General features: G+C 34.6%; 2 protein-coding genes, 2 non-coding genes and 1 pseudogene across 8 annotated transcripts; 1 reads left to right on the forward strand and 4 right to left on the reverse strand.

Moving 5' to 3' along the window:
* Window positions 1–13,238: 13,238 nt before the first annotated feature.
* On the forward strand, window positions 13,239–37,500 carry LOC126971863 (uncharacterized). Of its 4 annotated transcripts, XM_050818377.1 has the most exons (5): window positions 13,239–13,383; window positions 30,011–30,215; window positions 30,435–30,503; window positions 30,739–30,874; window positions 37,274–37,500. In XM_050818377.1, exons 1-5 carry the CDS (start codon window positions 13,329–13,331, stop codon window positions 37,460–37,462), a joined length of 654 nt encoding a protein of 217 aa, XP_050674334.1. In that variant the 5' UTR covers window positions 13,239–13,328; the 3' UTR covers window positions 37,463–37,500. The 4 variants fall into 4 exon arrangements, with proteins under 4 accessions (XP_050674334.1, XP_050674333.1, XP_050674335.1 ...); XM_050818376.1 differs by lacking the exon at window positions 30,435–30,503 and having other exon boundaries at window positions 30,634–30,874; XM_050818378.1 differs by lacking the exon at window positions 30,435–30,503.
* On the reverse strand, window positions 20,680–20,753 carry Trnac-gca (transfer RNA cysteine (anticodon GCA)). Its single transcript has one exon. It is a non-coding gene; the product is annotated as a tRNA-Cys (tRNA).
* Window positions 37,501–38,450: 950 nt separating the features above from the next.
* On the reverse strand, window positions 38,451–38,545 carry LOC126971907 (small nucleolar RNA U3; annotated as a pseudogene).
* A 1,764-nt stretch (window positions 38,546–40,309) lies between these two features.
* On the reverse strand, window positions 40,310–42,313 carry LOC126971865 (uncharacterized). 2 transcript variants are annotated; one of them, XM_050818381.1, is made up of 3 exons: window positions 42,253–42,313; window positions 41,579–41,743; window positions 40,310–41,048 (listed from the first exon to the last, which is right to left on the reverse strand). In XM_050818381.1, exons 1-3 carry the CDS (start codon window positions 42,284–42,286, stop codon window positions 40,579–40,581), a joined length of 669 nt encoding a protein of 222 aa, XP_050674338.1. In that variant the 5' UTR covers window positions 42,287–42,313; the 3' UTR covers window positions 40,310–40,578. The 2 variants fall into 2 exon arrangements, with proteins under 2 accessions (XP_050674338.1, XP_050674339.1); XM_050818382.1 differs by having other exon boundaries at window positions 41,579–41,740; window positions 42,253–42,304.
* A 2,403-nt stretch (window positions 42,314–44,716) lies between these two features.
* On the reverse strand, window positions 44,717–44,789 carry Trnak-cuu (transfer RNA lysine (anticodon CUU)). The gene has a single exon. It is a non-coding gene; the product is annotated as a tRNA-Lys (tRNA).
* Window positions 44,790–72,089: the final 27,300 nt, after the last annotated feature.

The raw sequence follows: 72,089 nt of genomic DNA on the forward strand, positions 1-72,089 counted from the left end.
ATAGCCTTGTCTGATTTCTCGCTGCAATCGGATAGACTTCCAGATCAAATCCTGGAGACAGACATGGTCTTTTGTCACATATCGATAGCCAATATGCCACCTATGAAGAGACTGATGTACCACCACCTAGGTGTCGATCGAATCAAACGCTTTCTCATAGTCCACGAACGTCTTCTGTATAACCTGCCGCAGCGATGTTGAAGCCTTTTCGGAGTCCGGCTTGTTCGGGAGCCTGGAAGTCGTTGAATCTACATACGAAACTTTTCGTGATAGCCCTAGAAAATAGCTTATAATATATTATATAGCTCAGATATTGAACCTTTTTTCATAATTGTTTTTCCATAATCGCTCCGTTTGGCAGGTGGGTTAGCGATCGGAGTGGACGATGATGCACTTTAGGAAGGAAGCTGCTGCCCATACCCCATTCTTTGTATCCTTTAGTCACCTCTTACGGCACCCACGCGAGGAGATGGGATCGTGCAATTCTGGTGTGACGCAACACACACCAATGCTTAATGCTGTATATTAACTAATTAATTTTATCAGACCAACGCTACTGATCACCGTTGTAAAAGGTCATAAATAACGCTATATGATAAACTTAATTAAATTTAATTGAAAATGTATCGCCTTGAGAATATATTCATTTCGCGTTCTATATCGAATTATTCTAACCATAGACTGAGAATATATTAGCGTATAGACCAGACAGCCCGATAATGAGTGAACAATTTTGATTTGATAATGTGTGCGCTAGCTATTGGTTTAATATTCAAATGACAAGCGTGGCTGACTGTTTACGACTTTCAGTCAAAATCGATAACATTAACAATAAATTCTTTTTTTATGAAAATAAGGGACGAAACGAGTAGGACGTTCAGCTGATGGTAATTGATACGCCCTGTCCATTACAATGCAGTGCCGCTCAGATTTCTTGAAAAACCCCAAAAATTCTGAGCGGCTCTACAACTGCGCTGGCACCTTCAGACAAGATGTTAAGTCTCATTTGCCCAGTAATTTCACTAGCTACGGCGCCCTTCAGACCGAAACACAGTAATGCTTACACATAACTGGTTCACGGCAGAAATAGGCGCCGTTGTGGTACCCATAAACTAGCCGGCATCCTGTGCAAAGGAGTCTCTCACTGGTAAAAGATGCTTGTATATTGCAAAGATGATGTAAATACTACGTAATAAAAAGCGGGACTGTGCCTACGTAAAAATTTAAATTTACTTTACTATGAAACGTTCAGTCATTTGACGTAAGTTTGAAATAGTAGTAATTTCAGTATGTCATTTAGCGACAAAGTATAATCCGGCTGAGTTTGAAAGCGAACAGTTGCTTAAAACGTAGTGAATTTCGGCTATCTCCGTTTTTTACAAGATTATAGCCGTCATCAGCTGTGAATCTATCAATGACTGCACGTTTCATACAATCGATTGAATCGATTTTTTCTTAGAGAATTTCGCTATGCTGGTGTATTGTAAGTCGATGATTCTAACATTTACTCAGGAATAATGTACCGTTTCCACACACGTGTAAATGTTGTATAAATTAATCAAAAATTTAATCAAGATTTTCGAAGCTTGTAATTATAATGCCAATTATAAGATGATTCAGTTATATTATTTAATTTATCAACGACTAAATGATAAATTTAGTAGTTTGAAGTGGAGAAGCTGTTAAATATTTAGGGTGATTTATATTTATTGACCATGGTAGCATAACAGCGGTTCCGTTAAATAAAACGGCCTAGATTCGACTTCAAAGATTCAAAACCGCTGGATTTGAAACAACCAACTGTCTATAAAAGGAAGAAAATGGAATAAGTAGAAATTTAACTCTGATTCTGGTAATCTAAATAATCAAATCAAATCAAAATCATTTTATTCGTGTTGTTCAAGGAAATGACACTATCAAGCTTCTTCTACTGTTTTTCCTTCATTTTATCATATTAAGTATCGTAGATACATATATATAGGCAGTTAATGCTTTTAGTGCCAGAGTTCATCGAATTCCTATAAAAGACAAAAAAAAATATAGTGATCGACAAGAAAAGATTACCTCGAAGACTCCATCACGTTTCAACAAAGAATATCTGAATACGATAAGTATTAGGATCAGAGTACGATAAGTATATTTCTTTTGTATTGATTGCGAATATCACTTTCATTAATAAACACATACATTTTAAGTTTTAAAATTACATTACATCACTTATTTCCAAAATATAAGGAAAACTACCTGAAAATTAAATCCAGCCGTAATTAAGTTAATTTTTATAATTTCTGTTAGATTATCTTTGAACAAAACAGAATTAAATGAAATTTGGGTACAATACTGAGTCTGTCATAAATACTGTTACAATTTAAAATAATATTATACTTATTTGAATTTGGAATCTGTCATTTTTATATGATTGCTTATTGAGTTTCCCATTTTGTATTTTAAATTGTTTTATATTTATATATTAAACAAACACACTGTAAAAGTAATAAATGTTATATATATATATATATATATATATATATAAAAATGAATTGCTGTTCGTTAGTCTCGCTAAAACTCGAGAATGGCTAATTTTGGTCTTGAATTATTTGTGTAAGTCCAGAGAAGGTTTTAAACCTTCTCTGGACTTATCACGACGTTAGGTGAATAAATAGGAAAATGCTGATAAATTAAATAAAAACAACAAATTTGTTTTTCCTTTGATGTGTCCATACATAATTTCTATGAGAGAATTTATTGACGCACTGTTTGACAGTTCTGCTGTGAAACAATTTCATTACGACAGCAGGGTGCATATTTAGCGAAGTAATTTTTGATGTTATGATATATTATTGTCAAATTTATATAAAAACATTATTTTATTTATTATAATTATACAGAACAACGTCTGTCGGGTCAGCTAGTATGTAATTAAAACTTTTTTTTTTGTTTGTTTCAGTATTTATGGCAAGACAGTTCAAGAGACTGCAAGGAGATCCTATTCTCAGAAGAACTAGCACGAAATTTTGCAAAATTTGTTCTGTTATTTATAATAAGTTATCTTTGCTGATACCGAAGATATCGTGTAAAATTTATCTTTACTCGTCGATCCAAACGAAGTCGTGTTGTTAAATAATATAATTAGATTTAGAAGTGCTGTTCACCTCTCTTTTAATTATAATAACACACATAATGGTGTATTATGATTATAGGTTACTAGTTTCTCAGTACGAGTATGACTTGTTATTCATAGAACTAGTTCCGTCATTGTTAGCAATCTCATCTCGCAAGACTTCATTCAATATTAATCATCTCATTTTTTATATCATACCTTAGACGCATTGAATGATTATTAATAATGTTATTGTGTAGCAATAGAAATGACTGTACAATATTGTATATTTTTATTGAAAAGAGCGCAAAAAAGAATTTTGGGAGAGTTTCTTGCGCCGCTTCTTCTCTCTCAGAGCGCCATTTGTTTCCAAAGCGGTAGTAGTATCTAGTATTAGAAATGACATCAAAAAGAAATCTAAAGGAATCAATTTTGAGAAAATAAATGCCTTTTATGCCTTTTAACAATATGTATAGAAATTTGCACTATGCTTCCCCGGGGCCTAAAAAGAGTAGGGAAAGCTAGGCCCAAAGGTGTCATAAAATGCGACTAAGGGAGGTAGGACCACTGGGAGGCTCCTTTGCACAGGATGCCTGCTAGATTGTTGGTACCACAATCGCATTATTGTGTTTGGGTTTGAAAATTACTGGGCAAATGAGACTTAACATCTTATTTCTCTAGGTAACGAGCGCAATTGTAGTGCCGCTCAGAAGTTTTGGGTTTTTCAAGAATCCTGAGACTGAATAATTCAGCTGAACGCCCGGCTCGTCTCGTCCCATATTGCAATTTTTATTGAATTAGGCGTTACTTTGCGGAAATCCATAATTATAAGAATGATTTAAGTTTTCTTTAGTGTTAATTCCGCCAATATTTGTTTTTTAAAAAAAATCGACACGTGTTTCGCGTCTACACGAGGCATCCTCAGGACGTGTTGTCTCGCCAAAATCCAGATTCAAATCCAAATGCCAGATTTTGGCCGAAACACATGTCGAATTGTTTTAAAAAACAAATATTGGCGGAATTAACACTAAAGAAAACTTAAATCATTTGTATACCATATTGTCATAAAAAAAATTACAGTCAATTCCAGAACCACTTAATTTACCTGTTCATTTATACTTAGGTACCGATGGGAGAACTCTTTGCTCCGGATGCCGATTAGTACGGCGCCTTTTTCTGGTGTAAAGCAATGATTTGTAACTAAAAGCAACATTATTAAAACAAATTTTATAAAAAAAGAAGAAGAAGCGCTGAGATTCTTGCGCCCGCTCTTCTTCGGTCTGATGCAAAAATTATTGAATGGACGGTAGTTTTTGATATTGAACAAGTGATTTCAAATCCGAAATAAAATATTTGAACGGTTTGTGAAGTATTTACGCCTGTTTATCAGTTAACTAGAACTTTATTTACAGAAACGATACCTTGGACAACTTAGACCGACTAAAAATCTCCTCTATGCTGTTAGGCCTGAAGGATTTTACAGCGACATAGGAAGTGGGCCGTGGAGGTCGCAAATACTACGCAACAACAGTCGCGGGGTGTCTCGAACCTCGGACCGACTGTGTGCTTGTGGGAAGGAGAGAAAATGAAATGAAAACGATTAATGTAGGAAGAACACAGTCGCCGGCGAGTGCGGTGATGTAAGTAACTGTATTTGTTTTGTATATGTGTCTTTGTGTATGTGCTGTATGTCAGTCCGTCAGTCTGTCCGTGTGTGAGTATGAGTGGAGTGAAACGATAACAGGAGGGGTACTAGCGTGTCGTCATCTAGCTGGCCGTAAGAGTGACACACACACCGCCTTCGCAGCCGTAGACGCGGTTAACCACAGAAAGGAAACCAAGGATTCATATAAACACACACATTGTTTATCAGTTACATAACAAGAGCCTTACCAAACGAACCCAATGAGCACGTTCCTTTCACGATTAGCGATGCCTCAGAGTGACCTTAAGGCCGTTTAAACTTTAATTTATTACCTATTTGATCGATCATTTTACTATCAATGTATCTGATCATAATATCCTGTACATTCTAATGTACAGCTCGACAATTTTGTGCAGGCATAATTTTATCCATCGTCCGTTGATAGCCAAAGTCATAATTAAACAGATTAGATTTGTATCCAAAATATATGAATAGCCGAGTGGTTAGCGATCCTACCTACTAAGCTAGAGGTCCCGGGTTCGAATCCCGGTAGGTGCAAGCATTTGTATGATGAATATGGATGTTTGTTTCCGAGTTATGGATGTTTTAATGTATTTATGTATGTTATAGTAAGTATATTGTATTAAATATCATTGTCTTGTAACCCATAACACAGGCTATATATGCTTAACTTGCGGCAAGATAATTTGTGTAAAAAGTGTGTCAATATTATATTATTATCAATATTATATGAACGATGCGGGACTCAACCCCGCGCCTCTTGAGTTCCGTCCGAGCGCTCTTACGAGTACCAACTAGCATGGTAAATAAATAGGTGTTACATTGTACATATGGTTTTAGTTGTACGTGTTAAGCCAATTCTACAGGTTGTCCTACGGCTATACCACATGGGCATATTATGGTATGAACTGTTTGCGATTCCCCAGAGGCGCACATGAACGCATGCACAGTCACCTACGGGACTGATGACTACTACGACGTGAATAATCTTAGAATGCCTGAAATACTGTGAGCAAGACGAATATCTGAATTAAAAATGAATTTTCTGTAATTGGTGTTAACCGTTTTAATTAATATAAGTAAATAAATAAATGAACCGGAAATACCTTAAATATTGTAGATGTAACATTTTACCGAAAGAAGACTTTATTCAAATTTAAAAAATAATTTAAACTGCATTCATACTTTTTTTTAATAATTGCCTGATTGAACCGGGAATCGAACCCGCTAGGCGAAAAAAAATACACTGTAGCTTTAGCATACCGATCTAAAGGCTTCTTGATACCGCAAATTTTTTACTACATAATATAGCATGAGATATGGGGGGCGTATCATATAGACAATTGGGCAGTGCCTACCTCGTTATAAACCTAAATAAATATAGCACCTAGTGTTAAAGTTATTGTAGTGCCATATAAATTAATAAGAAAAAAAACTATAATTAAAATATTTAGGGTATAAAAATTAGATGACGACTGATTCTCAGACCTACCAAATATTAAATCGTACATAAAATGTATCGTACTACAATAATTATTATATTCGATTGCCATCTTGTAACCCTATTTCTGTGGATGGAACAGAATAATATAAATCCCGAAGCGCGATACAAAAATAGGTGTTGACCGTAGATGGGTGAAAATTTGAAGTGGTATGTATTTTTTAATGCTGAATCAAAATAAAATAATTGTAAAATAAATAAAAAATATATTTAGGAGTGGGTCACCTCATTCGCTCAATTTCATTATGTCCTGCTTGCTGTTGTTGTGTTTGATTTGCACGAACTTGTTGCATTCTAAGACTATCTGACATAGCAATACGACTATTTTCTTGATCTGTCTCTCTCTGGTCATCATTGCGGTTAGCAAATTTAAAGAAAGTTCTCGCGTAAGTAGCGGTAATCGTCACTGCACTCTTAGTCTAAGGAATCGATCAACATAGAAGATGGATCTACATATTGGTTGTCAAATGTCAAATATTATGGTTAGGTTCAGAAAATTAATTTGTGACAAAACTTAAGATTAATCAATCTACATAAATTAATATGATAGATAGTTGAGAACTGTAGTTAATCCACCAACTATAGGGAGCTTAAATTAAGTTTGATTTTTACCTCCTGAGAAAGTGAGAAAGATATTAAGATTCTAGTTAGTTATTAATTTAAAACTTTTCTTTCAATTTGATTTCTGACAAACAAAATTGTTGTTTTTATTCAATTCCGAGCATTTTCCTATTTATTGAACGTGTAAACCTTCTCTGGACTTCCACAAATAATTCAAGACCAAAATTAGCCAAATCAGTTTAGCCGTTCTCGAGTTTTAGCGACACTAACGAACAGCAATTCATTTTTATATATAAAGACTTATAATGCCAATATACATTTGCAAATGCAACTTATAGTTGCAAGGGTACTTGACATGATAAAACGATTGCACATTACTTATCAATATTAATTATAAATATCTTCCGAGAGCAAGGCTAATGTCACGAACATAAAGATTATTTACAAAGTTATTGCATTATTGTTATTATATTTATTCATTCACTTATATAATATTCAAGTGACTGATTCTGATTTTATAATAAGAAGCATTATATTAGGAAATAATTGGACACGAATTACACCCACTTTTAAAAGTCGTATTGAATTGAAACTTTGCACACTTATCAAGGACGAATGACATAATACCTAGGTTACACTGAAAATGTTTAGAAAATGAAAAACGGCTTAATATAGAAATTTGCCAATACTTTTATTGTTTTTTAAAGTAATCTCCGTTCCTCCATCGTCGCATTCCATGGAACCACTGAGAAAAGCAGTGGGCCCATTCTTCCTTAGGGTTCTCTTCTGTGGCATCTTCGTACGTTTTCACCGCATCTTCAGCGCTCGTAAAGCGAATACCTCGAATTTTATCTTTAGTTCTTGGGAATAAATAAAAGTCGCAGGGCGCCAGGTTAGGACTATATGGCGGATGACTCATTATCTCGACACCTGCAAAACTCAAATATGCAACAGTCCGTTTTGCGGAGTGCGCTGAAGCATTTTCCAAGACAACAGGCAAACAGCGATTGACGTACCAATCTGCAGTAACTGTCCTTCCATCCTCTAGCACAACTGTCGCGAAATGACCTTTTCGACCAAAGAATGAGGCAATCATCTTTTTTCCTTGACTTCTTCCTTTCTTTACCTTAGTTAGCCGATCCTCGAAAGGAAACACCCACTGAGGTGAATGTCTTTTGGTTTCGGGTACGTAGCAATATATCCAGCTTTATTTGGCTGCTGCGGTATTTGGGACGATTAGATTTTACGGAGCTTCCCGAAAAACGTCACGCAAATTCGACAACTTGACGTTAGCTGGTCAACTGGACCATTCATCATACTTCAGACTAAATATAAACTAGCCCAGTATAATAATATTTTCATTGGTTGTATTTAATATCTTCTTCATAACAATATATCTATTGTTTTTTCTACAAAAGTAAAACAGCACGAGCAGTAAAAAAAAATAAGTATTTTTATTTGTTACGCCAAATAAATAAAACTTCTTGCATTCGTACAAACACACTTTTTTTAATATTAATAGAGTTCTAGAATTGTCAATTTATTTTTTGAGTAGATAAATGCACATTGCTGTAGAGTGAATGTATTTATATTCTGTGGTCTTCGTCATCAGATGATCGATAGAAGATGTTCTAAGCGGATAGAGAACCAAGGATTAGAGACGTGGAATGAAAGTAGTGATGTGATTTGAAGCCATGATAGTGCAGCACCAAAGCTTTGAACCGGTTTAAAATTTACCGGTCATTAACGCTTAATTGAGTTGTATAAATTATTTTGTTCGATGTGAAAATGTTAAAAGAGATTCTTTATAAAGCGTAGGTGGCGCAATAATTAGAATATGTGACTATAATAGAATAGAGTATAAATATATTTATTTACCATAGGGAGTGACAATAATAACTATTTAAAACAACACTTGATAAACGTCATGAAGCTATATCAGCTCTTAAAGGGGTTTCCACTTGGGGAGAAGAACTGATAAGAAACTCCCAACGTATCTTTTCAGTCATATATCTAATATATAAAATTCTCATGTCGCGGTGTTTGTAGTTAAAGTCCTTCGAAACGGCTTGATCGATTCTCTTGAAATTTTGAGTGCATATCGGGTAGATCTGAGAATTGGACAACATCTATTTTTCATCCCCCTAAATGTTAAGGGTGGTCCACGCCAATTTTTTTATTTAATTTTCTTGGCTTTTCTTTTTAAATTTGTTTGTTTATGTACCATTAAAAATACACACAACTTCAAATTTTCATCTACGATCAACAGTTACTTTTGTATCGCGATTTTAATATCGGCAATTCAACGTTTGCTGGGTCAATTAGTGATACTATAAAATTTTAGGTGGCCTGCGCAAACGCAGTCAGGAACCATGCCATATTACTTTCTACATAATCTGGTATATTTTAGTAAGCCTTATTTTTCAAAGTCCAAGTCAAATAAACTTTATTCAATTAGGCTTAAACTAAGCGTTTTTGAATTGTCATTAAAAGTATTTAAGTAATTTGAATTACTGGGTCTACCATATGTTCGGAAAATGTTGACCTCGTGAGAAGAACATGTTCGGAAAGTAGAGATCGTAAGAAGAACATACACAAAACTCAATGGCTAATATTTTCAATCAAATAGAGTATTTTACAACGCTTGTAATATACATAACAAATTAGTTTGTTAGGTGCTGCATTCAATATATGAATCGTTTTAAAAGTTCAAAGCGTTTTAAATATCAAATATTTCATAAAAAGTAATAAAGAATAAACTGTATCAAATATTTATTACTGAAGTAGGCCTTACTTTGCGGAAATCCATAATTATCCAAATGATTAGAGTTTTCTTTAGTGTTAATTCCGCCAATATTTGTCTTGGTCTCGTGCCAGATTTTGGCGAGACAACACTTCCTGAGGATGCATCGGGTAGAGGCGAAACACGTGTCGAATTGTTTAAAGACTAATATTGGCGGAATTAACACTAAAGAAAACTCAAATCATTTGGATATGTAGAAAATATATAAATTATCGTACATTGGATGCATCAACCTTTGGAGCTTGAATTCATTGTTTGTATAAGGATCATAACTGTCATAATTAAAAATCGCATCCATTTCATCCATTTTTGTCAAGTTGCATTATATTAGCTGTTATAGTAAAGGTTTAAACCAAATTTAATGTTAACAGTGACGCTGACTTTAACATGCAGAGTGTGTTGCACCATAGTATTCCTTGGCATAGTTAAATAATGAAATATCAAGTCGAAATGGAATATTAATTTGAAGCTTTTGACAGGTCGCTATTTAGCTATTTAACATTAACAAAAGCTTTAACTGGCGAATATTGGACGGCTACGGTTAACAGCTAAAGTTATGACGTCATCAAAAAAATTGTTACATAGTGCAACTCGTTTTTTGCTTAACCGATTCTTTAACATGTCTGTTACTGCTAAAGTTAGTTGATGCAACCCTGCCTTAATATATTTCTTGAATTGTTTTTCAGTGAGTCCTAGTATACTGTTTGTTATTTTATTGTAAAATGGAATACCAAGACGTATGAAGGAGCCCTTTACTCTAGCTAACTTATTACTCTCCATACGGAACCCCGGTTCAATTCTGGCCCGCCACGTACCAATGTATTTTCGGTTTTCGAATTCATATTAATGTTTGGTGTAGGTATTAAAGACTATAACGGCACGGTGATCACCTACCAGCAGGTGACCCGTATGTATGATTATTTATTCTCCTTTTCAATAAAAATACCTTGTGAATTACACGTTAGTTTGAGAGTAGCTTCTAATTGGTAGAGCGGACGCTCGTTTTCTGTCATATGATTCAGCTATGGAAAAAACCGATTTAAACTAGTTTATTTGACAAAATCTTTATAATATACTAACTGCCGTTTTCACTATCGTATCTCTAGTTATGGATACATTGCAGTCACCGTTTACGGCCGCTTTCGATAAGCTATCTATCCTTAGTTTAAATTACTAGAGGTAGACACATCTATCCTTTTACGCTTACTTACATTTCAATAACCTATCGTCTTACATCTAAACTATATTGAACATAACTATAGATAGATACGATCTTGTGATTAAACGGTGACAGCAATTTATAGATACTATACAACTAGAGATACATTATTGAAAACGGCCGTTAATGACAAGATCTTATCTATCCATAGTTATGTCTAATATAGTTATAGTCCAATGCTTTATGTTGATATTGAAATGTAAGAAAGCGTAAAAGAATGCATTTGTCTAGCTCTAGTAACATAAACTAAGGATAGATAGGTTATTGAAAACGGCCGTTAATCTACCAAAAATCATAGTGATGTGGTTAAAGTAGAACAAAACCAAATAAAAAAAATCTCTATGCTCTTAAATCGGTTAAATTTATTTTACAGTTTTTTTACATATGTTCAGGACTGTTGCAAATGGAGGTCCGTTATTTCTTCCTATCGTTCTAATAAAATGGTCGTATCGTTTGAAATGTCAATAACTACGGAAATTAATTGCTGCATAAAATGGTTGATTTGTTTGTAATAATGTCAAAGTCCTGTATAAGTAATACAGGATGATTAAAACTGAACTTAGATGTAAAAAAATAATAATATAATTGTATGTACGATGTAACTTGTAGCTAAGCAATGTTGAACAATAATAATTTATACCCACGTAGATAATACTTGGCCTGCTTGTGTTAGTGCGTCATTCGAAAGTTATAAACTATATTAGTTTAGAAATTCACAAAACTGTAAAATTGGCAGTCATATTATAAGTAACTTTATGAGTTTATGACAGCCTTAATACCAAAAGGAGCACGTTTCAAGATAAATTACTTGTTTTAATTCCTTATAATTTGACCGGGTAACGAAGTTAAGGTAACACGAAAATAATCTAAATCTTACCGGTTAATACGTAAACAAACAGAGAACTATTTGTTCGATTTTGTTAAATTTTTAGCCAGTATTTTAAGATTTTTAGTTACTTAAATGTTTTGATTATTTTGATTAATTATGAAGGATTTTTTTAATAAAATGGTTCAGAAGGGCTTGAATGGACGTAGTTAAGCAGAAAGTACTCAAACCACACTTTAGTCAAAACAGAGTTAAGTATGCCATCGTACTCCTGAAGGTCGAATCTGACATGCAGTGAAAACCCTATTTTTAAAATGTATAAGGAATATTTGTTTTTATTTTTTATATTTATTTAGGATATTTATATGGAAGATTATTTTGAGCCTTTGTGGTGATTGAGTCTTTTCTGCTTAACTACGTCCAAATTATTAACAGAAATATATCAGAAAGCGTCGCTTGAAATATTTTTATCATAAACAAAAAAATACAGTATTTTTTAAATTACACTTGACGTTTTCTCTTCTGCCAGACTTCTCTTTTTTCTTCTCTTCTGCTTCATTAACTATGTGCATTTTTAATATTTTGGAATGGTTGAGGAGTTATTTCGCACGAATTTCTTTATTTATCAGAATAAAAGTATTTTAAACTTCGAGTAACTATTCTTCTACATCGCGTTTATTAATAAGACAGGTAGGGTTTTACGTTTGCCTTAATTTAAATGATTTAAATAACATTTCAATCAAAATAATACATGTGAACGATACGAATGATTTTGCTTTTATCACGGGAAGTGTTCCGAAGAGCACTTTAACAAAATTCCTGCCGCTAATTATCACCTTCGTACGACACGCCACAAATTAGGATATCATCACTACGTACAAACCATGTGGAAAAAGCTACCTTGTTAGGTAACATCTATGGCGCAAGAATGCTAAGTAATATAATATCTAATATTTTAAACGATTTGCCAGATAATATACAAACTGTATATAAAATGAATGGAAAATATACAGGTGCATTGAAAAAAACATATTTAGAACAACAGTCATATTTATATGAAGACCAATGTAAATATTAACATACCATTTATTGTAATAATAGTTATATAACGCTGAAAACGCGAGAGACAACTTACATTTTATTGTATGCTTTGTTTTGAACAATAAATGAAAAAAAAAAAGGTGTTTCCAGGACAATACGACATGGATACCTTCAAAAAAAGTGCGTGCACCTTTCGAAAAGGTAGGCAACGCTCCTGCGATTCCTGTCAATGTAGGCGTCGGTGATCACATAACATCAAATAGGCTAGTTCGTCCCCCTTTTCGAAAAATCCCTAATGACTTTGTCATATTATAGGAATACCAAAACACAAAGCTACTTCGAAAAGAATCATAGTGATACACAAAAACAATCACACTTAATAACGTAATGAATTACCCAATTTAAAACTAAAACTAATTAGAGCAAAGTCATTTGGTAATAGCCTTTATCGCTTAGGGAATTAATCATATATTATCGTGAAAAGTATTGTTTGATAAGCGACCAAGAAAAACATTTATTAGACTGAGCTTTGCCTCCTACAAGCATTGTAAGCAGATAAGTCTTAGAACACACTTGTGTTTGATACAGTGATTTTAGTGCGGTGATACAAGATGAAAATGTTTATTATAATCAGTGCAGCTTTCTTGCAAGTGACGTGGTGTTACGGTAAGATATTTTTAACATATTTGTAACCGACTTCAAAAAGGAGTAGGTTTTTCTATTCGATTGTTTTTTTTTTTTCTGTATGTACACTGATTATTCTGAGATTATTGATCCGATTTACATGATTCTACTTTAGTTTGATAATAAAATACTAACTATTAACTAGAAATATTACGTTTGAAGTTTTATATATAATAGTTTTATATAATAAATTGCCTAAAGATATAAAAGAAGCCAAGTCGTAAAATATTTTTAAAAAGTTGTTAAAAACACACATTTTTAAGGATTTTTCGTAAACACTGATAACTTAATTGTGTCATTTAGTAAACAATTTAATTTTTTTGTTAAATTAAAAAAAATAAAAAAATTATAAGATATGTGGGTACCCTTAAGTAGGTACTTTCAATCACTTAGATAGTAGGTGTTATTTTTGTTATTACTTATAATTTATATTCAATTATTGAGTATTTAGTATTTAGTATAAGTAGCATATATGTTTCTTTTTTCTCTGTTACTAGAATAGTTTAGTTAATTATCTCTATAAGTGAATTTTGTAATTCTTTTTGAGATAAATAAAGTTTCTGAAACCTCAACTATTGATAGGTTTGAAGTCAGTGCCAAAGCAAATTTAATAGCAGGTTTAATAGCCAGGATAGCTTCGTCTAGAACGAAACAACCCAAGCGGACAGGCATCGAATTAAACCCTATCAAAAGGTACTATTTTATAAAAATTATAGGTGTTATTAGGTGTTTTAAATTATGTCTTTATAAAGTTATTTAATACTTTTCAGTTTTTGAAGTCGGATTTAAAAGTAGTTTTTTTTTTATTGTATTTATGTTATTCTTTTTTTACTTCCTTCGTCAAAAGTGGTATAATACTATCTTAGGTTTGTGGTAAATTTATTTATTGAACAAAGCATATCTTTAATAAAATCTTACAATACCTATTTTGCGTACTCGGCGTTCCTATAGCTGGGAAGTATATATTATATAAACATAAATACAACTTTTACTTAGGTAAATATTAGACCTAAACTAAAATCTTTAAGATAATCTATAGGGAGATAGTAATATAACTAATTTGAAACTTTCGAAGTATCGACAAAAATAGTGGTTATAGTAAAGAAAACATTTCATAAAGGAAGAAAAGTATATTTGTTAGAAGCCTGTGTATTTAAAGATCTCTTTGTGGTTAAACTTTTTTTTATCAATTTGAATATATCTAAACATTTAATATATAATGTTAAGCACAATTTAACTTATTATAATGTAATAATTCTTATGTATAAATGAAACAGCTATTAAATAATTATAGCTCAAATTGAACTTGAACTTGCTATAGAACTGTCAACATTAGACGAATAATAGATTGTGATTATTTTACCAACATTTCCATAGGAGATACTAATAAAAAATCATTGATCGATTGCTGTTTTTATATACGACATAGATATCTTGAGGTTTATAATGCCAGCAATACTAGCGGTACAATGCTTTACGACAGTTTTATGACGACTGTAAACTTCGGAAGCCGGTTCAAGTTTGGGGTCAATAGCTGCGACCAACTCTGCTAAGTTGGTATACAATAGAGCCTTCCTAATATGAAATATAATAGCAATGTACTCTAGCATTATAAAAACACTTATTGCTTGTTGTAATGACTAGTTTATTCTACTTTATATTGTTTTGTCCACACTTAATATGTATTAGTTTTATCTACCGCGTGGGAGTTTTAATTGTTTAGACTCATTCAATAGGTAGAATGGAATAGCAACTCAAACAAACTCATCGAAAGTCAGTCGATATATTTTTATTTTCAATAAATCATATGCTTTACATTGATTATATTATGTGCTACAATTTACAATTATTAAATACTAGCTGATGCCCGCGACTTCATCCACGTAGATAAAGGTTTTTTTTAAAGAATAGGCATGTTTGGAATTGAAGATTATCTCATGTCCTATTCCGGAACCGTTTTCGCTCCCGTTCCCAATATATTATATGAATCAAGAAGGATTGCTATGGTTAATTAAACCTACTATTGGTATAGTTATAGGTCATCGACGTGAATTTCAATTTTTCACAAATCCCGCGGTGCATGCCAAAAGATTAACAACTTGAAAAATATTTCTCTCAAAAGTTTTTTAAATCCTTGAGATTGTAAGTTAAATCCCAATTTCAATGTTCAGTTTGCAGTACAGGAAATCTTATGGGAACCAATCAAAATTTACTTCCAACAATCGTATTAAAATTAGTCATTCGTAGACATAAATTTCCTTATTTTACGACCTATACGCATCCGACACTTATCATTAATTTTGATTATAAAAATTACCTAAAGCTTCTCTGTGGTTGTTATATTAAATAAAATCACAGCTTTGGTTAATCCTATTATATTTAACAAAGGTATGAAATACTCTTTTTTCTTATCTAAGAATTATGTTTTTAAAGGGATAACCCTCACTTCTAGGATTAATACACAAATAAAATTTGAAAAACAAAATTTTATGAACGATGCGGGACTCAAACCCACGACCTCTTGCGTTCCGTGCCAGTGCTCTAACCAACTGAGCTAACCGTTCGAGTGACGTATCGTCATAAAATCTTACATGCTTTGTTCAACTCTCAGGTTGTGGCTTCACCTACAGGATCTACTTTAGAGTTGATAACCTGCTCAACCCCAATTTTGGATATTAGGAAATTGACTTGAGATGTCGCTCTTGTAAATCTAAACAATTTGTTATGTTTTTAAAGTGATAACTAAAGTAATTATTATAATATTTATTTATAATTTATATGAATTAATAGAGCATTTCAAATTTTGCTAGTTGTGTTAGAATTTCTTCCTTATTCTCATTGTAAATATTTTTAGATTTCTACCGTTTCTGAGATATGAACCCCGCTTTTGGTAAAGGCCTCCTTACACCATTCACCTGTCTCTATTTAGCTTCATTCAATCGTTTTCTGCTATTTCTGCCAAGTTCTCACCCGTTTCGTCTTTTTAGGCGACCAACATTTCACTTCCCTGGTTTTCGATTCCACGTTATGGATTATTTTTTCAATCTACCAATTATAATCAACGGCGAATGAAACCTATCTCCAAAGTACTTACATCTTTGGGACCAATTACAACCAAAAGTTCAAAATTCATTTATTTTTTTACTATTTCACTCCATATTAGAAAAGTTTGTGTTCACTTAGATGACGTAATCCAGTCCCCCAATTTTTTGCTACTTATTGGATATGTAATGGTGGCTCCATAGTGCGAATTATGTATTTCATAGAAGAATCTTATTGAATAGCAAGACCATCAGCTGATGGTAATAAATATGCCCTGCCCATTACAATGCAAAGCCGCTCAGGATTCTTGAATAACCCAAATATTCTAAGCGGCACTACAATTATTGCGCTCGTCACCTTGAGACATAAGATGTTAACTCTCATTTGCACAGTAATTTCACTAGCTACGAAGGACTAGCAGAAAAAGGCGCCGTTATGGTACTGTAATCTTAAATCTAGCATCCTGTAAAGGTACTCCCACTGGGCCACTGGTCTCTTCCTTTGATTGGCTTGGTGACAATGTGTTTCAACTTGTCCGTAACAAAATCTAGGTACAGCTGCAGGACTGTACTTACTGGGTTCTTCGTGGTCAATGCTTAAAGAGAAGCTCATCCTGAGACAATTTTTTTCCAAAATTTGGAAATGTCTTTTGATTTATTTTGTTGTCTGTCTTCTTTTCGTTTGTCTTCTAAAATGTAGTTTTGTTGATAATTAAGTAATAATATTTCATACAGGAAAAATCAATTGATTCTCGTTGGTTGTTTGTACAATATTTTAGCATCATTTCATAGAATTCATAACAATTGAACTAATGTTTACATCATAATTATTTAACAGTGTAGGAATTCCATCACCAATGCGGTACGCAAATAAGATCTTTTTACTATTAGTAACACGCAACTGGTTCTACAAACGAATTTTTTGAACTTGGTTAAATCAAATATTCTGCCATATGAGACATCAGAATTCTCGGACACGGCATTAAATGTAAAATGGTAAGGTAGAATTAGAATTCAAAGGTAAAGGGATAATATTTCATTGGTATGGAGTTATGGAGGAGAAGGAGGATGTTTTGGAGTTATAACAAAATGCCACTCAGATAAACCAAAACGAAACTGACATCTAATGAGTTTACCTATGTTAGTTCATGGCAAAACTTAAGTGTAATAAGAAAAGAACTGCAAAAAAAAACCCAGCACAATTTTTTTTTATCAACGCCGTCCACATTCTCTTGCAACACCAGAGGAATCACATGAGCGTTGTCAGCTTTTAAGAAACACGCTTTTTTTGAGTTAAGATACCCATGAGACAAGCTCATTCCACAGCTTTGTAGTACGTGGAAGGAAGTTCATTGAAAACCGCACTGTGGAGGACCGACACCGAATTTATGGCGTGCCGCGAAAGTGGAATTAGGCGGCAGGAATCAGGTGAAAAAGCTCGTCGGATCATTAATACAATTTTATTTTACAAGTTAGAATTACATCTATTACAATTTTTGTTCGTTACTCTTGTTGGGATGAGCAGTTTACCTCCACGCTAGTTTGTCATTCAGAGTCTTTAATAGTATAGAGTAACCTTTGTTGCATAACTTTTGATTAATGGTCAAATTAAATTTGTTATAAGGAAGTTCTTGAATAGCTACAGGTATCGTGTAGTAAAACGGTTATACTTCGCCCCACACACGAGACAGTAACCAGCCTAGCGAAACCCTAGAATCGCATCTGAATGAAATAGTAAATAAATTGACAGGTGACGGCTATAATCTAGTAAAAACGGAGCTAGCCGAAATCCACTAAGTTATAAGCAACTGTTCGCTTTCAAACGTAGCCGGATTATACTTCGTCGCCAATCGCCATACTGTAATTACTACTATTTCAAACTTATGTCAAATGACTGCACGTTTCATAATAAACTAAATTTAAATTATTACTTAGGCAGTCCTGCCTCTCATTACGTAGTATTTACATCCTCTTTGTCAGTAACTTTACATACCCTGCTGACAGCAGGTGTCAATATTGTTTCAGAATGCATACAAGTCGATTTCTAGTTTATAAAAATATCTTAAACGAGTTTTTATTATAATTAAAATTCAAATATTTATGAGCTAGAATAACAATGCCTTAAAACGGCACAATAAAGATATAATAGGCATAAATAACACCAAAATCACCAATTATTTTAAACCATTTCCCAAACAAGTTTGTAAACGATTGTTCGATATAGTCTTCGGGTTTTTTCCTATTCGATTCATTAGAACTATTAGATTATTGAAAAATAACCATTTTAATTAACAGTTAAGTATTAAAGTCATTAGATGACTCGTCATAACTTTCAATTAAGTATTTCTACGAGTTGATTGTTTTTACTATCGCTTGAGCGAGTTAGTAGTAAATTAACAGATAGTTAATTTAATAAAGGGTTAATTTCTTGTTTAACGTGGATAGACATATTGCAAGAGGTATAAAATGTACGTATTGAAATACGATGAATTTATTCACATACAAAATGCCTAGTTTAACATCAATATTGTTACAAGGAAATCATCAATTTGTTTTCGATTACACGGCAACTATTAGATGCTTGTGTGCGTGGCATCTTGACACTCAATGGTATCTTTCAAATTTTGTAACATACGCTTCGTGTTATTTTACATTGAAATTAATGAAATACAAAATACTTATTGATTATATGTGATCCCAGTGTCTTTCTGATTTCTTGTAGAGTTATTTTTACAAAATTTTATTACGCAACCCGGTATTTTGGTTTCAATTATTAGCAAAGTTTAACAGAACATGTGGTACGTGAACGCTACACATTGCTCGAGACTGGCTCGAGTACGCCCACTCAGGCGTAGTATTAGAACCGCACCGGCCGCGGCCTCACAGCCCGATAATGCGTGATCAGTATTTTATCAATGTGTGCGTTACCTAGTGGTTTAAAATTCAAAATATTAAGAAGCTAATGCTCAGCGTGGCTGATAGTTGACGACTTGTCCATCAATAACTTCTTAAATTGAAAGAATTCACTACACAATTTTTCTTGAATTTAAAAATGTTTTTTTAGTTATATTCATATACATATATCTAGAAGTTGTGAGGGAAGGATATTTATCAATACCAGCGGAAGACTCCTTTGCACAGGATGCCGACTAGATTATGGGTACCACAACGGCGCCTATTTCTGCCGTGAAACAGTAATGTGTAAGCATTATTGTGTATCGGCCGAAGGGCGCCGTAGCTAGTGAAATTACTGGGCAAATGAGACTTAACATGGTATGTCTCTAGGTAACGAGCGCAATCGCCGTGCCACTCAGAATTTTTGGGTTTTTCAAGAATCCTGAGCGGCACTTAATTACGATCAGCTGAAAGTCATAAAAATAACTCGAATTTTTACCGAAGCGAGTCTCTAGGCGCATATTATAAATTGCTCGATTAGTCCTCTATTAATGTCCATCTGTATCAGAATCTGTATATTTTAGAACAAAACCAAGGCCACTGTAGTCTCAGAATGTACACCAGCAATGTACACCTCGTTATCAACACGGTCGAATCAATCAGCCACGGCTGTGTTGAAGTGAAAATTAAATAAATTAAATTTCTATGAAACCACAGTTGATGAAGCATAATATACAAATAAAAATAAACTGATTAAGTTAACTGGTTTCGTACTAAGATATAACATAGCGATAGTGTATATAAGGTTATTGAAGTGTTCCGTATAATATTCCGTGAAGCAGTAATGTGTAAACATTACTGTGTATAGTTCTGAAGGGCGCCGTAGCTAGTGAAATTACTGGGCAAATGAGACTTTTTATGTCTCAAAGTGACGAGCGAAATTATAGTGCCGCTCAGAATTTTTGGGGTTCTTCAAGAATTCTGAGCGGCATTGCATTGTAATGGGCGTATCAATTACCATCAACTTTACGTTAAAAAATACTATATCAAACGAAAAAGTAGATTTTAACTTAAATTATATGGAGCAGGTATTCGTGGTACTTACGATTGAGTTCACAAATAAAATTTGAAAACAATATTTTATGAACGATGCGGGACTCGAACCCACGACCTCTGGCGTTCCGTGCCAGTGCTCTGCCAACTGAGCTAACCGTTTGAGTGACGTATCGTAATAAAATCTTGTATGCTTTGTTCAACTCTTAGGTTCTGGCTTCATCTACAGGATCTTCTTTACAGTTGATAACCTGCTCAACACAAATAAAATTTGAAAAACAAAATTTTATGAACGATGCGGGTCTCGAACCCACGACCTCCGGCGTTGCGTGCCGGTGCTCTAACCAACTGAGCCAACCGTTCGAGTAATGCAGTATCCTAGAAGTGAGGGTTATCACTTTAAAAACATAACATATTGCTTAACCTGCTCAACCCGAATATTTGTATATTAGGAAATTGACTTGAGATGTCGATCTTGTAACGGTCTTACAAATAAAATTGACATATAGTTATAACTATCGCGGCTTGATGCGGCTTCATGTGCCTGTTTAGTTATAATTATACTAACATAATATAGGACATTGTACTAACAATTATTATGGTTTTTTCTTTTTCTCTGAATTAAATTATTATTATTATTATTAATTATTTTCTTTTTAATTGTAATTAATTGTAATTTTAATCTTAAATTTTTATCTGTAATTTAATTAAAATGAAATCAAACTCAACAGTGTTATGTAATTTAAATTAATATTGTTTGTAAATCTATGGGTGAAATGCCTGAAAATAAATGATTTATTATTATTATATATATATAAATATTTACATATTATAAATATTTACAATTAGATATTTTGCTTCGATTGGTTCATTCGGACGTATTACTTTCCCGCGTTTATTTGCAAGGCAGCTTGTCATTCGGAGAACTTCAGAATTATCATTGTATTGACAGTGTTGTCAACGATATTGTAAACATATTGCATATTCTTTGTTTATGCTCAGTTAGAACTTTATACCAAGTTTATTTGTAAGGCCGTAAATCTAAACAACTTGTTATTTTTTTAAAGTGATAACCCTCACTTCTAGGATTAATACACAAATAAAATTCTGTTTTAGGTTTAATAATATATAGGTTTTTTTTACAATTTTTGAGTACCTTATGAACGGCCAAAATTCAGGTAAAATTTGTGCCAAAATTTAATAAGATATTATATTATATATTATGTAAAATTAATTAAATCAGTTATACTGAATTTGTTTAGTGAAATTTGTATATTCTGTTTTGATAGAAACCTACATACAATGCACAAGTTACCTATCAGTCATTTTTTTTAAGAAAGATACTTTTAAACGCCATAATCACCTGCGAGCGTTACTGTAAAAATAGGACAGGTTACTTTGTAAACATATTTATTCGATGAAAAAAAAAGCCCGCTGAGTTTGTTGCGCCCATTCTTCTCAGGTCTGAGGCATTCGTTTTGGAATGGGTGGTAGTTTTTTGACTTTCAATAACTGATGTCACATCCTATTTTGACTAAAAATATTTGAATTTGAATTTGATAGAAACCTAGATACAATGCACAAGTTACCTATCAGTCATTTTTTTTAAAGAATGATACTTATAAACGCCATAATCACCTGCGAGCGTTTGTGTAAAAATAGGACAGGTTGGTCCGTAAATACTAATCTTATGTGTAAAATGCATACCCCTATTATGTTGCTATAGTCTTAAATATATACTCCTTAAATAGGGTGCCATAATATGTTGAACAAAATTTTACAATAGCACCTGTTTTTTTACTATATGAGTGCAATGCAGAGATATGAATATGAATATTATATTATACCAATCGGCATCATATTAACTGACACACGAATGACGTCATGGATCAAGTATTACCAGTGGGAGGCTCCTTTGCACAGCATGCCGGCTAGATTATGGTAACCGCAACGGCGCCTATTTCTGCCGAGAAGCAGTAATGTTTAAACATTTTAGAAATTACTGGGCAAATGAGACTTAACATCTTATGTTTCAAGGTGACGAGCGCAATTGTGGTGCCGCTCAGAATTTTTGGATTTTTCAAGAATCCTGAGGGGCACTGGATTGTAATGTTGTAATGGGCAGGGCGTATCAATTATCATCAGCTGAACGTCTTGCTCGTCTCGTCCCTTATTTTCATTTAAAAAAAATTATCACCGCGTTTATATGTTGTTATATTATAACCTAAACACATGATCGGATTTGGTCGACCGAACCATTGGATATATTCGATGGTATCTCGCATTGTCCATCGCACAAAATTGTTGGTCGTATCCAGTACGACGCTGGACCAATTGGTGCCAGATGGTCTGGCTGTATCAAATCCGACCATGTACTTGGGCTTCTAAGAGTTATCATATACATTGGAGGCGTGACGTCATCGGCCACCATGAACATAGCCTTATTACCTAACTTAGGAGCGTTTCCGCGAAAAATTATAGGAGACAGATTTATTTTTCTTATTGGCTCAAATAAAGTTCTGTTCCATAACAATAGAGGTGTACCGACATTTTAGTAGAGAAATCTTGCATCAAACAAAATGCAAATTTTTTACACTCAAAATCAAAGTCAAATAAAGTTTATTCAATTAAGCTTACACTAAGCGCTTTTGAATCCTCTCTATAAATATTTATTTTAAATTACTTCATCTACCATATGTTCGGAAAAAGTAGAGCTCGTGAGAAGAACATACAAGAAACTCAACAGCCAATACTTTCCATCAGATAGAGTATTTTACAATGGCTGTAATATGCGTAACAAATAAGTTTTTTTTTTTATGAAAATAAGGGACAAGACGGGCAGGACGTTCAGCTGATGGTAATTGATACGCCCTGTCCATTACAATGCAGTGCTGCTCAGGATTCTTGAAACCCCCAAAAATTCTGAGCGGCACTACAACTGCGCTCGTCACCTTGAGACAACATGTTAAGTCTCATTTGCCCAGTAATTTCACTAGCTACGGCGCCCTTCAGACCGAAACACAGTAATGCTTACACATTACTGCTTCACGGCAGAAAAAGGCGCCGTTGTGGTACCCATAATCTAGCCGGCATCCTGTGCAAAGGAGCCTCCCACTGGTAAAAGTTTGAAAGGTGTTCCATCCAATATATGAATTGTGTTTATATAATATAATTATTTCATTAAAAGGAATAAAGAATCTCACACAATATCAATAGCCCGTAATGATCTTTTCGGTGTTACAATAAAATTTCTGAATCCTAATTAATTTCAAAACCAAGCGAATATAACTCAGACAAGCTTAAAGGAATCTGTTTAATTTTAACCCAAACTCATTTTAAGCTAAAGTGGGCGATATCAATATTAATTCAAGTTGTTGATTTTAACAGTTATGTTTTAAATTGGTGTTGTAGAACGGCGCCGTCTGTTTGTTTTGGATCATATGAATCATTGATATGTTCATTTTTGTATGTAGCGCCTTGCTCCATAAATTTCTATATGACTAATAGTTGAACTCATTTTTACATGAAGGTTTTAACCGACTTCTAAAAAGGAGGAGGTTGTCAATTCGTCGGTAATTTTCTTTTTATGTTTGTTAGCTCAGAAATTTCAACTGGATAATTCAAAATCTAGTCACGATAATTATTATTTTTGTAGTCGCTGTCAGCCAAGGTAGGTTTGTAACTAAATACATAGTTATAGGTGAGATGTGCTTGAGTCGCACGAGCGTCGTGAAGCCGCTGCGGGAATAAGATTGTATAAAAATGATAATCTTTTTACTTTTTAGTGCATATTATATCGATTGTTTTAAATTAGGTTTTTTAATGGTTGTTGTTTTTTTTTTAATTTTATAACATGGTTTCTTAAGGAAGAATAAGATAGTCAAATTCATTAAATCATTTAGGTCAAAGTTATACATTTATCTGTTACCACCTCTTCGAAAAAGTTGAGCTTTAGTGAGGGAAAGAGACGAGAAACTCGGCGTCACTTAACGAAAATGTTACACACTTATTTGAATAAAATACTTTTTGGGTGTTACAATTTTTAGTCTCCCTGCAACGGTCAGGAAATGTCGGCTTAAATAAATAATTATGGAAATTTAACTTTCACGCAAGAACCTTAAGTAAAAATAAAGTTCCAATAACACGCATTTTAATCCTTTAAAAGTTTCTTCTTTATGAAAATACGGGATGCGACGAGCAGGACGCTCAGCTGATGGTAATTGATACCTACGCCCTGCCCATTACAATGCATTCACGCTCAGGATTCTTGAAAAGCCCAAACATTCTGAGCGGCACTACAATTGCGCTCATCACCTTGACACATAAGATGTTAAGTCTCATTTGCCCAGTAATTTCACTAGCTACGGCGCCCTTCAGACCGAAACACAGCGATGTTTACACATTACTGCTTCAAGGCTGCTGAAATAGGCGCCGTTGTGGTACCCAGTAGCTATCCGGCATCTTGTGCAAAGGTAGATTTAAATAAATACTAATTAAATATTAATATTAGTATTAATGATAAGTAGAAAAATAATTAAAAGACAAAAGAGTTATTAATAGAAGGAGCATCACCTACGCGCAATATAAATGTCGTCAGTCATTGTGTATATTACACAAGTCAAATAAATGGGTAATCTGAACAATTTGATATTTTTAAAGACTACCCTCATTTCTGGTATGAATTATGCAAATTAAATTTGTAAACGAAATTTATGAACGATGCGGACCTCGAACCCGCGACCTCTCGGTTTCCCTCTGAGCGCTCTTCCACTGAGCCAACCATTCGAGTGACGTAACATTCATAGATCTTGATATGTCTTGTTCAACTTTCAGGTTGTGACTTCGTCTAAACTCTAAAGGATCTACTTTATAGTTGATAACCTGCTCAACCCCAATATTTGCATATCGATTGAAATTGACTTGAGACGTCGCCCTTTCAAATCTAAACCATTTGTTATTTTGTAAAGCCACAAACTGAGCGTAGCCATATCAAGATTTATGAACGATACGTCGCTCGAACGGTCGGCTCAGTGAAAGAGCGCTCGCACGGAACGCGATAGGTCGCAGTCCGAGTCCCGCATCGTTAATTTTAAATCAACCAAAATTTTCGTTACAAATTTAATATATGTGAGTAAGATAAGTTTAACATTTAATTAATTGGCGAATACGAGTTACCTCAAATAGTTTTCGTTCACAAGCATGACGCATGGACTAGCCATCGCTATCCACCATCCTCGTCATGGAAATGATAGTTATGAATGTTAAAAGTTTACTTTTCTTTTTACTTTTACCGCCACTTAGTGAAAGGTTAAGCTTGAGATGAGGTGGCAAGACACTCATTGCCACTCCTTTAAATCATCGATAAGCTGATGGTAATTGATACAACCTGCCCATTACAATGCAGTGCCGCTCAGGATTCTTGAAAACCCCCAAAAATTTTGAGGGGCACTACCATTGCGCTCGTCACCTTACCAGACATAAGATGTTAAGTCTTATTTGCCCAGTAATTTCACTAGCTACGGCGCCTTTCAGACCGATCCACAATAATGTTTACACAATACTGCTTCACGGCAGAAATAGGCGTCGTTGTGGTTTCCATAATCTGGCCGGTATCCTGTGCAAGGGAGCCTCCCACTGGTAAATGTCTTACACGAGTACGTCAAAAGAGTAAATGTAAATTTGTCAATACTAGCGAATAGAAAAACAAAGCATGATTGAACCCCTAGATAAATAATTATACATCTAGATAGAGCCTCTTGCTAGACAACCGATGAGAACATACATACATACACACATGCACACACTCACGCCTTGTTCCCGTCGGGGTAGGCAGAGACAATAGAATGCCATTTGCTTCTATCCTTACAAACCTCACGCGCTTCCTCTACATTCATTACTCTTTTCATACTTGCTCGCCGGTTGCGGGTGCTTCGGACCTCTCCTTTTCTCAAAACGTCCCCAATTTGGTCGATGAATGTTCTACGAGGTCTCCCGCGACCGACCTGCCCACACACACTTGCCTTATATATTTGATGCGTCATTCTTTCTTCACTCATTCGCTCCACGTGTCCAAACCATTTCAGCATTCCTTTTTCAGTCCTTTCCGATGAGAACAGGCCAGGTTTATTACTTTAGTGTGCGTGACAAGCTACGTCTTACACTCGCGACTTGTATGTCACTTTGTGATAGTGTGCGTGCATGCCTCAAATTGAGGTTGACTTTAAACCTAAATTTTAGACGCATATATTATGATGTGAGATTAAACCCCAGTATGGAGGGTACACGTAGGGAGAATCACCTCATAAAAGTGTCCAACTGTATGTTGTAAATAACAGAAACCTTCACACCTTCAATAACCTTCCACAATGGCGCTGGTATAGGCACAGGGTATGGTTTGAATATAGCAATGAATTGTGAATTATGCCGAGTTAAAATTTTAATATCATTGTCAAATAAAGTCGTGATTATTATTATTTATTGAAAATTTCAACAACTTAATACAAAATAATGTAGTAAATATAATCTTAAAAAATTATTATGGAAAAACGTGCACCTAGAGTGATTAGTATTATTTTATATTTGGCGCCTCTCTTACGGTTTACCCTGATGCTACTGTAGCGCCACCCTAATTTAATGCATTTTGACAGACACCTTTTCATTTACACAGATTATCCTTACCTCTACCCACAATAACGACTAACGGCCGTACCCAATATACTATCTACAGATAGAGATAAATTACTACCTTCTACTGTCCGAAGCTGTCCCAATATACCCGATAAGTCATTCGTATCGCCTTTTATTGGGACGCGTGAAATGCAATTTCTATACAAACTTCTATCGCTGGTAAGCTGGTATACGTCGTCCCATTGACACACAGCGTGTACGGATAAGGTGATTTACCGTCGATAAATTTATTGGGACAGAAAAGTCAACGATAGTTACGATTTTTATCTCAAGTAAGAGATAGACTGAATATTGGGAACGGCCGTAAGTAACGCACATATTGACAAATCGAAAGTGGTCACGATTTTTGCGCTGCAAGGTCTATATTTTTAAGTCTATGGTAACACGGAAAGAATAGCTTGTTTGTTTAACAGCGCAATATAACTTGTATAGAGCCATATGGCGTTAGTCATAATTTAAATCAATTGCGCGCGAAAACATCAGTGTAATTCATACTTGGAGGAACGCCTATCGCGTGGTTAGTAACAGCTTTCATTTAATTACATTCGATTTGTTATTTAATTTACAATAAAATCTTTCAAATACGCGATTTGCATGACGTTTTGGTGTTAACAGTTTTGATTTACAGCGAGTTGTGTTAATTGTGGATTAGTTTCGGTTCGAGAACATTCGATTTACAAATGTTACGCTTGTGTTATACGAGTATTTACGACTTTTGAGTGCCGATGTAGTTTCGGTATATTATTTCAATTAGCTGTTTTATAAATGATGCTATTTGGAGTTTATTTATATACATAATTTTTCCGTAACTGAGATTAGTGTGCCCAAACAAACAGACAAAATTTCTTAAAATAATTATGTTTTCTCTCGCTCGCTGTTTCAGTGTTTTCGTTCTTGTACAAAACCTTTTTTCGACACATTTGCTCGTAAAGTGAGCATTATTACGTCGATCTCAGGCTCATAGTGCATAAAAGAACTATCCCTACAAAGTTAAATTATATGAGAGTAAATAGACCATTTACAATTTAACTGGGTAGTACAGTTTTATTTTTATAACATAAAAAAGATTTTGTGCCGCTGAAAATCCATTTCCCATTTTTTTTTATATTTGTTTTTTTTTTATACATGTTTGTTATTTCCTCACGAGTGTGTTGAAAGAATGCGTTTATAACTCGTGAGCAAGACACTCGGCTGATATACGCCCTCGCCTACGGCTCGGGTTGCAACCCACAGCCTGGTGTATAATGATCAACTTAGCTCACTTGTATTTATATACTATTATTATATTACTAGCTGTTGCCCGCGACACATCTAACCAGTGGGAGGCTCCTTTGCCCAGGATGCCGGCTAGATTATGGGTACCACAACGGCGACTATTACTGCCGTGAAGAAGTAATGTGTAAACATTACTGTGTTTTCGTCTGAAGGGTCCCGTAGCTACTGAAATTACTGGGCAAATGAGACTTAGCATCTTATGTCTCAAGAAAACTAGCGCAGTTGTAGTGTCGCTCAGAGTTTTTGGGTTTCAAGAATCCTGGCAAGGCGTATGAATTACCATCAGTTGAACGTCCTGATCGTCTCATCCCGTATTGGCATAAAAAAATCATATCTTTCAATAATTATCTCACTGCTGTTACCGCAACACAATAGGTTCAATAGCATAGTATGTTTATTACACCTCAATTATATTATACTTAAGCAACAAGCTACCGACGATCATAAAAAACAAAAACTACATTAATTTTAATCCGGAAATTACATTAAAAACCCGAATATACCAAATCGCCGTAAGCAATAATCAGCTTGATATAAATTATATGAAATTACAATTGGAACTTTATAAAAGAAGAAAAATCATTATATAATGAATGATTACCTACTGTATTTTAGCCGGCAGCGATTCATAGCTGTTAAATACACATAGTTGCTTCCCACCAAAAGACTAATATTAGTTTTTCATTATTCAATAATTTAAATTTACTGCAACGATTGATATATTATTATTAGCTATATACTTATTCTGATATTACCGTTAAGTTTTAGAAGATATATTTCTTTTCGCGCGTTAAGGCTAGGGACCGAGCCAATGGCCTTGAGGAATCGAGCGGAGCTAGGTTACAGCTCTCGCACAAGATCGCCATAGTTTTAATTCAGAATTAAAAGCATTTTTAATTTATTACAAAGATAACACATTTTTTTTTTACAAAACTATGTCATGTTAAATAGTACCTATTGGTGTACAATTAATAAATTTATGTTTTGTACTATTTATCTAGATTGAATGATTAGCATGGCTTAGTTAAGTAATTAGGGTATTTTGGTCATATTATTTCGCACTTTCTTTAAAAAATAGAAATGTAAAATAAAATGTATTTTCATCTCATAATCTTACTTTTGTCTTCTACGTTGTACCTACATTTTAAACTTTTTCGGGCAAATATGGCCATATAAATGGTACGTTGCCATATAGTGTCAAGTAATGAAAAACTTCAATCCGAAGGGCTTCCTTTTTATCAACTGCACGATGATAAATCACTAATAAAAAATAAAACAAAAAATAAAACAAAATCAGTGAACAAATGGTCAATGAGTAGGACCGCGACAATAAAACTGACAATAATTAAAAGGCAAAGGTAGGCGCTAAGGCTGGATAAGGATGTATAGAGGGTACTTAGACTTTGCTGATACTTTACTTACGTAAAACTTTGCTAAGTGTAACAGATCGCGAACTTGATTTTTGCATTGGGCTGTCTTAGCATACGCTCATCATAATTTCAGCTGTCAAATGTCTATAAAAACGAAATCAAAGATTATGCTAAGCTTACACTCAGGTACGTTTATGTAAGTAAAGTCTGAGCATGTCCAAGTAGCCTAAGACTTAGCCATGACCAGTCAAGAGTGAACGACTTAGAAGCTTTCTGTTAATCTTTCAGGGTATCCAGGTGCTCGCCCACAAGGAGTAGGAGTATACGCATACCAGGATTCGGCAGGCAATAGGTACGGTGGAAGCTACGGCCTAGACGGAAAGCAGATTGACCACGTGGTTGACCCTTACTCGGCCCCACTTCTGTCGAGCTTCGCAGACATCGCCACTTTCTTCCCGAATTACATTACGAACTACGACAATCTCCTGCAAGAGTAAGATTCGTTCACCTATCAGGTGAAGGGTACAATAACGGTGGAGGCTGTAAGGGTTCCTAGTATTAATATAATCTAGAATTTTCTAAATTAGTTGTTGTTAATTGCATGCTCGTATCTAAAGATGGCTTATCTTCTCCAAATACTTTAGTTGAAGATATAAATCGTTTAGATTTGAATAATAGTATAAGTTCTTACTAACATAATATTGTTATTTAGAGTTAGAAGATACCTTTCTGGATTTCGGCCACTCAGACCCCTATCCAGTCGACCGTTTGGATTTAAAAGGTAATTTAACCTTGCAGTGTGGTGCCATGTGTTTAACATTTACTTTCGACTACTAACATATCTGGGTGAAGCTTCCTTCGTTTGTTTAACAGTGTGTGGGTCAGTGTTTGATTGTGGGTATTGTTTGCAGGATTTTCGCTTCTGACATAGAAGCGCAGAGGTTGGCTTCATTCGCTGCATACAAAGCGTACGATATAACAATGAACCAGAATCGTCATTTTCCGAATTTCTTCAGGTTCCCAACTTTCGGCCCGCCGAACTTCTTCGGAGGTGGCTTTGACGTCATGTCTCATCCCAACAGCGCGTTCGCTAGTGCGGTCGCTGGACCAGGCTATAGTCACCAGACTGCCGCTATTAATCCGGAAAGTGAGGTAAAATTGATCCTTGTATTCCTTAGTTGACATTTTGAACGATTTATTGATTTTGCTATCAACTGATTAGCACAAAAGCTGAAAAATTCATACATTTATAAAGAGTGCATCCAATAACCCTTGGAAGTTCCTTACTAATAGCCTAACCAGCCGCATTTGGTATGGCCGGACCATCGGACGGAAAGTGAATCGGACCCGAGATCAAATCTATAATTCGCGTCTCTTAATAATATTTTTGCTTTTTGTTTCCTTAATAATTTTTTTAAAACTACCACCGTTTTGTAAACCAAAAAATTGTTTTAATGATAAGAATTGAGGCTAATTAACACTTATTTGTATTAATAACACAAAGATACAAATAAAACATAAAAAACACGCACCCTCGTGGTCCCTGCCACCGACACGCTGACCTTATCTGATTTAAAATGTTACATTGCGACAAGAATAGCCATCAGAAAGAACAACCCCGTGGCCACGACCATTCTGCCAAGAGTGATCGACTAAGGAGGAGATGCTTATAAAAATAATCGAATACCTCTGTAACTCGCTCACCGAATGAAGGAATAGAAAAAGATAAATTTTGTTAATGGGGTTTAATAATATAGAATATAGATGAAGGCATGGTTTGACGATTGGATGTGGGAGATGTACTCACTGGAAAGGAGCCAGATGGAGAATAAATTTAAATTCAAATATTCCATTCCCAATCTGTTGTATCATTAAGAAAGTCATTTATGTTATAGTACCCTTTACCACACCAACGACTTTGTAAATTCTTTTGAATAACCTAATACTTTTGTTTTGAACATGAAAAGTTTGATGAGACTTAAAGAGACGTATACAAAGTTTGTTGGACAAGCCAGGGGAGAGTATTAGGACCGCAGTATTAAGTAGTATCAATCTTAATAGTTATTACTATTAATAATTCATGTAGTTACTAATATTTTAAGGAGTCTCATTGTTCCTTTTAATTATCATCGAGTAACATTAATGTATATAATTTAAAAATACGAGATACCTACGTGAATACCAATAATGTAAAAGATGATAAAGATCATTGCCATATTGGGTTTGCACTGCTTTGCTGTCATTACGACATTGCTATTTATATTTTTTAAATTATCAAATTCAGCGGGGCGAGAGACTAGTTTATATGTTGTTATGTGAGGCTAAATATTTAAGAAAAGTAGAAATTTAAAATAACAATTTATTGCTTCCATTATCTTTATTTGAATTGTTGATTGAAATTTAATACGACCAGTTTTGTGCTAACATTGACAGATTAATTAAAGTTTTCTGAATAAATCATCATTTAACTTTTAAAAAGTAGGTAGATTAACATGTTTGCTATATTTATGGCAAGAAATGTCATAGAGAGAGAGTTTCATTATCTATGTATGGTCAATGATGACTAACGGCCGTTCATGTGTCATTCATCAATTTTGATTTGTCAATGTGTCCGTTAGCTAGTGATATGGAGGGTAGAGGCGTAAAGTAGACATATTATGTCTATCTGTTTATATGAAAAAGTGTCCGTCAAAATGCAGTAAATTAGGGTGACTCAGGGTAAATCATAAAAGAGGTCCAAATTTAAAATAATACTAATCACTCTTGCTGCACGTTTCCCTATAGCAATTGTGTAAGAAAGTTCATATTTTGTACAAAGTAAGCTGTTGAAATTTTTAATAATTAACTACTTTAGTCGACAATAATATTAATTTTTTTATCTCGGCGTACTTCAATTCGTTTACAATTGCTACATTCAGTATACTTCATATCATACCCTGTGCCTACACCAGCGCCATTGTGGAAGGCTTACGAACTGTTATTTGCTACATAAGCAGGACTTTTAACTAACCTCCATTGCTAGCTATTGGTTAGCTCGTTTAATCAATATAATAAAAAGCTAATGTTATGTGTGGCTTGCTGTTTACGACTTCTTATCAAAATCGGTCACAGTTACAATAGATTCGCTTTTCTTTTCTATCTTAGACATGTTCTTCTCTCTCTCACGCTTTGTTTTTCTATACGCTAATTTATTGACCAGTGGGAGGCTCCTTTGCACAGGATGCCGGCTAGATTATGGGTACCACAACGGTGCCTATTTCTGCCGTGAAGCTGTGAAACATTACTGGGTTTCAGTCTGAAGGGCGCCATAGCTAGTGAAATTACTGGTCAAATGAGACTTAACTTCTTATGTCTCAAGGTGACGAGCGCAGTTGTAGTGCCTCTGCTTTCATTTATAATTTGAAAATAATATTTTTGTATATTTTATCACTCACAATGACAAACGTTATTTTTTGTTGTTGGCAACACCATTGTTTACATTTTTGATCTCGAATTATATTTCCGACGATAGGTGTTATCCTGGATGTTTCTTTAGCGATAAAACCAATGCATTGGATTTTGTAGGTGACTGTTGTTGATATATATAATTTAGTTTCTTAATATATTATTTTATGAGTTACCAAATTTGTATGAGCACAAATAATATTGACACACTTTAACACAAATTATCTGGCCTTAAACTAGGCATAGCCTGAACTATGGATGCAAGAAAACGATATAATATTTAATACTAGCTTTTTTGATTTTTAATATACTCACTTTGCAAATAATACATAAAAAGTGCTGTGGTCAATGAGGTTAGAACGTCATTAGCTGTGGTTAATAAATTTCTATAAGCTACCAACTTTCATTCCCCCTTTTTCACCCCAAACAGGTCTTAATTTTAAAAATGCTAGAACAAATATTTATTTATTTCTTATCATAATACACCATGAAATACAAATTTTCATGGTGTTATCTTCAATAATGACGAACTTTGATACAATCTTCCACCCCCTAATTCAACCCCGCGAAGCCTTTTATTGGCGATAAAAGTTAGCCTATGGCCTTTCCCAAGCTCTTATCTGTCACTCACTGTAATAGCTGTAGTAAATTCCATCAAAATCGGTTCAGTGGTTCGGCGTGAAAAAGTAACAAACTAACTTACATTCACTCTTATAATATTAGTAGGGATAATATACATATACACACAGATATATATACTCGAAAACAAACCTCCGTATCAGCATATTTGCAACTACTTGGGTTTCTAGCTACAGTTTCAATAACCACTGAGCTATTGGGGTCGTATAGATTTAAACAAATCATCTTAGATTAAGGAATGGTCTCCGCTGCGCTCCAACTAGATACTTTTACAACTAGGCACTACCTAAGAACAATAGCTTCTTTATTTTCGCTGTAAAAGCCTTCAGGGCTATCAGCACAGAGGAGGTTTTTAGTCGGTAGGAGGTGTTTACACCTGAGCCGGACAATAAATGTATTATACTCCTCTCGAAAAAAAAAAAGCTCCTTTATTGCAACACATATTAGATTCTTGTGTGCGTTGCATCTTGACTCTCAATGGCATCTTTAAAATTTTGTAACATACGCTTCGTATTATTTTACATTGAAATTAATAAAATACATGATAATTACTGATGATATTATGTGATACCAGTGTCCTTCTTATTTCTGGTAGTAATATTTTTACAGAGTTTTACTACGCAACCTGGCATTTTAGTTTCTATTATTAGCAAACTTTAACAGAACATGTGGCACGTCAACGTCACACATTATTCGAGACTGGTTCGAGTACACACACTTGGGCGTAGTAAAAGTTATCAATCAACCAACCCTTAATCTAAACTAAACAAACTGTTTCGCGTGTCTGTTTTGCAAATGAAATAACTTGTTGATCAGATATGTGAGGATGACGTCAGTCAAGTTTGCTTAATGCTCCTTCTGGTCGTGACATAATTGTTTGAAGAATTACTTACATTGCGTCGCTGAACTAGCACATAATGCTAATAAAAATGTAAGTTGGTATACCATGTTCTAGGGTTGCCAAGTATTTCTGGAAGTACAGAGTATTTATGATTTTAGACAAGTTAAATAAAGTGCACAGATTAATAAAAGGAGTGTCATCAAGTGCTTACATTTTTCTAAACGATGATTGAATGTAATTTATTTATTTTATTTTATTTGGAAGACTTACAGTGTACTAACAACAACTTAATTACTATGAAAATTTATTTATTTGATTTGGATAACTTACAGTGGAATTAACATTTAACAATATGTTATGTTTTTAAAGTGATGTACCTCACTTCTAGGATTAATACACAAATAAAATTTGAAAAACATAATTTTATGAACGATGCGGGATTCCAACCCACGACCTCCGGCGTTCCGTGCCGGTGCTCTAACCAACTGAGCTAACCGTTCGAGTACCGCCTCGTTATAAAATTTTGTTTTCAAATTTTTTTTTTGTGTATTGTGTATTACAACTTAAAACATTTGGATAGTGATGGATTTCCGCAAAGTAACGCCTACTTCAATAATTTTTTTTTTAGTTGTAAAAATATAGTTTAAGAGCAAGACCACGGGCTCTCAAAGCTGCTTTTGTAAATTCAATGAATAATATTTGCTTCAAACTTGTTTTATCAGGTGTTACACATTACAATACAGTTAATTTATTCCAGACTAATAAATACTCTTTTAAATATTACCAAAAAAAAAGTATTTGCTGTATGATGCAATAATTGGCGCTAAACTTCATAATGACAACTATGACAAATAGTATCTTTGACTCATTTCATCTGCAGTCCCCGTGAAAACGAGATCTGGAAAGGTCTTGGAACGTCGGGTTTTCTAAAATAAAAACAGTTACAATTACACGCGTTTTAATACTTTAAAAGTGTTTTATTTAAATGTGTAACACTCGCGTTAATCAAAGAAAATAATAAGAAGCTTTGCATTTTGAATATAATATCACTAGAGACCGGATTATATGCTACAAAAAATGCCCAAAATATGCATGCAAATATGCAAGTAAAATAACAAAAATATGCACGAAAATCCACAAAAAGAGCGAAAATATGCATACAATTAAACAGGAAAAAATAAAAAGTCATATATTTATTTTATTTTATAAAGGCTTGTAGTGACAATCGTATTTTTGAAAAAAAAAACTATTACAAGATGTACCTACTAAGGTAACAATGAAATTTAAAATTTACCTTTAAAAATATGTACCTACTACTAATTAGTACTGTTCTAAATGTTCTGTAGACAAATTGTGTCTACGATCGCTTAGTAAATTTTTGTAAGCGGAAAAGTAGCGTTCTACGTCTACTGAGGTTACTGGGCAGAATTTAAATTTGAGTGCAATGTTTGGGTTTACTATGAAAAGCATCAAACAATGAGCGAGATCGAGTGTAAAAATGCATAATTATTCTTTTTTTTCTAAAAAATGCAACTACCGCTGAAAAGGTACTAAATATGCAAAAGCATATGCAATATGCATTTGCATATAATCCGGTCTCTAAATATCACTAACTCTCATTACTCGTTAGGTTTTCGAGCTGACAAGTGGTTTATACACTAGTATTTATTCTAAATATTACATATGTTAAGAACGAACGATTAGCCCTAATATTCGTTAAGATGTGTTCACATACATAAAACACATTATTTTTTTCAAAATTGATTCCATTCGAATACTTATAAATGTCAATGAAGCAGTACTATCGCTGGAAACAAATAGCGCGCTGAAAGAGAAGAAACTCTCCCAGTAGGTATTTCCTTTTTGCGCTCTTTGAAAAAAAACAATACTAGCTGGCGGTGGTTCGCTTCGCTTAACTTAAACAAATATATCATCACCATCAGCTCGAAGACGTCCACTGCTGGACAAAGGCCTCCCCCAAAAATCTCCACGACCATCGGACCTGCGCTGCCCTTAACCAACGTTTTCCGGCGATCTTGACAAATATATGTACAAAATTTTATATCGAAGTCTTAAACATTTTTTGTTATTTAAAAAATTGCTAGAAGTTCAATCATTGCAACAATTATTACATTAGAAGTACAATTGAAGTAATATTAGATAGTTCATACGTCTATATATGTATATAGCTAAGAACACGTTGAAAATCAATGCACGCACTCTATTTTTATCAATGCACGCACAAAGTGACTGACGTGAAAGAATACAACAAAGTTCTACCAGTGGGAGGCTGCCTTGCACAAGGTTATGGGTACCAAAACGGTGCCTATTTCCGCCGTGAAGCAGTAATGTATAAACATTATTGTTTCGATCTGAAGGGTTAGCTAGTAAAATTACTGGCATATGAGCCTTAACATCTTATGTCTCAAGGTAACGAGCGCAATTGTAGTGCCGCTTAGAATTCTTGGAGTTTTTTAAGCATCTTTAGCGGCACTGCATTGTAATAGGCAGGGTGTATCAATTACCATCATCTGAACGTCCTGCTCGTTTCATCCCTAATTTTCTTAAAAAAAATAGTGCAAGTACTAAATTTAAAATATTAACCAGTTCTTACTACGATGTTTCAGGCAATGAGAAACATTGACGTGACCAATAGATTCAACGAACCTTCGGGAGGCAACAATAAGTTCTACAGCGTGTCCAGTTCATCTTATTCCTCGTCATCCAATTTGGACGGTCAGGTGAAGAATCTACGTGGTGCTGAAACAACCGTTAATAACAACGGAAAGGTGACCAAGTACAGAGTCCAGAACTAAGCTATCCGTTCCTGTAATAAACATGTGACTTAATTCAATGATTTTTTGTTTTTAAATCCATTTCGCTACTTACACCTTATGGCTTTTTAACCGACTTCAAATAAGGAGGTTCTCGATTCGTCGGTTTTTTTTTATGTTTGTTACTTCAAAACTTTCCACTGGGTGAACCGATTTTGATAATTCTAATTTTAATTTAAAAGCTGGTGCTTCCCGTGTGGTACCATTGTAATTTGGTACAGATCTGACAGTGGCATCCATGAGAAAAGCATAAAAATTTCCAAAAATAACAATAATCCTAGCTAGAATAGGATTAATTAATTAGATTGTATAAAAATACGCAATTATTTTATACTTTTTAGTGCATCTATTGTTTTGGAATAGGGTTATTGAAGTCGGTTGCTTTTTTGTTAATTTTTTTTTTCTATATTACACTAAGGGACGAGACGAACAGGACGTTCAGCTGATGGTAATTTATATGGCTTTAATCTGTGGCCGTTCGTCTGTATTTCAATCCATCTACGGAAGAATGAATTACTGTTCTTATGAATGTAATGTGTATAAAACCCTATTGGTTAATGAATACCTAGGTACATTTTCTGTAAATTTAATTAATTAATTTAAAGGATTACTATATTGATATTAAGTTGGATGAGGGCAGCGCAGAACCGATCGTCGTGGAAATCTTTGGGCGAGGCCTTCGTCCAGCAGTGGAAGTCTTCCGGCTGATGATGACGATAATATTGATATCATAAACTTACAATATGCGTGCGTATAGACAGACAAGAGAAGGAAACAAGAGATTAGAACATTTCAAACGGGGTTTTTATGACAATAAGGGATGAGACGAGCAGAACGTTCAGCTGATGCTAGTTAATACGATTTACCCATTACAGTGTTGTGCCGCTCTATTCTTGAAAAAACCTGCACACTGATTCTAGGAACAAAAAGGTCTGTGCAAAAACACGTCAAACTGATAAATTAATAAAATACCTAATATCAGGAGGCTTAAGAAAATTTAATGGTACTTATTAAAACATATCGTGAAGAACTTACTATAGAAATGATCCTATGAAGTAAGGTCTAAGGATAATTGGAGTTCGAAGACGAGACAAATTTAAGTTAGATAACATTAAGAGTCAGACAAAATTCAAAAACGCACACAAGCTCTGTCAAAAGCAAAAGTGGAAATGGACTGGACACATTCTGAGGGAAAAGAAAGAGAAATGGACAAAAACCGTTACAGAATGGTATCCAAGAGACGGGAAACGAAGGAAAGGTAGACAGATTAGAAGGAGGGAGGACGATTTTAAAAGGATAGCAGAACCGGACTGGATTAGAGTAGCCGGAGACCGAATAAGGTGGAAGTCTTTAGGGGAGGCCTTTGTCGAGAGACAAATTACTAGTTAAGCTAATATAAGTTTTATTTATAAGAAAAATTAAGTCACTAGTCATAATAAAGGCTATTTTATTTTTATTCATTTTATTTTATTTATTTAATCATACCACCATTATCTCTGGACCTCGCTGGTACATGAAGCCCCCTCCCGTTCCCTTTCACCCCCTCATGCTCGTCCTGTGGTGTCAGTACGGTTTGCAGTTTCATTAGCTACCGTTACATGTTGTGATATTTTCGTGTTATCACTTCTTTGTTTTTGAAGTTTTCATTGTTACGTTTCGACTTTTATTGTTAATAGTTCTATGTCGCTATAATGCCAGAAAAATATTATTTTACCTAATCCAGATTCTTTCATAAATTTTTCGATATTATAAGAATAATAATCAGCATCCCAACACAACAAATTTACATCAATATATAATACTAAAATCAAATTGTTTTTTGTTTATTAATAATAATAATAGCCTAGTGATGCTTGTCTCTTGTTCATTTCAAATTGCAACTTCAACGTATTGCGGATGTCCTTGGCGATTGTTCTACTTTATATCAATTGAGCATCATACTCTTCGACCCATAAATACATAAAAATGCAATTGTGCATTTTTATGAAATTTTAATGCAATTAAAAACTTCTTTTCATAAAATAACGTATTAATATCGAAAGAAAACGTAATCTACACGAGAGATTGTAGGGGGTGAGATTGAGATTGTATCACTGGATTTACTGATATAATTTTGAAAATTCTGATACCAAATGAAAGCCATGTTTTATAAGTGTCGATGGCTATATATTAAACCGAAAAATGAAATGATTTTTCGTGTAAGTCAGATTTGCAAAGTCGGAGGAAAAACGTTCGAAAGAAAGCGTTTCTTACAAACGCTGCCTTAATGATGAGATATATTATGATTAGCTGACCCGACAGACGTTGTTCTGTACATAATAAATAATATACTGTTTTTTAATGAATTTGTCAATAATATATCATAACATCAAGAATTAATTCGTAAAATATGCTCCCTATTGTTGTAATGAAATTGAACACAGCAGAACTGAAAAACCGTGCGTCAATAAATTCTTTCATAGAAAATATGTCCATACAAAACAAATATTGGAAATTAAAAATAATTATTTTTCCCAAATCGAAATAAATCTTATCTCTCAAGTTTTTCATTAAAAACCGTTCAATCGTTTAGGAGTTCACTGTAAACACACATCAGGACAAAATATTGTTTTGTAGGTTTGTACTCGATAAAGCTGACTTGAAAGCAATACTTGAAATTAATGATTCAACGTCACCCCTACATGCAATAGATAGACCTAAAAATTTGAGGCGATCTAATAATAGTTTGACTTTATAAAATACAAGACAGCATCTTGTAAATTACTGTCAAATTGTTGTTAAAGTTAAACATTACTCGGTGAAATCCCTTAACAAGTTCGTAACCAGAAAAAACGCTCGTTAAAATCATAAAGAATATGATCACGTAATAAAAACAACAAGAGTAAAAGCAATTTATTATGATCGTTCAGTTTTTGTGCATTTGTGGAGTCGTGTTCTCCTCATAATGATCTTAGGTATACAATAATATATCAACATTACTCTGTAATAAAAGCATAATACACTGTGGGACAAACCAACCTTAAGTTTGTTCAAGGTTATTGAGATAGCATCATGTTTTTGTTGAGCGTCATGGGATGAACAACATAATGGTCTTGGCATTATTTTAATTTTGCTAATTTTCCGTCTAGCTTTACCTTTGGAGTCGTGATCTCGAAGAATCGTGGACCGCTTTTTTGCTGTCCACAACCTCTAAAGTTGTTCAATTCTCTGCATTTTCGACAATAGAATTCCTTAATACTATCATCGCTTATTGATCTATCAAAATTATTGTATTCTGGCCTTTTGTATATTCTAGGTTGGTTGTAATCATTTTGACCCCAGTTTATATTATTGTAAAACGCAGATGGTTTCCAAAGATTTGTAAACACTGGATTTACATCAGCATTAGGGAATATATCGTACTCATCTCTGCTATTTCTATGAGAAAATTGTGAATTAGAATTTGATTTGAGACGGGTATCGGGAGTTCTTATAATGGTAGAATCGACAGATTTGAAGGCTTTTACAATTGGTACTTCTTCGATATCTTCTTTTTTTGGTTTATTTTGATGCATAAATTCGGGATTATCTGAAAGAAAATTAATTACCAATAAATTTGGATTTCACGCTTTAAGAAAATCAAGATTAATACTGTAAAAAATATTGGCTTTCTTATAGAATAGGCCTAGGCATATAAATCGGTGACCTCGTTATAAATGATGACTGCTGCCTTCAAGATCATGTCCCCGTTGTAAAGGCACCATAGTCGTTTAGTTATCACGACTTGGAAACATCGGTTCTTTTATAAATTGGTTTAGCATAAGCTTTGTTCATATAAAGCAGCAAAATGTATACCTAGTATTCAAAGTTATACCTCAGTAGGTAGTAGACCGAAAACCCAGGGAAAATATTAGGCATTATAACAATTTTTCAATGGTAGTAATTTTGCTCAAATTTAGTAATTACCAGCTGTTACCGGAGACTTTGTGTGTATCAATTTGATTCAATCATTATGGAGTGATTGATTATTATGATTAATACACATAGCTTTAGCTTTCCGCGTATTTTTCTGAAGAGTTTATTTCAAATTGATTTAGATTGATTAATTTATTATGTCACCTGTTCCATGCAATCCTCTTCTATAGTTATTGTTCCTAAGCTTCGTGGAAACTACAATCGTATGTTTCACCTCAACGTTATCATCTTCATCGTTTGCAACTGTTGCTGTTTGATATTCATCGAAGTCCACTTTAGTTGAGACTCCATAGCATAAACTTACGGCTGCTGAAAATAAAAGATATCTTATACACAGATTAATTACTACTATTAACTCCTTATCCTTAACGTAAATTATTTGCTATCGACTAGATCTGGTTTCAGCCTAAAATAGTGTGTCCTAGACCAAGCTACTTCGATTGCTGTTGAGGCTACTGCTTCGACTGCCAGAGACATCAGACGTTGCAAATATGTCGGTCTCAGTGAGTCTTAAACTTTTGTGCCATTTGGTGTCCAAACACTTGGCCCGTGGGGGAGGCGCGTAGATAATACTTTGTACATTCTCCGCGCCTAAATAAGGCTACTGGGAACCCAACTGCTGGCAGCTATTTCACTCAACGGATCAACCTGGCTATCCAACGCGGAATTGCTGCCAGTATTCTTGGTACACTTCCACGTAGTTATAGTTTTAATTTTAATATGAGGTTGTTATGCTTACTTCTTATTCGGCTAAAACAAGCTTGTATCAAAATGAAATCGATAAAAAGTGAAAATAATTAAAATAAGATATGCCTTACCTAAAACTAAACAGATGTACAAGGTTCGCGTCATAGTTCAGACAAGTCACAAATATGAAAACCTTGCTTCGCGTGTCCCCAACATCTTATATAAACAATACAAATTATACTAAATGATGTCGTCAAAACATTATATTCTGCAATTACCGTCACATACCTGGCAATGCTTAGCGATTTAAGAAAACAAATTCGTTTGAGACAATCTGCTAAGAAACATTGAGCCAACAACGAGATTTCAAATGTCCGCCAAGCGATTTTCGACCACAAGGAAGAGAACTTGCCTTTGACGAAGCACCTTGTATTTTTTTTATGATAACAACACTAGCACTGCTTTAACCTGTAGTAAATTATACATTCTACCCACTGGAATCCCGCTCATTGTTATTAAAAACCCTTAAATTTATATAGTAGTATTGCAATTTACCAGGCTCCTTTGCACAGGCGCACAACGGCGCCTATTTCTGCCATGAAGCAGTAATGTGTAAGCATTATTGTGTTTCGATCGGAAGGGCGCCGTAAGCTAGTGAAATTACTGGGCAAATGAGACATAACATCATTTGTCTAAGGGTGACCAGCGCAATTGTACTGCCGCTAAGAATTTTGGGTTTCTCAAGAATCCCGAGCCGCACTGCATTGTAATGGGCAGGGCGTATCAATAACCATCACCTGAACGCTCGTCTCGTCCCTTACTTTGATAAAAAAAATTGAGCTCGTCAATTTGCTATTATAAGCCTAGTAATTTCATAAGCGATTTCACGGCGCTACAAACCACAACAGTAATGCTTGCATATTTTTGGTTTGTCGGCATAAAAAGCCATCCTTGTCATTACCTAGAAGGCTACCTGTATAAAGCCAGTGGGAACCGGTAAAATATATTCGCTAATAGAAGTGCAGTATGCGTTTGCCAGCTCCTTCCAGAAGTTCAGAACATTCCTAGCATTTGTCGCTGACTCCCTGGAATGGCTTGAGTTTTACTTACCCAAGCATCGAACTGTTGTGGTAATGAGTCTGATAGTAACATCATTGTAGACTTTATATTTTCTATTTATAATTCAACTAATAGTTGCCCGTTGGATTCGCAACTAAAGGTTTTATCTCAATAAAATGTTTAGTATGGGAATAATCATTAACAGAGGGAGTTGTCATAGTGAAACATGCAGGGCAAGCCTGTCAGCCATTAAGTTGGCATAGTGACATCCCATTCTGCACGGACGCACACCAGAAAAAGGGAAGATATTAGTAGGATTGTTTTTAGCCTCTAATTACAAAATATATACTTATAGAAAAACAAGTAGTCATTAGACTATAAGATTATGTCTTAAAACAAACTAAAACAATAATTCTACAGAAAGACAGCTTATTAATATGTTTGTATAGGTACATAATTATATATCCTACCAAATATAAATCTTCATGTCATGCAATATTGTTTTCTATAATATTTAAGTTTTCATAAGCATTGTCCTAAAATCATACAAATTTCGGCATAGTATATAGTAGTAGATTTACTGGACCTTCTATAATAGTCCGGTCAATCTAGACATTCGAAGGTGCATGAAATCACAACAGGCTGAAAATCAGTAAAATTGTTCAAAACATAATATTTTTTTAAGTTGCTGTCCATCATTCCCGTGTATGAGAAAATTTTTACTCGGGTTCAAAGGTCAAAAAATGAGTTTTTCGCGATTTTCAGCAAAACGGTAAGTTTTATCATATATGTACCGATGACAAAAATTGTAGATAATTAAATTATCTTTAAATAATGTAAATACTTGTTTTCCTCCGAGCCTCCCTTTTTGAGATATAACGATAAAAAAACGCGCTACCTGCGTACCTCATAGGTAATAAATATTGGCACATTTTTATAGATAATTTTATGAACTACAATTTTTCGTCGGTATTTTTATGATGAAACTAACCGTTTTGCTGGAAATCGCGAAAAGCTCATTTTGTTTTACCTTTCACCTCTAATATCATTTTTTCCATACACGGGATGGAGAATGATGGAGAACTTAAATTTTTTACTAATAATAATGTTATGAACTATTTTAGTAATTTTCTGTTTGCCCTTCTGCACCTTCACTCTCATTTTTTAGTCTCTATTGACCGGACTATTATAGAAGGTCTAGTAAATCTACTACTACTGACATGCCGAAATATATTTCAATTCAAAAGGTATATTTTATTTTATTTATTTAGTATACTGCCATCTATGTAACTGACTTCAAACTAAGACCCATCACGACCATGATACAGCGTTGATCTATAGTGTTTTTGTGTATTATCGCTAGATGGCGCAAATCATATAAAAAGGTCACTGTAATAGTTTGTTATTTTATGTTGCCTCTCAATAAAAGCACACTGTAGACTTAAGTCTACTGTGATAAAAGGCTTACAAAAGCGCACCTCTCACTCGATACTAATTATTTTTAGGCTTAACTAATAAAAAAATTAAAAAAGATGTCGCCCAACGTGGGGCTCGAACCCACGACCCTGAGATTAAGAGTCTCATGCTCTACCGACTGAGCTAGCCGGGCACTTATTGTCGGAGTTGAATATTTAGAAAGATTATTACCATACCAATAGTATAGAAAAATTATTATTATAGATTTTAGAAGTTGTATGTTATATAACCAAAGTGTTCTGCACTTAGACACAAGCCGGGCATAAATATGCAAATCTATACTTTTAACTTAAGCAGCCAGAATAAACTGTCTAGAATATTATTAATTATATTTAAGCTTCGACCCTAGCAGCGAAATTGTAAATGTTTCTACGCCTTGGTCTTTGAAATGATAAATATACGATATTAGATATATGTTATAGGTAGGTAGCAGGATTTTGAGTAAACAAGTTTTTACATTTTTAACCAGGGCTAAGACACAGAGTTCAATAAAAATATTAGTTGGAGACTTAGTGTACTTTTATTATATCCCATTATCATTCCAATTTTCCAAGTACAAAATTAATTTTATCTTGAGATTGATAAAGGGATTTTTATACGCTTAATGGAATATTATTCCAAAAAAATTTAGTTAAATGTCTATAATGTGAAAAAAAGTTTCACTTTTACCGTGGTTTCATAAAACCACACAATCCTTTTTAATTGATTTATAGATAAGTACATAAAGATAAGCAGAAATGATTTACAATGATAATTCGTTTTTTTTTTCATATTTATTTAGGTCCGTTATAATATTGTTGTGGTGTTTGTGGGATGTTGTAGATTCGATAATGACCTGCCTACGTGAAGCCGCAACAAATATACCACTATAATCTCAAATAACAGTTCTGCATATTTTTAAATATAAGACGAACTTTCAAAATGTGCGCATAGTACTCAAAATATTTAATATTACATGAGTTTGTTTCTTTGTCGCACATCTTTCTTGAATGTTGGCAACGCTCCTGTGATTCATCTGGTGTCGCAAGAGAATGTGGGCGGCGGTGACCACTTAACGTAATCAGGTGACCCGTATGCTTTTACATCTAAAGTACACAGTCAGTCATGAAACTTTACACATACTTTTGGTTGGAAAGAATTTTCCCGAATCCCTTTTAAAGAATTCCCGGAGTTGAGTGATAACACGTGATCCAATTCCATACAAATTTTAATGCGATCGTGCAAGCCTTCTTCCGTTGTAAAAGGACATACGGTCTGCATATGCGTTGACATGACAGACGAAAATTAAAAAATCATGACGTAATTATTTTTGACATTCATTCAACATCAGACGGAAGACGTTTTCTGCTGCACAAAGCCAGCGCTGCCCTCATCCAACGTATTCCAGCGATGTTGACCAGATCGTCGGTCCATCTCGTGGGGGCCTATCAACACTGCGTCTTCCGGTACGTTGTCGCCATTCGAGGACATAATTGCCCCAACGGCCATCTGTGCGTCGAACTATGTGCCCTACCCTCTGCCTCTGTTTCGCAATCATTTGGCCTATATCGGTGACTTTGGTTCTCCTACGCATCCCCCCATTTCTGATTCGATCTCGCAGGAAAACTCCGAGCATAGCCCTCTCCATTGCTATCTGAGCGACCATGAACTTTCTCATAAGGCTGCGTACCGAAAGTTATCATTATTTATGTCAGCGAGTAATAGAACGTTTATGTATCACAGAAATAAATAAAATTTAGATAAATTATACAGATACAGTCATAGGCTATAGATTTCTATAGCAGTACAGGCAGGGCCGGATTTAAACTTAATACCGCCCTGGGCACCGGAAAAAAATCCGCACCAATACTGGATTTTTACTAAAACTTATAGCTTATAATATTATTTATTTTTCAATACTAAAATAACTAATTTATGGCAGAATCTTTATTATATGATATATATTCTAAAAACATGAATAAATATTTGTCTCCAAGGAAATAAATTTATTTAATCGTTTTTATTATTAATTTTTACTAAAATTATAAATTACAAATAAAGGATAAATTGAATTTCTTGAATTATCAATTAAACCAAAAATTATTGATCAACAGAATTTATTAATTATATTGAGCAATCTTGATAAGACTAAAAAAAATTTTCCCTTTCAAAAATTTGCCGCCCTGGACACTTGCTCCAGCTGCCCCTAGTGTAAATCCACCACTGAGTACAGGTATAGATTCTCCTAAATGGTCTACCTCGATTTCTTTTTATTCTGTCACTTGGATGACCATTTAGGACCATTACACCCGTATCGGGTGGACGAGATTAAAGCAGGTAGCACATGGACCAGAACAGCTGAAAACAGGAGTCCATGGAGGCATTTGGAGGTGGCCTATATCTATAATAGACAAACAGACAAAACCGATAATAATTATATAAAAAAATAATTTATGAATAAATATTGTAAAATCGAAATAATAATTTTACATGTAAAAAAACATTAAGTATTTTGTATCAATAAAGGCTTGCCTATTATTTTATACAGGTATAGATTTCAAATGAAAAGATAATTTTCTAAAAGAATCCATAAGTTCAGAAGTTACAGACATTAAAAATACATTTTGAAATCGATAAAAAGTTAAAAAAAATATCTTGTATCTTGTTATTACTTGTAATCGTTAAGCGTGACTAAGCAATTATTTCCTAACTAATATAAATATAGATATCAAAAATCTTTAATATCAGTACTAAGCTAAAAAAAAACCTTTAAAATAGTCAAACTCGGCAAGTTTTTCTTATGATAATAAGGAACGAGACGGACAGGACGTTCAGCTGATGGTAATTGATACGCCGTGCCCATTACAATGCAGCGCCGCTCAGGATTCTTGAAAAACAAAATTCTTATTTCATTCTTAAAAATTCTGAGCGACACTACAATTGCGCTCGTCACCTTGAGATATAAGATGTTAAGTCTTATTTTCCCAGTAATTCCACTAGCCGCGGCGCCCTTCAGAGCGAAACACACTAAATTTTACACATTACTGCTTCACGGCAGAAATAGGTGCCGTTGTGGTACCCATGATCTAGCCTTCTTATGTCTCAAGGTGACGAGCGCAATTATTGTATTGCCGCTCAGAATTTTCGGGTTTTTCAATAATCCTGCACTGCATTGTAATAGGTAGGGCGTATCAATTACCATCAGCTGAACGCCGTGCTCGACTCATCCCTTATTTTCATAAAAAATCGTCTGGTCACACTTAACGATTACAACCTATACAATAAAATTTGGTCAACTAAAACTAGTATTTATCACAAAATCACCCGTTTCAGTGGTAAACATGGATAAAAGCAAGGCTGCCGTAAAAATTCACAGAATGAATTCTCTTCGAGTGCTCGTACCTATGTTGACAAGTACATATTGCAAACTCTTGTATGAGTCGTGTCAAAGGCTCAAAGCCTTCTTCAGTGATGCCGACTCACGAGTCACGACTGACTAGTTGACTTGTTGTAAACAGAGTTTCAAACGTTGTTCTCTCTGAATACGAAAAATTCATGAAGACCTGAATTATTGAAGAGTGTGCGCTTTTGATGAGCGTGGGACATTAAATATGGAATTTAAAATTGAATTTATTCATGTTTTACTAAATATTTGTTAACTATGGTTTGTGTTTTGAACAATTAATTTGATAACACTACAATGTAATTCAATAAATAAATAATGTTAGACGACTCATATAGCCGAATGGTTAGTGACCCTGACTATTAAGCTAGAGGTCCCGGGTTCGAATCTCGGTAGGTGCAATCATTTATATAATGAATGTGGATGTTTGTTTCCGAGTCATGGATGTTTGTATGTATTTATGTATGTTTAAGTAAGTATATTGTATTAAATACTAGTTGACCCGACAGACGTTGTTCTGTATACAGAACCAGAATTTTTTAGTTACCCAACGTTGATACTTAATTGTATCAATATGTATAATAAATAAAATAATGTTTTTTATTCATTTGTCACTAAAAAAATAAAAAATAAATATTTTTTTTATCATAACATCAAGAATTATTTCGTAAAATATGCTCCCGGTTGTTGTCATAAAATTGTTTCACAGCAGAACTGTCAAACAGTGCGTCAATAAATTCTCTCATAGAAAATATGTCCATACAAAACAAATATCGGACGACGGAGGAGACATCAAAGGAAAAACTAAATTGTTGTTTTTATTTAATTCCAAACACTTTCATATTTATTCACATTTTAAACCTTCCCTGGACTTCCACAAATAATTCAAGAACAAAATTAGCCACCAACCAAATCGGTACAGCCGTTCTCGAGTTTTAGCGAGACTAAAGAACAGCAATTCATTTATATATATATAGATATCGTTGTCTTGTTGTACCCATAGTACAGGCTTATGCCTAGTTTGGGGCAAGAAAATTTGTGTAAAAGTGTATCAATATTATTATTATTATAATTCAATCCTCTCATATATATTATTAAGAACAACCATTCAATAGTGGCAGGCTACTTTGCACAGGATGCCGGCTAGATTATGAGTACCACGACGGCGGCTATTTCTGCCGTGAAGCAGTAATGTGTAAGCATTTCTGTGTTTCGGTCTGAAGGGTGCCGTAGCTAGTGAAATTACTGGGCAAATGAGACAACATCTTATGTCTCAAGGTGACAAGCGCAATTAAAGTGCCGCTCAGAATTTTTGTGGTTTTTCAAGAATCCTGAGCGGCATTGCATAATGAGCAGGGCGTATCAATTACACTTCCACCCCTATTTCAACCCTTTTATTCGCTATAAGAGATAGCCTCTTTCCTTTCCCAAGCTCTTGTCTATCTCTGTTCTAAATTTCATCAAAATCGTTTCAGTGGTTTAGGCGTGAAAACGTGACAAACAAACTTACAATCACATTTATAATATTAGTATGGATTATTGAACAAGATGATCTCAGTGAAGTTAAAATCAATATATTAATTCAATGGGAGGTATTAATGACGCCATACTAAGTCATGTACCATGGAGCGATCCCCATGATCACCCAACACAGATCATGGCATAAAAAATGTGTTCTTTGCATGTTGTTTAATTAAAAAAAAACATGGAATATCTATTAGATGTACATTTTGACTAAAAAGTTAAAAAGCTACCTACGATATTTCGTAATACCAAACAAGGAAAGCTCTATGCTACCTTTAGAACCACAGAGTCGAACCTTTTTACCATTCATAGAATTGGTACAGTCGCGGTCAAAAATTATCTGTAACCAAAATGATACTTGGAGAATAAACAAGAAAGAAAGACTGTGTGTGTGTGAAAAAATGTAACATTATAAGAATAACTCTTACTCTTGTTTTTAAAAACTTCAGTTTTCTTTTGTTTTATTTTCCAATGTAGTCTTAAATTTAGGCTCAATATTGACTTCAAGAAGTGACTCTTTCTAACAAAAATTACACCGTTGTTACTCCTTATATACTACCTCTTTTGAAAACATTTCTTTAAATAAAGAAGAAAAATTCCTGGTTAAACCTTAGTATGCCTTAGCACGAATTTGGATGCAAAAATATTGTAGTTGATAGAGCTTTAGTCCACGATTACAATGATACTACTCTTATTACAAGGTAATGCACAGTTTTCAAGAAAATAACGAAAAAAATTCTAACCCAAAATAGATAAATCACGTAAATAAACACTACGGACATCGCGGCGGGAGGCTAAAAACTGCCATGAAATGATTTTGGTTTTTTTCATAAAATATTTGGACAGGCAAAGGGTTTAAGCCCATACAGCCATAAATTGTATGAAAAACAGTGAAATGAAATGTAAAAAATAGTTTATGACAGATTAGACGGCTTCATCAATAATTATTTTTAGATAAAAGGAAAACATTTATAAAAGGGTTTATTGTTCATGTTCATCAATCCCCAAACATATATCGCCGCTGCCGCGGCACGCTACGCTCGGCTCGTGCGTTGTTTTAACTGTTCTAACCTAACCTAACCAATTTTAATGAATTGTAGTTGGTAGAGCTTTGGTCCACGATTATAGTGCTACCACTCTTATTACAACGTAATACACAGTTTTCAAGAAAAACCAAATAAAAAGTCTAGCCTCCCCCCTCCCTAATTTGTTAATGGGGGGAAACGCTTACAATTTGGTTCTGGCACTCGCCGGCCGCTGCTGCGGCACGCTACGCTCGGCTCATGCGTTGTTTTAACTGTTCTAACATAACCTAACCTAACCAATTTTAATGAGTTGCAGTTGAAAGAGCTTTGGGGATTTATTACTTTTACTATAAGTGTGGTTTAAAAAAACAATGAACCCTTTTATAACTGTTTATTATTATAAACATAATTTACTACTTTAATTAGTTCTTCGAATGGATCCCTTTTTAGTTTTTCCACGAATCTTCTCCACAAATATTCAAATATTTAGTCAGTGAAATTTTCCCTATTATTGAAATTATCCTTTTGAAAAAACCTTTTGACGACACGCCACTGTGACTCAATTCTTTGAGAGTGCGTGACATCTGCAGCCAGAAATGGGTTCTCTGGATCACTGTGGTTTACATTGTGGTGTATGAACCCATGATCCCCCAGACAATCATAAGCTCGCCAGAAGTCACTATGTATGGTGGTGCCCTCAGCCACATGCTTTTTTATTAATCGGCTGAGCGGATATTTTTTTTTTTTTGAGAGGAGGAAATACTGTTACGTATTTACGCCCCGGAACGGGGCGTAATATGTCGGACTCGAGTGTCCGCGTAAGCGGACGCCCCATACCGACTAAAACCTCCTCTGTGCTGTTAGCAGCCCTGGCTTTCACAGCGAAGTAGGACGTGGGCCGTGGAGGCGGCAAAGACTACGCAACAACAGTCGCGGGGCGTCTCCTAAGGAGACTCGAACCTCAGACCGGCTGTGTGCTTGTGGGTGAGCGGATATTGTCTGGGCAGACTTCTAAACGGAGGTCTTTGTTTCCATCTTCTATAAGGCCCAGCACCCAGTGACCTTCAATATGACGTCCTGAAATAATAAAATAAACTTCATTTTAATTCTATACACAATATGCAATAGGACATGTTTATTTTATTTCGTGCACTTTTGTTAGTCAGAACTTACCTTTATTAAACTTCCTTTTGCCGAACTTGCTCTCGTCAATTTGAACAGTTTTGCCTGGACCACCAATCTTTCCAGTAAATGATTGCCTATCCATCTGGTAAAGAACAACTACCTCTCTGCAATAATTGAATCAGTCCATTATGGTTGCCCTAGACAGGCAATACTCTCCCTCTGTGAAATCTTCCTTCTGAGTATCATACTAATTCCACTTGCATGCATAGGCATACATTAAATAAAATACTTGTGGTAATGTTATTCGAATGCCGTCAAACCAAGTACCATTTCCTCTGCTAACATAAGATTTGAATCTCCATGCTTTCTTATTGCATATAAAAGAGCCCACAGTCCGATTGGATGAATAAACAATCGTCATTTCTTGCCTTGGAATCATGCCTTTACTCTCAGCAAAGGCAAGCGCTTGCTCGCGCGCACCCAATCATTGATATACTTTAATTAAATTCCACATCTCTTTTAATTCTTTAACGTAGTAATGCCGTTTTATTGGTGTTCCATTGGCATCAACAACTGCTTGACGGTTGAGGTTCTTGATTAGTCGAAGGCGGGAATCCCTGACTAGTTGATGGCTGGCGTTGTTCGGCGTCCGACATCTTACCAAAACGCAACGCGGTAAATTCGGAAAAATTCGTCAGTCAAGAAAGCAGAAAATCGGTGTCCGGTGTACGGACGCAGGTAAAACGTATAAGCAAAGAATCAAAGTCCAGGAAATAAGCCCAAGTCGAAGAAAAAAACCACAAATAACACAAACAGAACACAGAAACAATCACTTATGAAACGGGATAAACCAAAGAGATTTTAAACATGGAATAAACATTATAGGAAATAAACCAAAAATAGTTATTGTTTTTTTTACTGACTTCACGACTCTAGGTTCTATTTTTTTATATAAAAATAATTATTGATGAAGCCTATCATATGTCACAGACTATTTGTTACATTTCATTTCACTGTTTTTCATACAATTTAAGCCGTTTTATCTGCAACAGATTTTTTTTTTACATTTCATTTCACTGTTTTTCATTTATTAAATTTATGGCTGTATGAGCTTGAACCTTTGCCTGTACTTATATTTTATTAAGAAATCATTATCATTTTATGACAGTTTTTGGCCTCCCGCCGCCATGTCAGCGCTCATGTAGTGTTTATGTGTTATGTGATTTACCTGTTTCAGGTTAGAATTTTTTTCATTATTTTCTTGGAAACGGTGCATTACCTTATAATACTCTATCTACTACGGATTACGGACTAAAGCTCTATCAACTACAATATTTTTCACAACCAAATTCGTGCTATGGGATATTAATTTACGTGATTTACCTGTTTTAGGTAAGTTTTTTTTTTGGTATTTTCTTGAAAACGGTGCATTACCTTGTAATAAGAGTGATATCATTATAATCGTGGACTAAAGTTCTATCAACTACAATATTTTTTACATCCAAATTCGTGCTAAGGGATACTATGTCCAACCCCAATTCCTTCATAATGTAAGAAGAATATAGAAATCTTTCTCTATTTATCCAAAAATAAATATTCACCCACCAACCACTCTTTACATAAAAAAATTAACCTACAGCGATTTTTACTTACGAGTGACACGTTTGCTACGTCAATACATTTTTTTTATGTAATTCTTCTATATTTGAACACGATATTTTGATTAAATTTCATGAATAGTGGTCACGGTAAATCTGCGGAGACGGTGAGTAACTCTGGACTAATTGAAACCATTTGACACTCTGTTCAGATGATCAATTTGTTCACGTGGCGTTTTTTATAATAATACTAGCCGATCCGACAGCCGTTGTACTGTATATAATAAATAAAATATTAATTTTTATGACCTAGACAATAATATTTCATAACATTGAGAATTATTTCGTAAACTAGGCTCCCTGTTGTAGAACTGTCATACCGCCCGTCAATAAACTCTCTCATAGAAAATATGTCCATACAAGACAAATATTGGAAAATAAAAATAAGTATGGGTCCCAAATTTAAATAAAAACTATCCTATCTCTGCACTCCATGAAGTAATCCCCATTAAAATCTTTAGTTCATTAGTTTAGGAGTTCACTGGAAACAAACACCAGGACACTGGATTTATATATATTAAGATGTTTGTCGTTTGAGTGAATGATTTAGATTCACCAATGGACCCGGTAGGATTTCGATTGGCTTCTAGAAATTCTTTTGATTACTTTCCTTGTTTTTTCTTTTAAATTTGTACGTGCCTGTACCCGTGATAGTGAATGAAAATGGCACATCTCGCAATCAGCCGAGTGCTTACCGCCGTAACTGGGACGATAGTGGGACACAACTGAGGATTAATCAATCACAAGGAGAAACAAAAAATATGATGAACAATAATTAACAGGAATTTATACTTCGCTGCCAAGCGCATACGGTAAGCGGAATCAAAAGAAAGTTTCTTTTTTGAAGTTCCCATCAACCTTACACATTTAAAGTATCGGGTATCCTATTACTAAGACTCCGATGTGTATTGTCCATCCTTCTGTCTGTCAACGGGCCTCATAAACTTGTGAGACAATAAATAGTTGACAGCAAATTTTTGACAGAGTGTGCATTAATATTGCTGCTATAACAACAACAAGCGAATTCCTTGCGGGCGAAAAAAAAAAAAAAAAATGTTTTTTTTTTAATGCCTTGTACAATGGTACGATACCGAAAGTATAGACTACAACTGTGATTGAGTAGACTCCAGTTTGGGAAGACCAGTGCCGCACAGATTATTTAGTATTACTTTTTTTCTTTTGCTTTTGTATTAAAGATAAAGCTAATATTTGTTTCAATAACTTATTATGTTGTTTAACTTATGAATGTCGCGCCTATTTCTGCCGTGAAGCAGTAGTGTATGCAAGTAATATTACTGGGCAACCCAGACTTGCCGCTCAGAATTTTTGGGTTTTTCAAGAATACTGAGCGTCACTACGTTGTAAAGGGCAGGGCGTATCAATTACCATCAGCTGAACGTCCTGCTCATCTCGTCCCTATAAAAAAATGAGTGGTTAAGTTTTCTTCTGTAATAAATCCATATTCATTTAATTTCATTCATTACATTCCAAACCGTTGTATATTCGACTCGAACTTCTCCGCTTTTTATGTTCATTATGTCAGTCATCAACTTGAGCGCCCCATAACTTGAATATTGAGTGGTCACCTCCCGTGATGTAGGTACCGCTCATAGAAACATAAGTAAAACGACAATAGAACAGTAAGAAATGCTAATCCCTTGCAACTGTCGCTAAATACATATTTTACATTGCTGCGTGCGCTTGAGACGCTCTGGATACTGCGGGGCTATGCAGTTGCAATGGTGTGCAAAATTACGGACACACGAATGATCACCATATACACATTTGATTTAAAAAACAACAGTTTAGTTGATTTATAACTCTCGTATATGTAAATATTTTTGTGAAATTATTGTAGTGGCACGTTATGGATGTGTCCATAGTTTGATATACTAAAATGACTATATTTGCGCGTTGTTTCGACCCCCCCACCACTCCGATTAATACTAAATCACTACTAACTAACGTGTAAATAATTCATCTCAGCCAGAATACTTCTATTGCTTGACAAACGCCTCTCCCAAAGATCTCTAGGTCCTGCGCTGCCCTCATCCAAATTATTCCGGCGATCTTGACCAGGCCATCACCATGTTGTGGAGGGCCTACCAACACTACGTCTTCCTGTACGTAGTCGCCATTCGAGGACTTTACTGCCCCAACGGCCATCTGTCCGTAGATTGATGTACCCTGCCCACTGCCACTTCAATTTCGCAACCATCTGGGCTATGTTGTTGACTTTGGTTCTCCTACGGATCTCCTTATTTCTGATTCGATCTGAAACTTTATTAAAAATTAATTAGGTAACAAATTTTAATTCAGTCCCATGTACCTTCTTCTCTGTTTTTATTATTCCGCTCCATTCAATCTTACAATATTTACTTACTGTTATGAATTATAAATGTCGAGGGAAGCCAGTTACTTGCAGTTCATAGTAAAAAGATTAAAATGAAAGGTACCATTTGAGTTAGTGTAGTGCTAGTGAATTACTGTAACACAAAATAAAAATTATGATATTATAAAAGACACATGAACAAATTGACTTCCCCTTAATAGAGACATTAAGAAATGTGTTAATGGACACATTCTTAGTTTAATCTATCTAGCAGTTTAAGTTTAAGTAGAATTACTTATAAGTCTTATTTAAGGCTAGATTGTAAAGGCTAGAAGTAAGGGGCAAAATTATAAGAACTATATTATTATGTTCCCTAAATGAAATTAAAATTACCAGTAGGAGGCTCCTTTGCACAGGAAGCCGGCTAGATTATGGGTACCACAATGGCGCCTATTTCTGCCGTTAGGTACACATTACTGTGTTTTGGTCTGAAGGGCGCCGTAGCTAGTGAAATTACTGGGCAAATAAGACTTCACATCTTATGTCTCAAGGTGACGAGCGTAATTGTAGTGCCGCTCAGAAAGTTTGGGTTTTTCAAGAATGGGTAGGGCGTATCAATTACCATCAGTTAAACGTCCTGCTCGTCTCGTCCCTTATTTTCATAAAAAAAACTATTTATTTTCGAACAAAATCTGAGAGAAGTCAGTTGTGCATGTAAATCACAATTTCAATCGTTACTCGACAAGTGGACCTGTCTTTCGACATTCAAATGTTCAAAAACAAAAACCTGAACAAAGCAGCCGACGTCGGCCATAGCTTTCCGTTCTATAATCACGATTGTGTTTAGATAAAATATAATAATAACAAAATAAACACACGTAACAATCTCGCGTCAAACGTAAATGAATACAGTGGCCATGCGTTCGGGATTTTTCGGATATGATTAATTTAAAAATGTCTTTCAAAAATACATACGCAGAAAATTATACAAAGCAAGGCAAATCAAAAGTAACTAAAAATTTTGGAGTGATAACTTCTTAGTGATAAGTGATAAGCCGTAGTAAAAATCAATGAAAACAATTTTTAACCGTCTTTAAAATGGTTTAAAAAATTGATTCAAATTATTCAGTAATATTTTTTTTAAATCTCCAAGTGTTTTTGTTTATTTATTACTACTTTTGTAATAAATGAAAATTTTCCTTAATTTTATGACGTTTGCGACATTCGGTAATATTTTTTTTTGGTTTCTTCGTCTATTATAAGGACATAGAGAAACCCCATGCCCTTACAGTCAAATTCGTTAATATTCAATAATTAATTGTTGAAGCCGTTTTTGCAACATTTTAGATGACATGCATGTAAAAATCTCCTTGCTTATAATAGTTACTATTATCAAATTGATACCTTTATAGAATTAAATAATGATAGTACATAGACAAAATTCTAATGTGTATATACAAGAATTGTACCTAAAAACAAAATATATATTATAATAAATAAAATATTTTAGTAATAACCTAAGCTTTTCTCATTATTAGTTCATTAAATTTAATATTATGTACATTAGAGGTTTGTGTATGTACATTATTCTAGTATCAATATTTAATCTTATAAAAGTAACAATTTGTTAGAGTGAGAGAGGAGGAGCCTGCCTACCGCTACCGTATACGTGAGAGAAAGGGATGCCAGACAGATTGGTGCCGTAACACGTTACGTTACGAAGCGTTTACCATCCCAAAAGAAGTTATCACTTCAAAAACATTCAATAATTAACGTGTAAAGACGGGAGGATAATGTGACTGCGGCAGAGTTAATAATTATCCTAAAAATACCGTAAATGATGGTAGCCCGATGCCAAAGCCTCCACAACGATCCACTCAAGTTACGTCAATTGAAATGACGGGTGAGTGACGCCAACGCACTTGTTCTTAATCAATGTTTATTTATCGTTAAGCGCTCGAAACGAGAACTTTTTGTATCGTTGTAAAATTATAATAACTGACATTAGAGTATTAATAATTTTATTGGCTCAACAATATAATTACTACCAGTGGGAGGCTCCTTTGCACAGGATGCCGGCTAGATATGGGTACCACAACGGCACAAATTTCTGCCGTGAAGCAGTAATGTGTAAGCATTACTGTGTTTCGGTCTGAAGGGCGCCGTAGCTAGTGAAATTACTGGGCAAATGAGACTTAACATCTTATGTCTCAAAGTGACGAGCGAAGTTGTAGTGCCGCTCAGAATTTTTGGGGTTTTTCAAGAATCCTGAGCGGCAATGCATTGTAATGTGCAGGGCGTATCAATTACATCAGCTGAACGTCCTGCTAGTCTCGTCCCTTATTTTCATTAAAAAAATAGGTTGTTGATTTGGCATCCGTACCGTTTTATAAGATAGCCTAGCGAAACTCTCTAAAAAAAAGCAATTCACACGATTGTATGAAACGTGCAGTCATTGATAGATTGACAGATGACGACGATAAACGGAGGACGGACGTAAAAAACGGAGATAGCCGAAGTCCACTACGTTTAAAGCAACTGTTCGCTTTCAAACTTAGCCGGATTATACTTCGTTGCCAATCGCCATACTGCAATAACTACTATTTCAAAATTATGTCCAATCATACTAAACTAAATTTAAATTTTTACGTAGGCAGTGTCGCCTCTTATTTCGTAGTATTTACATCCTTTTTGTAAAATAATACGAAGTGCCTCCTTACGGGCTATGCGCTGTTAAATGATAACGTATGTTATAGGTACTTCTTTTTAATACTAGAGGAGTTATTGTTAAGTTTTCGATTAAAATGCTACTAAGACTTAAGTTAAGCTTGTCTTAAGGTGATGAGGGCAATAGCGGTAGTGCTCCAGAATTTTGCATTTACAATAATTCTGAATGAGAGCCAAATTTTGTTATAACTGAACAAGCGCGAGTTGGACATGAAAGATTCTATCTTTTTTTTATGAAAATAAGGGACGAGATGAGCAGGACTTTTAGCTGATGGTAATTGTAACGCCCTTACCACTACAATGCAGGGCCACTCAGGATTCTCGAAAAACCCAAAAATTCTGAGTGGCACTAAAATTGCGCTCGTCAACTTGAGACATAAGATGTTAAGACTTATTTGCCCAGTAATTTCACTAGCTATATATTATTTTTTATTTTATTTTATTTGGACTGGATTAAAACTTACAGTGTTACAAGAACTTAATTACTATACAATAGTGTGAACATTTTACACCACTTAATACTTTTCGCATATTGTTTCTAATAACACATAGCATAATACAGGTACATCTTCTTTTTTTTTTTATCTAACTCTATCATCTTAAAATATAAACACTATAATAGTTTATTAAATATAATTTCTGTGGTTCCGTTAGTTACTTAAAATTAGCATAATTCGTGTATTTTATTAAAATGCATAGCCTATTCCTAGACATTGAAGTATATCATATTAAAGTTATCTTTACCTACAAAATCAGGTACACTTTATTAAAAATAAAAAGATTTTTCATTTACATATCCGTAAATTTACATGACCTGTTTCTATTTAAGGTTAAAAATGTTATAATTTTCTGGTATTTTGTAGCGCTTAGTTACTCAAAAGGTGCTGATAGACTTGACCATTCGCTTATTAAGAGCAATCTAGTGAATGTAAATCTCACTAAAAAAAGGAGCGTTTAAGCGAGTACTCTAGCGGGCGTTTTAGCTAAAATGACCGTAAATTTGCTTCGAGCTTTTTGCCGAGTCGAGCAGTGTTGTCGTTGTTCCACCTACCTCCCTCTTGAATATAACACATAAGGATAAATGGAACACAAATGTAGCATAAACGACCGCTAAGTCTGACCTATTCATGAAGTATACATTATGTAGTATTAACTAGAGCGTTGGATAGAACCCTGAAAATGTTCGTAACGATGTTTAGCTCTATGCTTAGCTTTATTCAATGTTCAGTTCGACAAATGAAAAACAGCGAATGCTCGATGTTCTTGTGCAAGTTAATGCTCAAGTCTATTAGCACCTTTATTGAGTATGACAGGGTGAAACCCACTACTATCGCCACCATATCTACAATATCAACAGCCCACCATTTTTTTTAGTCCAAAGTCCTAAAAAAGGCATATAATTCGTGCCGCCAATTCTGCCTTCGCATGACACGCCACAAATTAGGGTATCATCCCCACCATCTGGATGTGTGGCGGTCCTCCACAGTGCGGTTTTCAAGGAACTTTCTTCCACGTACGACCAAGCTGTGGAATGAGCTTGTGCGGTGTTTCCGTGACGATACGACATGGGTAAAAAAGCACGTACACCTTCCTTAAATGCGAGCAACGCTCCTGCGATACCTCTGGTGTTACAAGAGAATGTAGGCGGCGGTGATCACTTAACACTTTTCAGCAAGACTGCACCTGGTCTCAAGGCACGAATTAACCAAGCTTGGTTGGAATTTAATCTTCCGGTCTTAATATGAGCTTAGCACGTTAAGTGCGTAACGAGGCCTAAATCATCCCCCTGTCATACCTCTGGTGTTGTAAGAGAATAAGGGCACCACAATACACATCACATAACACCAGGTGACGCTCTATAAAAAAATATGCAACAAAAGTTCAAAGTACAAACGTAAATGGAAAATTATGAATGATTAAATTGTCTCGACTGTGTCTGTCTTGTACAAACACCTGCGTCAAATACACTAAGCATTATTAATGATTTTATAATATTATGAATCTATTCTCTAGATCTTATCTCGAGGGAATAACGTGTATTTTGCAAAGAACACATTCGAACTTTCAAAGAGGGGTCTTATAATAACTGTTCTAAATGTTTATGCAAGGTAGAGTGAATTCTTGGTTCATCTAATCTTGAGTAAATCAAGTCATTTATACCACCTGCTTACTGCAACGATGGATTTCAGTACATACACTAACTAAGAAGTTTAAGTATTGCTTAAACTGTCACAGCACTGACAGCTAACTAAAGTTATTTAGTTGAAGAGAAACAATAATTTATTACCTTTAGTAAGGATTGTTCTCCGCTGCGCTCCAACTAGATACCGCAGGCATAGTCGCAAATTGCAGCAACTAACCGGCACTGCAGTCTCGAACAATATGTGACGTTGATGTGCCAAAATACAAATTACTTACTGATGATATTATGTGATCCCAGTGTCTTTCTTATTTCGAGTAGTATTATTATTACAAAGTTTTACTACGCAACCCGGCATTTTAGTTTCAATGGCTTGCAAAGCTTAACAGAACATGTGGCATGTCAACGTCACACATTGTTCGAGACTGGGTCGAGTATGCTCACTTGAGCGTAGTATTAGTTGCTGCACTTTGCGACTACGCATGCGGTATCTAGTTGGTGCGCAGCACAGACCTTTCCTTAATCTAAGCCTAAAACCACAATCGTGTTGGTTGATGGTGAACATTTCTTTCTTAACCTCACAACAACATCACAAGCTTGGTAATTTCCGGCCATCGTTAATTTTAATTACAATTATTAGACAAGGGTGCAAAAAATATGACGTAAAAAGAAAATATAGGTTAGGGCGAAGCGAACTTTGCAAAACAAGCTTCTAAGATTCTCTTGGATCAAGTTTTTGAATTACTTAGTTAAGTTCTCTCAGTGTATTTTTCCTTAACTTAAATTTAATATTTTTAAAACCAATGAAAAACTTCAGAACTTTATAATTCTATATTGGTATTATTATTATTATAATGACCCCTATAGCCCAGTCGTTTGTGACCCTGCCTACAGAGCCAGAGGCCCCGGGTTCGAATCCCGTTAGATGCAAACATTTATAACATGAATATGCATGTTTGTTTCCGAGTCATGGATATTTGTATGTTTAAGTAAGTATATTGTATTAAATATATCGTTGTCTTGTACTCATAGTACAGGCTATGCCTAGTTTGGGGCAAGATAATTTGTGTAATAGTGTGTCCATATTTATTAATTATTTATATATCTACTATTAAATTAAATACCAATTAAAGATACGAATAAGTCACATGAAGGGTTTCGCACTCATCTTATGCTCTACTCTCGATAGAACACGAAGCGTAAATTTCGCAACATGAAACTAGCCTTATATCCTAAGCACATGATCGGATTTTGTGTGAACTATTAAACACGGTCTGGTAGTGGACCATATTCGATGGTATGTCCGATTGTCCATCGTACAAAATGATTATTATTGCCGTCCGGACCATGCCGAGTACGACGCCGGACCAATTGGTGCGAGTCGCCCAACGGGACAATACGACATGGGTACCTTCAAATGGCAACGCTCCTGTAATTCCGCTGGTGTTGCAAGAGAATGTGGGCGGCGGTGATTACTTAACACCAGATGACCCGTACGCTCGTTTGTCCTTCTTTTCCATAAAACAAAACCGTCGGATGGGCCGGCCGTATTTTTAGGCTATTATACTTGAATCTAAAAGTGGAACCCAAATAAAAAAGAGTGTATTCACTGTACAGATACTATATACAGGAGATTATATATTATTCATGTATGTTAAAACAAAAGAAATAATTTTAACATGTATTTTATCAAAGTCAAATAAACTTTATTCAATAAAGCTTTAACTAAGCGCTTTTGAATCGTCACTACAAATATATCTTTTAAATTACTGAATATACCATAATATGTTCACAAATGAAATTTGAAAAACAAAATCTTATGAACGATGCCGGACTCGAACACACGACCGACGACGGCGTTCCGTGCCGTTGCTCTAACCAACTGAGCTAACCGTTCGAGTGACGTTCATAAAGTTTAGTTTTGCAAATTTTATTTGCGTATTAATCCTAGACATTTCTAGGGTTATCACTTAAAACAAAACAATTTGTTCATAATATGTTCGTAAAAAGTTGAGCTCGTGAGAAGAAACTCGACGGCCACTGTTTTCATTCAAATCGAGTATTTTACAATGTCTGAGATATACAGAACAAATTAGTTGATTGTTGATTACATGAAAATTAATAAAGAATTAAATGTATAAATATAAATTATCGTATATCGGATGCATCAAACTTCAGAGCTTGAACTCATTGTTTGTGTAAGGATACTTCGTGAACATGATAACATACAACAAATACAATAATTTATTAACTATGACATTAATTTTAAATATTTAAACCATATAATTGTCCAATCAAGATTTTCAGCTTCTAAAGAGAATTTCGAATCAGCTTGTTAACTCACACACACACAAAAGATGAAGCGATGGTAATAACTATGCAATTTAAAAATACAAGAAAATTGGTTTGTTAAGTTAATGCAGGGTTGTGATGGCGGACCCCACACGTAATCAATAAGTAGGACCGGTATGTAAATATCTTGATGTATGTACCTTATTATCATACAATTTGTATGTTTTTCATATCACGAACTGGAAGTCATGAGAAAAATACGCTCGTGTAATACATTACACACATACATATACAGATTACTCGTATTTTTATACTTTAAATGCATTTTTAAGCTTGTTTTGTGCAAAGTATGATTCGTCTTCTTCGTCGGATTACTCTTGATAAAGCAGTCGTGGTCACGTCGTACGATGAACGATTCTACGCCAGTTATCCCTGGCTGTTGCTTCTCTGGCACATGTGTTGAGGGGAGTATTGGTTAGGGCTTTGATCTGGTCTGTCCAGCGCATAGGGGAGCGTCCTCTTGACCTACTGCCGTTGACCCTTCCCTGAACAACAAGTCTCTCTATGGCATGCTCTCCTCGTCGCGTGATATGTGCGAAGTATCTGAGAATACGGGCTCTGACTATAGATGAAAGCCTTTCTTTCACCTTGAGCTCTTCAAGTATCGAGATGTTTGTGCAGCGTTGTGTCCAAGATACTCGTAGGATTCGACAAGTATGACAATATATATTATTGTTCCGAGGTCTCGTTAAGGTGGATATACCATCATAATCGTCACCATTATTTCAGCCGAAAGACGTCCACTGCTGGACAAAGGTCTCCCCCAAAGATCTCCACGACGATCGGTGCTGCGCTGCCTTCGGCCTCATCCAACCAACTCTGGAAATCTTGACTAGATCGTCGGTCCATCTTGTGTCCTTGGTGATTTTAGTCACTTACCAATTCTTTTACTTGGTAGTAGGGTTAAAGAAAAGCGGTAAAACATGCCTTCCACCGTATTCAAAAACAATTTTTGTAAGACAACGTCAAAATTTCGTATTTTACTTTAGGAACTCAATAGATAATTAATGTCTGTGGTAATTTAATGACCCTGAGGTAATTTGATACTTAATCGTACGTTTATAATTTAAATATAGAAAACTGGCGAACCGCAAGTCTCAATCTCTTCCATCTGAGTTATATTGATATGAGCAGCAATTTGTGTCGCGTCGATAACGGACCGATCAATCTTCCGAGTTGAAACATGCGCTATTTATACTGAAACAGGGAAATCAGTGGAGTTGACTATATTTTTTATATGATACATGTGCGTTGTGTACTATGCAGACTGTATGTATTGATATACCCATTATTGTATATGAACTTATAATATGGAACTCCTTTTTTTAATTTGAATAAAAAAAATTGTGTGACACATTTTACAATTTATTTTGCTGTCGCTATGGCTACAGATAAATAGCATTTACAGACTTAGGATGTAATTCATCAGATATTCCTAGAAAATTACAGTTTTAAATAAAAAAAAATACCTCTGAAATATTGTTGTTACAAAAACATGTATTACTAGTTTTATTTCAGCTCGTTATGACTTCAATACCTAAAGATGAAATGGTTTCTATAAACTACAAAGCATCTGAGTAATTTAAAAAAAAACATGCAATAGCTATAATTTGTGACTTAAAAGGCAATATTTTATAAAAATATGTAACAAATTTTATTTTTAGAGAAAAAATCAATAATAATATTAATATTAATCTAATTAATGCAAGACGTAAATAATTGTATGCCGACTCTATAAATTCCTTTCCTGGGCAATATTTAAATAGTTATTCGATTCAGAAAGTGTGTTCGGAGGGCTCCATACCAGTAACGTCGCGGACACTGTCTTGATTGATCACCTTCGACAATTTTTAATCATTTGAAAACAGTTACACAGCGATTCTAATAATTCTAAATTTGAATTTAAAATCGTCGCCATAGAGCACATATTTTTAATTTTCAACAAAAAGTTTTTATATTTACGCAAGCTGCCAGGACTCAGGATGGTCGAATGTCAACTTTGATATATTTCCCTCATTTTATTTGCTTTTAGATAAACGAAGTAGCGGTGATGATTTATTACCTGCTCTGCTTAAACAATGCACTACCACTAATGTAATGTTACTGAAAGGACGCTTTTATAATGACGCTAAAATATTTTGTCTATTGTCTTCAAAATAATTACAAGACGGGCTGTCATTAGCGCTTCTAGCTGTTTTGTTTTTAAACTTGAGTGGCTGTAAGAATGACTATAACTATGTTCATTTATATTTTTTATCTATACTTATAATTATGATAATCTCAGGAACTACTGAACCGATTTTGAAAATTCTTCTGAGTGTCGTGGTCTATTATATATTATACCGAAAAATGGAAAGACTTTTTCAGACTTTTTTTTATGTTTGCAGAAAAAACAATCAGAACAATTATCTAATATCTAGATACATATAAGTGGCTTATAATAATATATTATACTAAAAGAATTGTTCCTTAGAAATTTCTCACTAAGAACAGCTTAATAAACTAACTAATACTGAAAAATAACACTTAAATAAAAAACTAATTTTATTATATTTTTAATAAATAAAGAAATAATATAGGAATAATAAAAAAATAATAAAAAAAAAGATTAATGAAAATTTTATTTAATAGTTTACTTATTTTTATTTTATTTTCGAATATGCTTAATTATATATCATATATTGTAGTTATTATCTTGTTTATTATATTTTTAAGTTGTGCTTACTTCATTACATTAAAATCTAAATCAATATCAACAGAGACAAAGTTTTTATTGAATGAATTCGCAAGTCTATTAATTGGAGCACGGAAACCTGCATTTGTGAAACCCATATCTGCTCGAATTGTCGGGGCCCAGTGCTCTGTGAATGGCTCGATCACCCGGCGTTGCATAGAGACGTCGTCGCTTCATTGTGTGTCTTCTATCGCATTTATCACGGGGAGTGTTCCGAAGAGCTGTTTCACCTGATTCCTGCCACCGAATTCTACCTTCGCACGACACGCCACAAATTAGGATATCATCGCCACCATCTGAATGTGTGGCGTCCCTCCACAGTGCGGTTGTCAAGGAGCCTTCTTCCACATACCACAAAGCTGTGCAATGAGCTTCCTTGTGCGGTGTTTTCGGGACGATACGACTTGGATACCTTCAAACAAAGAGCGTACACCTTTCTTAAGCACCGGCAACGCTCCTGTGTTTCCTCTGATGTTGCAAAAGAATTCGGGCGGCTGTGATCACTTAACACGTACGCTCCTTTGCCCTCCTTTTCTTAAAGAAAAATATGTGAGACAAATGACTTAACTAGAGCAACAGACACCAAAACATAATTTTCAGAATTTCAGTGTGTATCGTCAACAACAATTGGTGTATTTTTTATTATTGTGTTTATTAATTTTTATGACAGTAAGGGATGAGACGAGCAGGACGTTCAGCTCATGGTAATTGATAAGCCCTTTCCATTACAGTGCCGCTCAGGGTAATGTAAAAACTCAAAAATTTAGCGACACTACCATTGCGGTCGTCACCTTTAGACATAAGATGTTAAGTCATATTGGCCAAGTAATTTCACTAGCTACGGCGCCGTTCAGACCGAAACACAATAATGTTTACACATTGGATACTGCTTCACGGCAGAAATAGGCGCCGTTGTGGTACCCATAATCTTGCCGGCATCCTGTGCAAAGGAGTCTCCCACTGGTAAATGACCTTTAGTCGCCTCTTACGACACCTTTAGGCCTGGGACGTTTTTTGCTCCAGGGCAGACAGGGCATTTCTATAAGTTAACGCAGTTACAAACAATTAAACCAATTACTACTAACAATTTTTGTCTGTGTGTCTATTTGTACTCACATAACCAAAAAAATTCTGCTACGGCAGGATTCATGGCTCTTATAGCCAGCGAGAACAAAATATACCTACGGTAACAGGAAATGATATTAGTTCACACAACAATGTCCTAATAATTAGCGATATTTAATAGTTTTTCCAATATTTACATCAAAAAAAAAACATTTACTAGCAACGCTCGCATGATAAATGACAGAAGTATGCCAAAACATTTAATCGTGGGAACCCTAGTTACATCCGGAACCCAAATGAGACAACCCTATCCTCATTTTCAACGAGATGCGAAATAAATATGAATGTTTTCGCCCGCGCTCGATTAGACATTGAAGATGCCTTTGGAAATCGACGCGTGCCTCATATCATAAAAAATTACACCCTACGTACTTAAGGCGCTTCACCCGGAAATATGTAGTTATTAAGTCTATTTTATTTTCCAAAAATAAAATTATTAAATATAAACAATTACTTTATTTAAATAAGTATTTAATTATAAATCTACTCATTAAAACTTTTAATAATAAATTGTTATTAGTCAAAAAAAATGTATTTAAACTTAATCTTTATGTATATAAATTTCGTGTCACGTTGTTTGTCATCGCTGAACTGCAAAACTATTGAACCGATTTTAATCATATTTTTCCCACAGTGTGCAGTTTGATCCAACTTGGGGAAAGGATAATTTTTATTTCGATTCTTTACCCTTATTATGTGATTAATTTCAAGTTTTATTTCTGAATTAATAATTCTATGTGATTAATTTTAACGCACAGTTTGACAGTTCTGTTGTGACATTATTCCATTACAAGAACAAGAAAAAAACGAAGTATTTATTAAAACTTCTACAAATTTCGTTATTATCAAAAAGATTATAAATTTGGTATGTAATTTTGTTCGCTCCCTATGCGCTTTTGTAGGAATTCCCATATACTTATACTACTCCAACGTGTCCTATTTGATCCTAAAACTCCTATCTATCTATAGGAAAAAATTTTAGCACTAAGTTCTCACCAACTAAATCTTCGCTCTATCCATAAACTCTTGCTTTGTACACCTGTTCATAAAACTTCCTTCTTTAACAATTCATTTACTGTGCAAGCTGATAACCTATGGAATTCTCTTCCCACTGAAATAAGAAAGGCTCAAACTCTCCAATCTTTCAAAACAATGCTCCATAATTATTATTTATCACTGTGACAAATTCATTAGTTCTTTCCTTCGTATTATTTCCTCTATGTGTATATTTAAATTATATGTATATCGATAAAACCACCTACTGTTACCTTATCAACTAAAATTATTTCAGTACAGGTTGCCTGGAAGAAATCGATATTTAGCGATAAGTCCGCCTTTTACATGTATTCTTGATTTTGATTAATTTAATAATTTTGTGGTGTGCAATCAAGATATATTTCATTTCATTCGTTTCATTTATTTCATTTCATTTGTATATAAATACTAGCTGACCCAGCAAACGTTTTATTGCCGATATTAAAATCACGATACAAAATTAACTGTTGATTGAAGATAGGTGAAAATTTGATGTTGTATGTATTTTTAATGTTGACTCATAATCAAACAAATTAAAAAAAAATGTCAAAAAAAATTTGGCGTGGACCACCCTTAACATTTAGGGGGATGAAAAATAGATGTTGTCCGATGCTCAGACCTACCCAATATGCACTCAAAATTTCATGAGAATCGGTCAAGCCGTTTCGAAGGAGTTTAACTACAAACACCGCGACATGAGAATTTTATATATTAGATGCATTTCTTTAGGTTCACCTAAGCACCAGTCACCATATTATAAAAAGAAATTCCATTAATACATATAATAATATTTAGATCCTTCACAGTTCTATTTTTTTCTCGTGGCAAAGCAAAACGCAGCTATGAAACGGCATGCGTGCACCGAGCGCCTTAACACAACACAATATTGTAACAAATGATTCGCATTCGAAGGGTAGAGTTATTTTATTGGAAATAGATAATTTATTTTGAGTATTTATTTGTTGCGGCCTGTCGCATTCAATAACGTGGGAGAGGTCGATTTTCTCGCAATAATGTTATCCCTTATTAGCAGATTTATCTCCCACCCTCCGAAATATCTATGCTATAAATCTTTAACTAAAACAAATGGTGTGCTTGTATATTTCCATTTGATTTCATTGAGGTATTTGCTATTCTGTGGATTTAGATTGTCTCATTTATTTCAAAACTCAGTTTTTACTGAGTTTACTGTTGTAAAGAATTATTTTAACTCAGTAATAATATAAAACAAAGCTTCGCTTAGCCTTAACAATTATCATTAAAAAGATAAATCTCAATGTATTCAAATAGAAAATATCAATAGTCTTTGTAATGTGTTATAAGATCGATTAATTCTATTGTCAGGCGAATTTAAACCGAAAGTTCATTCTACTCTTAAACAAATATAACATACTAGCTGATGCCCGTGACTTCGTCCGCGTAGAAAAAAGGTTCTTAAAGATAATAAGCAAGTTTGTAATTGAAGATTATCTCATGTCTTATTCCAGTTCCAGTTCCCGTTTTCGCTTCCAGTTCCAGTTCCGTTCCCAACATATTATATGAATCTTATTTAGAGGATTTATTTGATTTGGCAAACTAAACCTACTATATGTAGTTATAACTCACAGTCGTGAACGTCGTGATAAAATGTAGCCTAGAAGTGCTTTCCCAAGCTATAGTCTATCGCTGTACGAAATTTCATCAAAATCGGCTTAGTAGCACCGGCGCGTAAAAGCGTAACAAACGAACTGATATTCACATTTATAATATTAGTAGGGATAGTTACGTAAACTCACATACGGAAAGCTTAAGAGGTTAGTCGTATCACTTTCGGCCATTTTAATTATTAACTAATACAAGGGACAACAGAGTAATCACAAGTTAACTCATTGAGTAAATTCCACAAACTTAAAGCAATTTCGGTTACTATTAATCCTAATCTCTAATGCCACGGAGATTTACGGAAACTGAAACGGCTTGATCCCTTCAATCTTTCACAGCTCACTGCCTCTCAAAATGTCTTCCTATAGCCTGACCACCAAAAGCTATTGACGCGTAAGATTAACGACAAAATGTGGACATGATATAGCTACTCTAATTTGTATTTATAATAATTCTGTAGTAGTTTTCTGCCCGTGATATTGTTAGTCAGAAAGCAAACTCCTTGAACTTTTGGGATCAATATCCAAATGTTATGAGTTTTCTTGAGTTCATTTCGCTATGACACGACCGATATTAGTTTCTTTAAACAATACGACACGACTATGTGCTGATGGTTGCTCAGAGTGTAATGGAGAGAGCTGTGCTTGGAGAGTAATGGGGAGATCGAATCAGAAATGAGGAGATCCGTAAGAGAATCAAAGACACCGATACAGCCCAGATGGTTGTGAAACCGAAGTGGCATTGGGCGCAGCACATCTATTTGGGAGAGGTCTTTATACAGCAGTGGACGTATTACGGATGATGATGAATACGATGCGTGTTTCGCCTCTACATGAGGCATCCTCAGGATATGTTGAAATAACATATCTTAACGGAATGAACACTTTAGAAAACTTATAAAATTTGGTATGGATTACCGCAAAATAACCCTCAATTCAATTTTGTTCGGGGATAAAATCAACTCAATCCTCTTACGGCCATGCCCAATATTCAGTCTATCTCTTACTTGAGATAAAAATCGTAACTATCGCTGACTTTTCTGTCCCAATAAACTTATCGACGGTAACTCATCTTATCCGTACACGCTGTCTGTCAATGGGACGACGTATAGCTTACCAGCGATAGAAGTTTGTATGGAAATTGCAATTCACGCGTGCCAATATAAGGCGATAAGAATGACTTGTCGGGTATAATGGGACAGCTTCAGATTATAGACAGCTAATTACTGTCAGTAGAAGGTAGTAATTTATCTGTATCTGTAAATAGTATATTGGGAACAGCCGTTAATCACCTTCAGTCATGCGTATGTATAATATTCGTTAGTGGATTAACAACAATAAAAACTTATGAAAACGTGAGTTATGCGTGAGTTTTATATTATTTGCCGGGCGATAAATGACCTTATTTATTTTATTACATTACATTTACATTTTACAAATTGGCTCATCTGCAATCACATCAATTGTCGATTGTTCTCTAGTCTTCTAGAAGCTGCTCGATTTGTAACTAACCTTCAACTACGTTGCGTAAAGGTTGCTTTATGTGTCTCCAATCGCACATACCACAGGAATGTTTCCAAAGAAATATTTTTCCAATTCCTGCTTTTGTATATTTGGACACAATCCCCACTTGTAAGACTTGTGTCCATCCACAACGTGAATCTGCATGATTTTTTCCTGCAAACAACCAAACTGCACGACTTCCTTACCCCGGTTTCCAGGTTAAAAGAGGTTTTGCTATCTCAAATAAGCATTCATAGAGTGTTGCGAATAAGTTCGTTTGACCTCCTATTCCACTAAAAAGGATTTTTTTTTGAAAAAATACTTAATTACATCTAAACCTTAGACAAACACTCTTCTTATAGACACATTATATTTTCTTTTGCTTTGTTCAAATATTGTAACGAAACAGGACTTCAGGGTTCGAAAAATACTATTTAAGTCAATATATACTCCGTCAATATATACTGAGTACCAATAATACAATAACATACTTATCGCTTGTCATAGGTATGATGTTTACTTTAATCGCTCAGTAACTAAATGACTGCTTCTATTTTTAAAAATATAAGGTACAGATTTAAAGAGCGTAATTAGATTTTAATAAAATTTTCAAAGTTGCACTTAGGGGAGATATATGTATTAGTTTTATGGTAAAAGTATTTATTTACTTTTGATACTAAATTAATCTATGACACTTGGTAAATAACTATAATTAATGGTTCTACTGGTGAGTACGCGAATCTCTACTATTAATTGGTTAAAATGGTTACTCGGACCAGTCCTGTAATGGTTATAGGCAAATGGTCAATGGTAACCAGGACCGGCCCGATCAATGGTCACCCGCGTACTGCCTTACTAAAGGCAACACGGTTTATTAACACAAGGTTTTATTACAATTAATTTTATATATATATTTGTAATATAATGCTGTTCGATGGATTTACTTCGAACACTTACGTAAAAATCAGCTTAGTGTAAGCTTATCATTATCGTTGATTTCGTTTATAAAGTACTTTGACAGCTGCAAAAATCAAGTTTGCGTTTTATCACACTCAGCTAAGTTTTACGTAAGTCTGTGGAAGGTCAAAATACGCTCTATAGATCTCAGCCTAAGTCTCGAATATTCTCGAA

The sequence above is a fragment of the Leptidea sinapis genome, chromosome 24, assembly GCF_905404315.1.
Source record: "Leptidea sinapis chromosome 24, ilLepSina1.1, whole genome shotgun sequence".
Taxonomy (NCBI): Eukaryota; Metazoa; Arthropoda; class Insecta; order Lepidoptera; family Pieridae; genus Leptidea; species Leptidea sinapis.

Coding starts and splice junctions, on each gene's coding strand:
- LOC126971865 (XM_050818381.1), bottom strand. CDS start 42,286: ATGACGCGAACCTTGTACATCTGTTTAGTTTTAG. Junction 41,744..42,252: donor GTACATCTGTTTAGTTTTAG/GTAAGGCATATC, acceptor TTTTATTTTCAG/CAGCCGTAAGTTTATGCTAT. Junction 41,049..41,578: donor AAGAGGATTGCATGGAACAG/GTGACATAATAA, acceptor ATTTTCTTTCAG/ATAATCCCGAATTTATGCAT.
- LOC126971863 (XM_050818376.1), top strand. CDS start 13,329: ATGAAAATGTTTATTATAATCAGTGCAGCTTTCTTGCAAGTGACGTGG. Junction 13,384..30,010: donor GCAAGTGACGTGGTGTTACG/GTAAGATATTTT, acceptor TTAATCTTTCAG/GGTATCCAGGTGCTCGCCCA. Junction 30,875..37,273: donor CTATTAATCCGGAAAGTGAG/GTAAAATTGATC, acceptor ACGATGTTTCAG/GCAATGAGAAACATTGACGT.